The 72,089-nt window shown below is 46.5% G+C and overlaps 1 long non-coding RNA gene across 1 annotated transcript; it reads right to left on the bottom strand.

The window, feature by feature from the left end:
- Positions 1–57,965: 57,965 nt before the first annotated feature.
- LOC122231238 lies at positions 57,966–71,782 on the bottom strand. The gene is made up of 3 exons (XR_006208432.1): positions 71,722–71,782; positions 61,168–61,265; positions 57,966–58,035 (listed from the first exon to the last, which is right to left on the bottom strand). It is a non-coding gene; the product is annotated as an uncharacterized LOC122231238 (long non-coding RNA).
- Positions 71,783–72,089: the final 307 nt, after the last annotated feature.

Genomic DNA, 72,089 nt, shown 5'->3' with positions numbered 1-72,089 from the left:
TTAAATAGGAAAAAAAAAAAACAAAACAAAAAATGTCATACAATCTCTCATCTAAATGATGTGTCCAAATCTGAAAAGGCAATCTATCATTTCAGTAGCTCATTCAACCAAACAATGCTTGCTAAAAGCAATTCCCTCTTTACCGGAGCACCCTCAAGAAGTTTCCCTGTTGCACTATTTACGTTTAATTACAGCCTTTAAACAGCTAAATGTGGAAATACGGGGCGCTTTATTAGTCACATTTCTAGTTAAATATTATCATATTCCTGAGTTTTATTCTAGTAATGGTTCTAAAATTAGATTGCTTCCTAACAATAATGAATACGCCTTTCTTCTAAGTACAGTTTAGTAGTCTCGGACTGATAGCAGGCTAAATTAAGGGCTGTAGTGCATTGTAAATGTGGAAGCTCTCCCCAAGCAATCATTCTGAACAAACCTAATCTTTCTTCCTCAGGATGGAATATTCCTTCCTCTTGACCCAGACCTTCCTTTTCCAGGATGCTGATTTGCACGGAGAGCGGCCAATTTCATTGCCCTGCGCCGGCCCACATGGGACCATGGCTACAAGGGCACTGCCCTCTCTCTGCAAAGCATCCTGTACGTCAAACTATTGTACTCCACGGTGTTTGTGTGTGTGTTTGTGTACATCTGCTCTTGGGGTGGGCCTCGGGCCACTGCCTGAGTTGAGAGAAAGCCTCTTTCATCCAACTACCTGCAGGTTACCAGCTGGAATAGCAGACAGAAGCAAAACATTGAACTCGCGTCACATCCAGAGAAGGAAAGAAAACGCTGGCACCCAGCTGGTTAAAGGAGGGGGAAGACAAACACCTTCTTCGTGGACTCGGGAAAGAAAAATACATTCAAAACTTAACCACATGACTGAAATGGGAGGGTAACAATGAATTGTTTTCAAAAAAACATTTCTGCTTTTTATGATAGATGTACATATCGAGGTATATGTGTCTGCAGAAAGAAATGTATTCCAGTCCTCCCAGGTGCGAAAGGAACACGTAAGCCAGGCTTTGTACACCGTCACGAGACAAAACTGCTGTCAACATGAGACTCTTAATCCAATGCTCCCTGCTGAACTTGGCACAGAATCACTGCCCTGTGAGATCTGGCATCCTGCCTCATCCTGAGGGAAGGGCTGAGCCTAAGAGAGGTTTAGGGTCGCTTCAGATCAGGTTCTGCGTTATTCCTAGCTCATTCCTAAACTTGGAAGGTGAGCCTCCACCTCTGCGGGGAACTTAAGAGATTCTGGAGAACTGTAGCATATGTTTTTACACTTAACTCAGCAGCAACAGGCAATGCAACCATCACCAAGCTTGGAGTCTCGCCATCCAGATCCGGGGCTGAGCTCTGCTACCTAGGGGACCTGTGGCTTTGGACAAGTCACGCCATTTTTCCTCCTACATAGCATCGCAGGTCTACCACAGCGGTTTGGTGAGCCTTGCCTGATGGGCAGCACACAACAGGAATTTGCAAACATGAAAGCATCGTATTTTTTTTTTATTTTTTAATGTTTTTATTTATTTTTGAGACAGAGAGCATGAGCAGGGGAGGGGCAGAGAGAGAGGGAGACACAGAATCCAAAGCAGGCTCCAGGCTCCGAGCCATCAGCACAGAGCCCAATGCGGGGCTCGAACTCACGGACCGTGAGATCAAGATCTGAGCCGAAGCCAGACGTCCAACCGACTGAGCCACCCAGGCGCCCCACATGAAAGCGTCGTATTAACACAAAATACTGCTTTCATTGTGACTATTTGTTGTTATAAATTCACTAGCTTTTAAGTTCCTTTCCCTACATTCCCTACCCCAAACACATGGAAGCCTATCAATGAACATTCAGTTGATACTCGTTTACTCCAGGAGCTTCCAGTAGTTAAACGTACAAACTTGACCGCATCAGACAAATCTAGAAAATTAGAAGGGTGAACGAGAGGATCCCTGGGGTCTCTTCCAGTTAAAATGGTCTCTAATCTCTGCTTGTCCATACCACTCCTGGGAAACTTGACCTTGTTGCCACTGTCCCTTGGCTGCTGTCCTCATACCTCTCGGCATGTTGTCCTCAAAGCATGCTTTTCTGTTTGACTTTTCTCCCTGGTGTCTGACCCGAGGCTCAGGATACGTGTGCTTCAAAACGGATGAATCGAAACAATGCTGTCACAATTAAATTCTCCTCAGCAAGCAACGCCAATGCTTCCCTTTGTGTAGGTAGGTAGCCATGTGGAAGGAGACACAGGTAGGTTCAGAGATCTTGGGAATGGTCCAGAACGTTGGAGGATATTATCATACATTTCACATAAACGCTTTATGCCTTCCTGATATCACCAAGTCATAGGACCAACAGGAGGGTTCCATCCTGGCTTCGCCCCTTGAAGTGGGTAAATCTTGACGAGCCATACAGCTTATTCATCCAACACATGGTTAGTGGGCCCGGCAGTGCTCCAGGCAATAAAGACGTAATGGTAGGGGCGCCTGGGTGGCTCAGTCGGTTGAGCGTCCAACTTTAGCTCAGGTCATGATCTCGCAGTTCATGAGTTCGAGCCCCACGTCGGGCTCTGTGCTGTTGGCTCAGAGCCTGGAGCCTGCTTCAGATTCTATGTCTCCCTCTCTCTCTGCCCCTCTGCCACTTGCACACTGACTCTCTCTCAAAAATAAATAAACGTTAAAAAAAATTTTAATAAAATAAAATCTTAAAAAATAAAAAAATTTAAAAATTAAAAAAAAAAGACTTCATGGTAGACACAAATAGGTATGATTCCTGCTCTCAAGGAGCCTATGACTAAACGGCATGAATCTTTACACACACACACACACACACACACACATATATATATATGAATGATTTTTTAAGTATTTATTTTTGGGAGTGTGAGCAGGATCCAAAGAGAAGAGAGGATCCAAAGCTGGCTCTGTGCTGACGGCAGCGAGCCCGACGTGGGGTTTGAACTCACAAACCGTGAGATCACGACCTGAGCCGAAGTCAGATGCTCAACGGACAGAGCCACCCAGGTGCCCCGGCATGACAGTCTTTGATCAAAGAATCAGACCAATCAGTTTACAGCTGCAGTAAGAGCTACAGACAAGGAAGAGAGAGTGGCACCGTGCTCAGACAGTGTATAATACGAGAAAAACTGATGTGGTCACAGTGGATCCAGGAAGCCTTCTCTCAAGACATGGTCGTGGGGCCAGCATCTAAAGACAAAGCAGAAATTATGCAGCCAGAGAAGACATGGGGCGTGGGGTCGGGAAGACACAACAGGTCCAAAAGTCCAGCTGAGATTTAGTGAAATGAACTAGAAAAACGTCTGTGTGATGGCAGCGCTGCGTGTGGGGGCAGGTAGGGAGACAGACGGAACACACCGGCTGCGTGGGCCACGTTCAGGATTCCGGTCTTTACCTGAAGAGCAGAGGAAGGTCACTCAAGTCTTAGAAGTTGGTGGTGGCATAACCGGATTTGCATTTTGAAAAGATCCCTCGGCTGCTGTGCAGACAATAAATTCAAGAAGGTCAAGGGTGTCCTGCTGGAGATGGGCTAAGATGGCCCCCCGGACGGAGGCTGTAAGGACAGAGACACAGACCCCGGTGCATCACCATGCCGGGTCCCTGTGCACGATTTTGGAAGGGTTGAGTCCTGAGCGCCTCTGAGATCCAATTGAGATGTCAAGTAGGCAAGTGGATATAAAAGTCTAAGGCGGACAGGAAAGGTCAGGGCTGACAATAAGATTTTGAGCCAGAGCTGACAAATGAACCGTGAGACCCAGCCAGGAATGAGGTTATCTAATGAGAGAAGGGACAGCAAGAACAAACAATCTCAGAACCCTTGTTTCTTCAGCTGTAAAAAGGAATTATGGCAGCTGTTTTACAGAATTTTTGTAGCTGAGATGTAGTAGGCTGTCGGTAAAAATCTGGATGATATTATTATGATAGCATTAAGAAAAATAAAAAAGTAGCTCGTTGCAAAGCAAGTGACAGGATGACCCGATTTTTTTTTATTTTTAAAAAAGTATTTTAATTTTTTTTAACGTTTATTTAATTTTGTGTGTGAGAGAGAGAGAGAGAGAGAGAGGCTCTGAAGCAAGCTCTGCACTGACAGTACAGAGCCCGATGTGGGGCTCAAACTCACGAAGATTATGACCTGAGCCGAAGGCAGACGCTTAACCAACTGAGCCACACGGGCACCCCCAAAAAGTATTTCAAATCAGAGAAAAACACACTGGGGCTTTACTTTGCACATGTATTAACCATCACTGTCAGGGATGTATATTTCTCACAGTCCTCGATAATTTCTCAATTGTCTGCAATGAACATGCGTTCTTTCTATGGTGAGAAAACAAAATGTTTCACTGTTTCAATTACATGAAAGCGCTTTTCCAAAAGTAGAGCCAAAGATGATGAAACCAGCTAAAACAACAGGCTCTGAGGGTGGCCCGGGTCTGGCACACGTGGCCGAGTGGCTTTGTTGGAGGCCAGTTTGTGCTTCCAGGTCTCCGCCACAGAGACAGAGGTGAACTCCTGGGATCGGACCAAATGTCCGTTGTGGTTAGTAAGCTGACCTGGCTGGGTTTCCATGGCAGACGTGGCCTGAGAACCACCAGCCTTGCCAAGCCCTTTGTCTAATTCTCCACAAAGAATCGCCACAGCACAGAGGTCCCCAGGAGGCCTGGACAATCCACGCCTGATTGCCACAGACGAGGGAAGTTGGCAGCAATGGCTAAAGTCCCCTTGCTTCCTTCTCTTCTGACCAATAATCGGGAAGCTTGTGATAAAGTGTGTCCATTTGTTCACACCTGAGCCTGCTGTCGGGGAACGTGGGGCTTTGGGCTACAAGGGACATGTGTGTGTCCCTGCTTGCATTTCCCTAGCCTTTGGCCTAAGTGAGGAAGGACGTTCAGACAGGGGGCATGTGTGTCTCTTGCAAATAAATGTTGTGCGGTGTGACAGAAGGAATTCTATTGACAGAACCTAGAACGTGGCTCTAACCTCCTACAGGTCATCTGCCTGACCCCGACCGAGTACCTTGACATCTCTCTCTCTGTTTTCCCTGTAAAATGAAAACCACTCTCTGACAAAGAGCTCATGCGATGCACAGGCAGAATCCCCATGCTGCCCAGGCAAGAACTTATAAAACAACACTCATCTGAGTGTCTGGGGACAGGCCGACAATGAACACCCTACTAAAATCAAGGACCAAGGGGTCCTCCCTCCTAAACCACCACCTCTAACCCACCACCCCTAGCTACTCACCATATTCCCTTACTCTGCTCTCTCCATAACGCTTATAGCTACCAGAAAGTCTTTTTGTCAACACCTATTTTCTATCCCACTCCCCCATCCCCCACCCCTCAACACCCAAGAGGACAAAGTATCCTCGTGCCAAGACCGAGTACGGTAAACAACAGGACTCAAAAATGGTAAATGAATGAATCTGAATGCCAAGGGGTCCTTGTTGGTGATATGCGTCTTGCACATTTCCCAGAATAAAGTGTAGCCTTTTGACTAGAGTATTAGAATAGAGGCACAGGAGGGGGTGCCTGAGGGGTTGAGTCGGTTAAGCACCAGACATAGGCTCAGGTCATGATCTCACAGTCCATGAGTTCGAGCCCTGCATCTGGCTCTGTGCTGACAGCTCAGAGCCTGGAGCCTGCTTCAGATTCTGTGTCTCCCTCTCTCTCTGCCCCTCCCTCGCTCATGCTTTCTCTCTCTCTCTCTCTCTCTCTCTCTCTCTCTCTCTCAAAAATAAACATTAAAGAAAAAAAGCCTAAAAGGTTTAAAAATAAAATCTCAATAAAATAATTATTTTTTTAATATGAAATTTGTTGTCAAATTGGTTTCCATACAGCACCCAGTGATCATCCCAGCGGTGCCCTCCTCAATGCCCATCACCTACTTTTCCCTCCCCCGCACCCCCCAACAACCCTCAGTTTATTTTCAGTATTTAAGAGTCTCTCATGGTTTGCCTCCTTCCCTCTCTTTATCCCCCTTTCCCTCCCCCCTGGTCTTCTGTTAAGTTTCTCAGGATCCACATAAGAGTGAAAACGTATGGTATCTGTCTTTCTCTACCTGACTTATTTCACTTAGCATAACACTCCAGTTCCATCCACGTTGCTACAAATGGCCAGATTTCATTCTTTCTCATTGCCAAGTAGTATTCCATTGTGTATATTAAAATAATTTTTTAAATAAACGTCTTACTTTTAACCTTAATTGTAAGAACCTAAATAACATTCAAATACTATATTACAAAATCTCATTCATTATAATCTAAATTGTGGGCAAGGGAAAACCGGAAATCTTAGTTAATCTAGGTTCCACTTAACAGAAGGAAAATGTGGGCCACCTGAGAGTCTCAGTCGGTTAAGTGTTCCACTCTTGATTTCTGCTCAGATCATGATGTCACCGTTTGTGAGTTCCAGCCCTGTGTCAGGCTCTGCACTGATGGTGGGGAGACTGCTCAGGATTCTCTCTCTCTGCCTCTCTCCCCCACTCTCTCAAAAATTAATAAATAAGCTTTAAAAAAAAAAAAGATAGAGATAACAATAAGAGTGCCTCACAGGACTGGAGTTGGGTTTAAATAATTTTATGCTGGGCTAGGAGGTGGGGTTGGGTGTTCTAAATGGAAAAGCATTATGCAAATATGAGCTACTGTCTAATAAAGAACCCAAGACATTCGACATTGTCAAAGTAAGAAGGAGATGCCAATATAAAAAAGAGAGTTAGCTTTGACTTGAAGACCCACGAATGGGAACCAAACTAAATGGGCTGCAATGTATTCTAGCCCCAAAGAAACAAAGACTTTGCAACGTATTGCAGGCATTGCCCAGGGGTCCCCGGCCACCATTTTTAATGTTCTGAGTGCTTACCTGAATCTATCATCAGAGTATTCTTTACAAAATGAGCTAAAATATCTTGTTTTCTTCCATACACTTGCAAACAGTCTTCATATGTGTCTGAACCTTGGCAAATAGTCAATGTAACATCAAATTATTGGGATTTTATTTCTGTAATATGAATAATTAAAGGCGGTTATCGATGATGATGTGCTCCCTGAACACAGACGGTGAACTCATGAACGGTAGGTACTTCACAGAACCATAACTGACTCACAGTTCCCTGTCCACGGGGTTCAGCAAAGGCTGTCAGAGAGAACCAGCCACTGGCCATGATGTGATCATTGCATTATAGAAAAGGTATTTCAAAGGAAAAAGAAGCTGATCTCCTATCCCATACATATCAGAAATGTTATCTTCAATCATCAGAAGAAAAGCAGACAATCGTGACTAGACCGATTGTTAAATAAGATTTAAAAAAAATTTTTTTAGTGTTTATTTCTGAGAGAGAGAGAGAGAGACCGAGAAGGGGAGAGACAGAGAGAGACGGAGACACAGAATCTGAAGCAGGCTCCAGGTTCCGAGCTGTCAGCACAGAGCCCAACGCGGGGCTTGAACCCACAAACTTTGACCTGAGTCAAAGTCGGACACTCAACTGACCGAGCCACCCAGGCAACTTTCAATAAGATTTTTTTCAAGTGATCAATATGGCATGTCTCGATTTCTCTTTTTTGTTTTTCCAGATCCAAGAACACACTAAAAGTAACCTTTTGCGAAACTCAAAAAAGACATTTATTTAAAAAAAAAAAAAAAGACATTTGTAAATTTGGCCTGAAACATGTGTGATTGAAAGCCCTTGACTTTTGGCCTCTGTTTTTTTCTTCTCTTTTTCAAGGAAGCTTCAAAGTCAGAACTGGTGGCTTTAGCAGAGCCCTCGCTTTGAAGAGTGTGGGGAGGAGGGAAGTCAATTAAAAACAGGTCACGGGATGTAGCTTTTCAACTAAAATGGCTGCTGATTTTTATGCACTGGAAGTTCTGAGCGATCAGCCCCAACTTCTTAATTGTGCTAACATCATTAACAGATCATAACATCTCTTTCAGCAGAAGTTTTGACTGTCTGTGAGTGATCTGGCCGCCACCCCCCACCCCATGTTCTGACAAGGATGATGATGGGTGGAAGCCATCAAAGTAACTACCTACAGACTACAGTCAGATTAGACTCTTTAAACCAGTTGTGGTTGCTGCTCGTGTGCCTGGGCCACCCTCCTGCCACCAGGCCCTTGCACAGCAAATGACCCTCCCAGACTGCTTGCTTGAAAGACAGAGTCGGGGGAAGGCAGATCATAGGGCATCCATATGCAAAATGTTCCCCCCGGAGGCGGACAGTAATTTAACATAATTGTAGAAGGAAAAAAAAAAAGAATTTGTTTTGTAGGCTGAAAACCGTCAAACCAAGAACAATCAAGAAAGCCCCTCTCTGCCCAGCCGACTCAAATAAAATTGTGACCTCTTCATTAGAACGTCTGCTGCCATTACTATTCGTTCTATTCGGATGTGATTCCGGGCCATCGAACTTGAAAGATTTGTCAATGTTTTAATAATCCCTGTTTCCCTTCGCTGACAATGTTTCCCAGTTATGTGGTTCCCCCAGTTTTATTAGGTGTGGTTAGTCTTACAAGGGCTTTTTTTCTTTACTCTGGGGCCTAGGATTCTAGGGGTTGCCCCCACCATGTACAGGAGGACCCCCATTGGCAATCTGTGCTCTCAACCATGTCCAAGGTCGTGCTCAGAGAGCCTCCCTCTCTCTCGGTGGCAGGTGGGTTCTAAGCAGTGACAGACAGCCCCGCTGTGTGTGGCTAACAGGTGCCACACAGACTGTGCTGCTGTGCCCCTGTGCGCCGAGGTGGGTCTTCCCTCTGTCAGACAGTGAGTCTGAGAGCAGGCAAGCTGGTGGGAACGTCCCGGAGGGGAGGGTGCAGGGCCCGGGCTGGCTGTGGGAGTTCTGCACTCACAGATGCAGCTTCCAGCCAGATGCCCAGCCTTTCCCTGCGGGCCTGAGACCTCACACCGTCAAAGCCAGTCGACTGCTGCTGCAGAATCAGAGCTCTGTTCCTGGAAACGGAGATCCTGCCCCCCCTCCCCCCAAGCATCTGTAGCACCTCTCTTCTGACCCCTCAAGACGGAAGGAGAATCAAGGTCATTGAAATTTCCTGCATTCCGGAAGCACACTATTAATCTGCCTGAATTCTGGATACATTTTCTCACTTCTGCAGAACCTTCAAATGAAAAAAAAATTAAAAAAAAAAAAAAGGAGGCTCGTTTTCTCTAAGGGGAGTTCTCAAAATGACTCTGGGCAATCAGAAATCCTAACTGAGGCCCGGTCATGTGCCTAGTGCAACGCGAGGTCGGATGTTCCTTCCTCCTAATGAAGAATAAATCCCTGGCTGAGTAGAAAAGACAAGCAAGGCCCAATTCAAGAATATATTGCAGAGAGATAAGCAAAGAAATCCACGGACGTGCTTTGAAGGAAAAGAAAACAACGTCTGAGCAGTGGAAACCTCCCCCCCCCATCACTGAATTACAGTCTGTAATCAAAATTAGAGACGGTTTAGATCTCTAGTGATTGTCCTCCTATGTTGCTAGTGTCTGGGCGGGGGGGGGGGAATGCCTAAAAATCTGGTTTACCTTCCTTTACATAGTAATGTAACCAATTACAAAGGCCACAAAGTCACATGGAAAACTGTTCACAAAGGCATGTGTTGTGAAAAAAAAATGCAAAAATTCTGGCCATACTATAATTACAAGTATCTAAAATCATGTCAGCGGTTTGTGCAAATTACTGTTTTTGGTATAAAACAATATTGTCATTGTTTCCCCTCGCGTTGCTATAATTTTGCTTGTTGATCCTATCAATGGCGTTTGGAGTGTTGGTGTGTTTATTTCAGTGTTAAGAATCCACTGGTCTGTTGGCCACAAATCAGCTCCACTCCGCTCATGGGGCAAAACTACATAAAGGAACAAGGCCAGACCCTGGTTCTTAACAAGGTGATTCGAGGTTTGCGGTCACATGTTGCTCTGTCTCTAATGAAGTCTCACAGCGGATGCAGGGACTTGTCCTTGGGCACGCTGGCGAGTGACCATGGCAACAGCTCACACAGTCCCCCAGGTCTACTGCTCACTGTTACACATCTCTGATGGGGTAGGGGTGGGGGGCTGGGGGAAAGCCAGGCTCACCTGGCTGCCAGAACAACGTGGAGATTGGAAGGAAGGACATAATCCCTCTACAACATAAGGAGCTTGATAAAAGCAAGCCAGCTGATTAAAGATTGCCAGGCTGCTAAAGAGAAAAATGAAAGTTGGCCCGTCCCTGAGATAGGCGCGATAGAACCATGATCCTGTACCCTGCTCTTGATGTTAGCTCCACGGCACTCTGCACCCTGTGTTTATTATATTTTAAGTGCATTTGATACTCACATACCCACCCATACGTGACAGGGTAAGGCCTCTGTTGTACAGATCTGTTTCCTTCTAGGAAGTGCTCTGGCTAAGAGAATTGACATCATATATTCCAACAAATCAGACATGGAGTAACTAAATATGGAGCCCAAAGCATTTACCTTCCCTTTTAGATTTAAAACAAATCGTATGAGGGGCGTCTGGGGAGCTCAGTAGGTTAAGCTTCTGACTCGTGACTTTGGCTCAGGTCATGATCTCATGGTGCGTGGGTTCAAGCCCTGCATCCGGCTCTGCACTGACCATGCCAAGCCTGCTTGGGATTCTCCCTCCCTCCCTCCCTCTCTCTCTCTCTCTCTCCCTCTCCCTCCCTCTCTGCCCTGCCCCTGCTCACTGGCTCATGCTCTCTCTCTTTCAAGATAAATAAACTTAAAAAAAAAGGAAAAAGACATGCATTACAAAATAAATAAATGAAACAAATCCTAACAAGAAGCTGCCAACAAAACCCAACCCAAAGAAATATAAAGCTTCCTCTAAGCAGTCTTTTTGAATAGTGAGAGAGCTCGGCTTCTATGGATTCATCGGCACAATTCTTGCCTGGGACCCAGAGGGGTGAGCTAGCAGCCATGTGGCTTGTAACAGATTAGGTCCGGTTCAGGAAACTGCTTCCTAACCTCCAACTTGTCTTTCTGACATTTCTCCGCTGTCTCACACTCTTGCTTTTCAGCCACCTCCACCTCGCCAGCAAATGCATATGTACATTTCAAGTTTCACGGGAGCTTAGGCATCATCTGGATTCCTGGCGGAGAGTTGAGGAAGCTGACGCCCAGAAAGTGTAAGCGACCACAAGTCCCGAACTATTTGTTGGCAGACCTGGTCTTATGTCCAAAGCAGAGATCTGTCACCACATCCAGGACAGTCACATCTATGAACTAAAAGTGACAGAGAAAGAGATGGTAAACACTCCCGAATAAATAGCAACAAAAATACTAAGTGGAATCTAAGAGACAGTAATCATTACTATCTTAAAAAAAAAAAAAAAAAAGAGGGCTGGGTGGCTCAGTTGGTGAAGCATCCGACTTTGGCTCAGGTCACGATCTCATGGCTTGTGAGTTTGAACCCCTCATCGGGCTCTGTGCTGACAGCTCAGAGCTTCAGATTCTGTGTCTCCCTCTCTCTCTGCCCCTCCTCTGCTCACACTCTGTCTCTCTTTCAAAAATAAATAAACATTAAAAAAAATTTTTTTAAAGAAAAGGCTATAGAAAGAACATTCAGGTCGGTCTTCCCTCTGTGTTATTTGCCTAACATTAACGAAGCCTCTTCTGTGCTTTGGGCACTTGACATGTTACTTAATTTCCACACCAGTTTGTAAGGTTTTTGTTTTTTCTAATCCAAAAGAACAGGAAAAGGAAGATCCATAATGTCACTATGCAAATAAATTCTGTTGCCATTTTAAAAACAAGGGGGATACATGGACCTGGACAGAAATTTAAACAGAGAAAACATACATAAAGAAGAAAATGTAAACCTTCCTCCTGACACCTAATTTTCCATCCTTCACCTCCAAGCCATCTTTTCACTGATGGTTGAAATCTAAACCCCCTCCTGGCTGATACACATTCTAGGATACATATCTCCCTCTGCAAAAACTTGTTTACACACACAAAAGCCTGTAATACACCCATTGTTCTAAATCTTGCCCTTATCCACTTAATATTTCTAGACAACTTTCCACATCAGCATATACGTCTTGATTTTCCAAGCTTGCGATGTTCTCCATCCTAGAGCTGTACCCCCATTTACGTACCTACTTCCCTATTTGCAGTATTTCGCTTGTTTCCAGTTTTTTCCATCAGCGAGGCATTACGCATTCCAGTTTACAAGCAGAGGAACGAGGGCTCAGAACTGATAAACAGTCTTGATGTTGCCCTGCTAAAATAAACAAATAAAAATAAAAAATAAATAAAAAGCACAGAGCTAGCGCCTAAATTTACATTTTTATAACTTCTAGGTCCTGGCCTTTCCTTAATACTGGATATTTATCCACCTAACCCTGCCAAGGCTCGAGATCTGCCAAACGCACAGCACAGCTGTTCGGGTTTTCGAGTGACACCTGCCCCTAAGAATTTTTTTTTTTTTTTTTTTTTTTTACGACTGAGTCCTTAGACGTGACTTGTCCCAAGTTAGACTGTTAGGATGGCCCAACTAGCACACTCAGCTCCTTTCTTTATACTAGATGAAAATGGACCCTGCGGAATAAGAGAGGTCCTCTCCAGAGAATGAGGAGACAGTGACCTGCCTTCCTCGGTCAGCAGGAGGGAGAGTGGAGAGGTTGGGAGGGGCCTGCGTTTCCTCGCAAACCTCCCCTCCAGGTGAGAAGGGCTCAGTCTCAAACACCAAGGACAGACTGAGGTTCCCACAGCAGCTAACTCCACAACCTTGCGCCAAGGGTAACAGAGAAGCCCACAGGGTCGCACAGAAAATGCCGGATCCTCAACCATCTGGGTGGTGTTTTGGCAACCCCGGACCCGCAGGCTCGCTCATTATACGGAACGAGGGAAGAGATCAGTTCTTTACCGGCCAGCAGGGGAAAATGGCCTTAATGGGGCCACACAAGTTAACCCAGCCCCCAATGCAGTGTAATTTCACACTTGCCCTCAGGGGGTTAATGACTTTGTGTGTGGCGGTCCCAGAGAACAGTTCCCTTTCCGGAAGCCTTTAGCTCCTGTCAACAAGGCTTTTCAGTTGCTATGCAAAGCTATTGAGCCCCTTGAATAATTCCAAGCAAGGTGAAGACCCTTTTGTAAGTTACGGTGCTGTCCTTGCTAGGGTGGAAGAGCCACCTTCTTCTTCTAAATAGCGACCGCTGTAGAAGGCTTGTCTGGCAATCACTCACAGCTCGGCCACCTGATGGTCACTGTCCTGGGAGTCGCCAGGGGCCTTTCCGATGTCAGCCCCCTGCTGGGCTCCCAGCCCTAACGTGCAAACCAATAACACACTGGCGGCTCACGCTTAAGGTCTTTGCACACCAAAGTCAAAGGAAGTGGCGGGAGGCTCTAGGTGTGAGCACTATTCAAAGTCACGTCCCCTTCCAAGGCAGGATGGGGGCATCAGGACGCCAGAGATCACAGCGTGGGATGACAGTGTCAGAGGGGTTGACAAAAATGGGATAAATTTGAGTATTACACGACTAGACCATTAAGCAGAGTCCAGATTTGCTCAGTGCTATGAAAACACATCTTCCAAGAACCTAAGCGCTTTCTCATTGGCGATCAACCCGAAATAGTGGCTTCCCTAGTCAATGTGTATCCATAGCCTCTCTTTCCTGCACAATAATCTTACACAGTGATTTACAGTTCTTTGCTATTTTCACGTATGTCGCTTCATTCGATACTGAGGGAACAACGGTTTATAGCGTTCCTAACTTGTGTTTATCTGGGACTATCTGACATCGGAAAAACAGCTCAGGATGTGTTCAAGTAGATGATCCGAGGCCATTCGTCAGCTTGATAATGCTCGCTCACTTTCCCCCAAACCTCTGGGAGATCCATGGTTTCTGTGCTGGGACCGCCTCTCCTGGCTCTGGGATTAGCTCCCCACATGCAAGTACTGGAAAGAAGCACGAAGATCCTTCGCTTCAAACAGAGCCACCTCCCTCAAGAGCCACAAATCCTTGTTTTATACTCTCTGAGGCCCATCAGGGGTCTGAATAACACTCAAAAGCTTTTCTTGTCAAGAGCTGTCTGCATTTGCCAAAAGCCCAAGCGCGCAGACAAACCTAACGGTGCCAAGGAGGACGTTGAGTGGAATGAATGAACTGTAAACCTGGGACAAATAACACATTACTAGAGTAGAAAAGCTGAGAATTTTAAAGACATATGGGCCTTGCTGTCAGATCTTTATGACTTATCCACTGGGGTTTTGTCCGTGTATATTACTCATTGTCTTTCCATTTATATTTGGTTTATGTACGGGGGGCTTAAAGCCTATGTATTTACACGGTTGGCAAATCTCCCTCCAGTGCGTCGGCTTTTATTCATCAACTTAAAATACTTCTAAAGAACTTACCATTTGAAGTCTCACACTAAAATCAGTGGCCCTTGTATGAATAGGCCCTTGTAGCCAACGTCAGTCTCTGACTGATGCTGGGCTCTTACCAGGTTTTAAAATTGGAATTGGTAGGGCACCTGGGCGGCTCAGTCAGTTAAGCGTCCCACTCTTGGTTTTGGCTCAGGTCTTGATCTCACGGTTCGTGGGTTCGAGCCCCGTGTAGGGCTCTGCGTTAATGGCTGCGGAGCCTGCTTGGGATTCCTTCTCTCTCCCTCTCTCCCTCTCTCCCTCTCTCCCTCTTCCCCTCCTCCACCTGCTTGCTCTCTCTCTCTCTCTCTCTCGATTTCAAAATAAATAAGCTTAAAAAAATAAAATAAAATAAATTGAAATTGGGAAATACAGTCCATAAGATAGGGGAGGGAGGAGGAATATTTAGATGTATAGCCAGATACCTATTTCCAAGCAATATGGCAGCCTGTGCAAATGTCCCCAGAGAGCCTCAGTAATCTAAATTGCAGAGAAGGAAATCACTCTGTGGATTATCAGGCAAGTTTTACCTTCAAAGTAAAGGGAACATGACGGCTCAAGCTTGGAAATGCAACGAATTGATCCCATCTCCACATTCAGCTCTCAGAGGATCTTAGGAGCTGCCATTTTCCCTGGTCTTAGACCCAGGCCAGTTTCAGTCAGAGGGACGACATGGAGAAAGAGAATGACAAACACTCATGTGAACAAGTGAATAACCTGAGTTCAGACACGTCTACCCAGCACCCCGAACGTCACAACAGTGAAAGGAGAAAGAACACAAGGGTGAATCGGTGTCTTTGTCATGTAACCCAGAGTCTAGTTGGCCACCTTTATCCTATTGCTAATGGTTGAGATGTCAAGCGTTTGAAATGATTTTAGCGTAGGGGAAACTCCACGGAGATCGTCACAGAACTGCGTTGTGCCTTCTCAGTGACAATTTCAGACTTTCGTAACCACCAAATCACCACCCAACTGATTTTTCTGTTTTGTCGTGGTTTACAGTTCCAACCTGGTTTCTAAGGTTGGGAGGTTGACTATTCAACGTCATAGAGAATTTACCCCTCCTGCTAACATGATCTCAGTAGAGACTGCCCAGGAATGACTGCCACACATTCACTTAAAACGTCGGTGGGGAGTAAGGAATCTTGTCTGCACAGAGGAGCAAAGGTATCCCTCAAGTCTGGCCTTGAGCCTTTTCTTCTTCAGTCTCTTGGGGTATTCAGGAAATGGCTGTGTTGAGAATGCATTCCTGGACAACAGAACTTAATTGTTCCGTGGCTTCCAGAACCGGTTTTGGGTGTTGCTATGGAATCTTCACCCTGTGCCTGCAGCAGCTCCCTTCTCCAGACAATCACTTCCACATGCCGGGTTTCAGAGCTGCGAGGAAAAGTCCCTGAGTGTGGTTTGGCCACACACATCGAACAGGACATTCTCTCACGCTAACATGGCATTAAAAAGTGCTTTCGGGTATTTGCTTAAAAGCTAACTTTTCACAAAGGTCTTCAGTCTAGGCAAACCCTAAAGTTGTTCTTGTCCTAATAATGGTACCTTGCAGCAAAGGAACTTTCCAGCTTGTTCCAGAGAACTCGGTACAAGAATTGAACCATTAGGAGATAAATCTAGAGGTCCAAGGTAGGGTTTGAGCAAAGCCATTCTCCCCAGTCCCTCTGGATCTGGAGAGGGAATTTGGCTTTAAGCTAGAGCAGAGATTCACCACAGGAGTACCGGTCACTAATAATGTCCCTGAACGTCTAAGCATGTCAATGCAGAGCCCGTTTCAAAAAAAACAACATTCCCAAAGAAGGAATCCCTGAGACTACAGCACATTTGTCAGAATAGCTCAGCCTCTGCTCCTTCCAAGGCCAGTAGGACACTCAATTTACTTTCCAGACAGTCTGATCTACTGTGAAGCCAAGGAGCCACAAGTTAGAAAAATCCAACAAGTAGGTGGGTCCCTGCTGGCAACCAAGTGACCTTCTCAACCAGACTTATCTTGGTTATTTTCCCCTCTATCTCTAATGGACCTCTCTAGATGAATTCTAAATATGTGCATATGACATGTTGGGTCACAGGAGTGTAGCCTATTTTAAACAAACATGCTTTATTAAAATACCTCTGGACTTGAAAGCTGGTGTGAATTCATTTGCAAATGGATCTTGGCGGCTGTACCACAGCATTTATAACAGAAGCCTTGATAGTGCAAGTTTTCTCATTATATTTAAAATTTGATTAGACTAACCAAAACTGCCAACATTTTCCCAACTCTAGCATTCTAAGCTAGATCTACCTACCTGCTTAAGAGAAATTATTTTACTCTTTCTAATGCTAAGAAATAAAGCTATGGTAAATTTGCTTATTTACCATGAGCAAATGTCTAGAGCACAGAATAACAATTGGTTTTAAGAATTACTATCATGGTGGGGGGCGAGGGGGGGGGGGTTGCCTGGGTGGCTCAGTGGGTTAAGCATCAGACTTCAGCCCAGGTCATGATCTCATGGTTTGTGGTTGGAGCCCTGCGTCGGGCTCTGTGCTGACAGCTCAGAGCTTGGAGCCTCCTTCGGATTCTGTGTCTCCTCTCTCTGCTCCTCCCTCACTTGCACTCTGTTTCTCTGTCTCTCTCTGTCTCTATTTACTAAATAAACTATTTATTTAACAAATAAAACATTAAAAAATAAAGAAAGAATTACTCTTCACAGGGGCAGTGGGGGGTGGGGGTGGGGCTTGTTTGGTTAAGCATCCAACTCTTGGCTCGGCTCAGGTCATGATCTCATGTTTCATGGGTTCAAGCCCCTCATCGGGCTCTGTGCTGATAATGCCAAGCTTGCCTGGGATTCTCTCTCTCTTTCTCTCTGCCCCTCACTCACTCTCTTTCTCTCAAAATAAATACATAAAAATAAAAATACAATAAATCAGAGCCACTGTAGCACATCATCTCTGAGATACTCCTTGAATGTGCCATCATTCTTGGCTTTGGGCTTTGGTCAGCCTTTACTCACAGAAGAACATTAATCCTGTGTCCTAAACCCAAGGAAATGTGAACAAGGAATGGCCAAAATGTCTCATAAGGGGTGAAGTGAAGGTGTTAGCGAACAGGACAGACCAGCGAAAACTCGGGGAAAGTATTTTTGAGGCATCTTCTGACTGAATGGAGAGTGCTGACAGAGTGATACGCCTTTCATGGAACCAGGTCGCTTTCTCGCCGCTGATACACAAGTTTGTTTGCTTGAGCCTATCAGCTGAGACTGGAGTGATTTTTAGGTCAAACCTTTTGTGCTAGGTAGCTTTGCTTTAAGAGATTTCCTTAGGTCCCCGGGACATCTTAAAAACTTTTTTTTAATGTTTATTTCATTTTTGAGACGGAGACAGAGCGTGAGTGGGAGAGAGGCAGCGAGAGAGAGGGAGACACAGAATCCGAAGCAGGCTCCAGGCTCTGAGCTGTCAGCACAGAGCCCCACACGGGGTTCAAACCCACGAACTGTGAGATCATGACCTGAGCCGAAGCCAGACGCTTAACTGACTGAGCCACCCAGGTGCCCCTCCCTTGGACATCTTAAGAGAAGAAAACATAATTTCTAACTACCTCCTTTTTTTCACCACTAAAGTCATCATCTTAAACCAGAGACCTTAGTAAACTGTGCCCTTGGGTCCGTTACGAAGTAGATACCAGCAAGCCCCAAGGTTTCTTATCTTTCATTTTCCTTATCGACCTGCATTTCTGTTTGGGGGGGGGGGGGATGAAATACAGACCGTCCCAGATTTATCATCTGCCTAAGTCATGTCCCATTTAGAAAGAACCTCTCACACCATAATGTCAAATGTCATTTGGTGTGACAAACGTAATTGTATTAAGCCCCTGTAATGATGTCTAATGAGACATCGGATTTCCTCCCAGAGAATCAGTCACCAGAGCACATTTTTTTCTTGATGAATTAATTAATAAAATACGAGGCTCCTTCTGCAAAATAGATACCAACGGCTCCCAGGTGTCGATGCCCTAACCACTCTGAATAAAAAAGCCAAAGACCGAGGAGGATACAGGAACGAGGGCTGGGATTCACGCTGATGCAGACAATTTCACAGGCCTTCTCTCACAGACTAAGAAATGTGTGCTGCACTGTGAGCCGGGCGGGCACAGCATGGCCAGACCACTGCCAAGAGGGGCTTTCTGATCTGACAGCAAAAAGGAGCCACTCAGCCTCCCCGGTATAAAAGGCATCTGCCAACATTGCCGCCTGGTTCATGTGGACTGCCTTCTTTGAAGATCATAATGACAAAAGGGTATTTTTTGGAGAGTCACCCATACAGAGACGCAGACGTTCAACTGGGAACTACCTGCTCCGAAGGTACTCTCGTGTGATCGTGAAAGAGTTGTGCATGTAAATCCCCATGAAACAAGAAACAAAAAAAAAAAATTAGAGCCTGAAATATTTATCAGTCACTCGCCGCTATCTTGGAACAGAATGAGATCCCATTTGTTCCCAAGTGCTCTGCAAAGTAGTAAGCTGGACCTGGAGAGACCAGGGACAAGGCAAGTCACAATTCAGCAGCCATTAGGCAGTCACTGGCAACAGGCACAGCCTTGGACCCTCCGGGAGATGGTTTCTCCCGGGAAAGAATCATTGTCACGACACCAGGGTGCTCCCCAGCCGTGCAGAGCTCTTGACAAGAAATGCCTGTCCAGGCTCTGATCCTCTTATCCTTTTGACACACAGAAGGAATCTTTGGCATAGAAGAAGTGCTGGGCTCTCAGATTTGGTTAAATTATGCAGACCTGGAGAAGCCCCCCAAACCTCCCAAAGTTTTGATGTCATCCAATTCTTTAGAGGATCTTGTCTAGCAAATGGACAGGGCCCGTGGGGCACAGGAGCCTCGTGTACCATTAAGTGATGTCACCATTGGATGTAAAAGCAATGCTCAACTCCAGCATTCTGCATCACAGGTAATGCTGGCTGAGTCATTGTTTTTTTCTGGCTTTCCAGACCTCTCTCCAGAAAATACCTCATAATGGACCATCTCAGAGCTCATCACTTACTGTAATATTTTTTATTTAATAATGCTGGTGGTGAGCAATGTCTTGATGAGTATTCCATGACAACAACCATTACTGTACTGTCTTTGCCGTCTTGATTTTGAAGAAGTCAAGCCATAAGGTCAGGCAAATGTCTCAAAATTCACAGAACCTGTGAACTTGGAGCCTGTGATGCCTGCTCATTGAGTCCCATGACCTCAATTTACAATGGGCTGAGTTGTATCTAATTCACGTCCTGGAAAAGGAACGCGCCCACAGGCAGCGCAGAGTGGTGGTTATGTGCCTACAGGCTGTGGACTCCGTCAGCCCATGAGCAACTCTTTACTGACCACACGCTATGTGCCAAGCATACAGTAAACAAGAGAGAAAAGATCCTTGCCATCATAGAGCTCATATAATGTGGGTTGGGATTCGGGACAGGGGGAAGCAGACAGACACACAAGACAAATACACACACGAAAGAGAAGGAGAAAGAACGACAGGTAATTGTAAACGCAGGGGCACCACCACGGTGTGTTATGATCAAGAATGACCTAGTGGTTGCCCTCTGAGCGGGCTCCTCATCAAATGAGTCCTGGAGGAAAGAAGGAGCCAGCCAGGGTCAGAATTCAGGGTAAGAGTGTTCCAGACAGAAGGACCAGCAAGTGAAATGCAGGAAAAAGACGAACAGCTTTTTCAGTTCCAACTCTCAAGCGTGTTACTTGCATCTAGGCTCTTTAAGATCACCCTTTACAAAGATCAGAGTATCTAACTCACAGGGACTGAAAGGAATTAAGTAAGAACAGCACAGAGTTATTATTCATTAAAAGGTAATTGATTTTCTAGCTAATCTTGATAAACCCTTTGAGATTCAGGGCCACTAAACTCTCATTTTCAAACTTCCTTATACCTTGATTTTTTTTTTTTTTCCAGCTTGCTTGCTTGTCTTGTTTCTTTGACCAAGGGGCTACAAAAAAAAAAACAGCAAGGAACTTAAAATCCAAAAAGAGCCAGATGATGAGTCCCCGGAAAGCTCATAAATCAGGGGTTAAATTTACCGGAGGAAGCAAAATGTCATTCCTTTTGGGACGGGGCTGACTCCCCTGTTGGGCAACTTAGCACAGTACCTAGGGCACACATTACCTTGGGGTGAGCGTGTCAACCACAGCCTCCAACAATTAAAACCACAAATAGACAAGACCGCTCAACTTAGGCTGTAACTAAAACCCCTTGTGCTTATTTCTTCTTGCATTTTCTTGGGACGTTGAAGGAGACATTTTTCAAAGACCAGAACATTCCAACCACTGGACCAGAAAAGCCCTGATGGCAATGGAATTTCTAGAAGACCGCACCCTACGCATCTTATCACATAGTACACCTGCTCGCGATCACATGCTCTCTGCCTGCTCCCAGGCATTTCGACCCTTTTATAAGTGACCATCTGGCGGGCCAGAAAGGTCAGGTGTTTAAGGCTGAAGCCTGCCACTTCCTCCACTGCCAGCACCCGAAATCCATTTCTTCCTTTCTCTTTTCCAAACCCTCATCTCTTGAGTTATTGGCTTGTGATGGGTTTATCCCAGTTTGTTCAGCAACAGTGTTGGCCAACCCAGCCGGAGCTGTGCTTCTGATGTGTCCTGAACCCCCTGGGGATTCCTGACACACAGCAGGTGGCCAGCAGCGCTGGGGCTCCCCCATTCTGTTCCCAATTCAGCAGCTGTGACAGATCCATCTGGAACAAGGGCAACAGAGAAAATGTTCTGATGTCTTTAAAATCACCAGAAAGATAGGAGTTTTGAGGTCAAATGAGGTATTGTAACACCGAACGTAAGTGCTTTGGCTTTACCATAAAATTTAGTTTCCACATGGTCTCAGGAGGAGGAGGGGCCCCCAAAGGCAAGACCCAGAAGTCTGGAAGGCAGGCCTGTTGGGGGCAGCTCCATTTGCCTGCACAGGAGGAGCCAGAGGGCAGGGATCCGGTGGAAAGCCGAGTCAGGGTGCCGGGTTCCCCCTCAGCCTGCACCCCAAGTACCTTGTGGCCACTCAGAGCATCTGTGGATCTAAAAAGCTTTGAGGCAAAGTGATCAGTGGGAGGAGCAGAGCTGAACCTGAATTGGAAATAACCCAAAGGGAGTGTCTGGGTGGCTCAGTCAGTTAAACATCCGACTCTTGGTTTCAGCTCAGGTCATAATCTCAAGGTTTCCTGAGTTCGAGTTCCACTTCGGGCTCTGGGCTGGCAGTGTGGAGCCTGCTTGGAAGTCAATCTCTGTCTGTCTCTGTCTCTGTCTCTCTCTCTCCCTCTCTCTCTCCCTCCCTCCCTTCCTCCTCCCCCTCCTCCCCTGCTCACGCTGTCTCCATCTCTCTCAAAATAAATAAGCTTAAAAAAGAAAGAAAGAAAATAACCCAAAGGACACAGTGACACCCCCATTTCAACAACCAAACTCTAGGAGATACAGGGGAAGAGCGGGAATGACTTCACCCCAATCACCATCTCCCCCCTCTCCAGAACCTCTTCTGGCACATGCTTCACCCACTCTCCTGCCCACCTTTCCTCGTGTTCCATCTCTCTTTCCCACATTATCCCCGGCCCCGCTGTTCCTTAGACCACCTGCCCGGATTTTTACCCAATGTCCCCCAGCTAGCAGTTTAGTAGAAAATCCTCTGAGGCATGTGACAGAGGCCGGGCTGCCCAGATGCACTTAAGTACAGGGTATGTGGGGCCAGTAAATCAGGGCCATCCCGTTTCCACGGGAAGGCCAGGAAGGCCAGGTCCCCAGGCAGACTGGGTGCTAAATGCACGCAGGTTTCGATTTTCTGGATTGCATCTCAACCGAAATGACTTGTCTTCTCCTTGGTCATCAGAATTCACAGATTGCTGAAGTCATTAATAACGAGACATGCCGTCACTGCTGCAGTCGGGCTGTTCCTTGGCTCCAGGTTTTGTTTTCCTTCGCCTGCCCAAGAAGTGTCTGGACTCTGAAAAGTCACCAAAGAGGTGAGCTGCTTGGCCAGGGCTCTGGTGTAGACTCCAGCCAAAAAAAAAAAAAAAAAAAATAGAGACAAGGTGAAAACTCTCCTTGGAGACTGAACTCTTAGGCAGGGCAACCACCAGACAGAATGGTCAGCTTGGCTAATAGCATCACACACCAGGCACATCCGAGGCTCCCTGGGCTCCGCTACCCTGCCGTCAACCAAACTTGACCTCAAGGAAACTCTCACCGGTTACACTCAACTGGAAGGCGAGCGCTCCCCGTGACCTAGTCCAGGGGAATCCACGTTTCCAATCTCAGGCCGGTTGTGAACGAAACGCAGTAAGGGGTTTCGTGCACCAAGACGTAAGAAGAAACTTCCTATCTGGAGGCCTCCCGTGGCCTTTCTGAAAGCTGACATTATCATTTCACGTTTTTAATTACCATTACGTAACAAATCCACAAAATACGTGTTCTTTCTCACATTAGAACGATATGGATAAGGATCAAATCCTGTATTTACACTGTTCATTCCTGGAACCTCTGTTCTGTCCTTCCTGACAGTGTTGGTGTGGTTGCCAATGCATCTTCCAGAACTTGTTATATCCCTTTGCATACATCTATGTGTGTTTATTTACAGGGATAAACCTAAGAGCACTGTTCGGTGATTTTTACAGAAATGAGACGAAAAACACTTGGAAACATCGGACACTATGGTTTTTTTCCTCAACCAGGTTAGAACGTGCTACATACTTCATTTTTTAACTGTGGTATCACATTTAAAGCGTAAATATACTACATTTTTTTGCCATTCCTTCATCGACAGGCCCGAAGTCTTAGCTTTCCAGTGAGCACCCTTCTTTTTTTTCTGTTAATTTTTTTTAATGTCTATTTTTGAGAGAGAAAGAGACAGAGGGAGACACAGATTCTGAAGCAGGCTCCGGGCTCTGAGCTGTCAGCACAGAGCCTGACATGGCGCTCGAACTCACAGACCGCGAGGTCAGGACCTGAGCCGAAGTTGGATGCTTAACCGATTGAGCCACCCAGGCGCCCCCCAGTAAGCACCCTTCTTAGTATTCTTCTCAACCCAGGCACCTGGCCACAGTTCTGACTCAGAAAGAATCTAAGGAATGTGCTAGAAACCTAAGATGGGAGCATGAGACTTCCAGAGTTGTAGTTTGAAACAGCCACGACGCAAGTTCAGAGACATAATTCTCCTCCATTGGTTGTGAAAAGCCCATGTGGAGACAGCGTGTGCATTTACAAAAGGAGAGGGTGAAAAGGAAAATCTTTAAAGGGAAAATAAATTGCTGAGAGCTGGGAGTGAAGTGAGGCGGGGTAATAACCATTCTAAATCAGCGAGAATACTAATGGAAAAAGTTACACTTGGGGATTTTATGGGACCTGGGCTTGGTTTTAGCACCTAGCCTCACTCCTCATTTGAGAGAACAGGGTCCCTAAGTACTTTTCCAATATCCACACAGATTGATAAAAGAGATCCTTCATTAATTTGCTCTGGGCTTTCTTGGTCTGCTATGTGTTCAGGTCTGTGAACTCCGTGGACTGGGGGAGTCTCCTGACTCCCAAAAGCGTAGAAAGCATAGGAAGTGCACAGCCAAGTTTGTGCTCTGGGTGTGTGATAATTTGGGTGTTATCACTCTTAGAGAACATGCTCAGAATCGAGGCGGCCAGCCTCTGGGTGTTCCCAAACAAGAAACCTAAAACTCTGCATAGACGGAGGAGAGCTGGAGCCCACACAAAGGTGCAATACGGAGTAAAAGAGACCCACAGGGGAGTCCACACTCCTTAATGTGCTAAAAGGTCCATGCCTGAGGCTTTGGCTCAGATCCCTGGGTTCCAGTCCCAGCCCTGCCACTCAGATGGTGTACCCCCTCAGGCACGGTACTTAACCTTTTCATGCTTTGGTTTATCCATCTGTAAAATAAGGATGGCCATAATTCTTCATAGGATTGTGATGATTAGATTCAATAATTTCGGTAAAGTGCTAATTCAGTGCAGGGCCTGGCACACAGTAACCATTCAATAAATGCTCACTTTCATTAACCTCAATAATGTACTTGGTATCAAGCCACGAAAGGCCTGGTGTTCGGATGTCCAAATGATTTTACGGGGGGCACCCGGGTGGCTCAGTCGGTTGAGCGTCCGACTTCAGCTCAGGTCACGATCTCGTGGTCCGTGAGTTCCAGTCCCGCGTCGGGCTCTGGGCTGACACCTCAGAGCCTGGAGCCCATTTCAGATTCTGTGTCTCCCTCTCTCTGCCCCTCCCTACCTCGCACTCTCTCTCTCTCTCAAAAATAAGTAAACAGTAGAAAATAATAATAATAACTGAAATTGTGGTGAAGAATTATGACTTCTGATTTTTTTATTTCCCACCTCAAGGAAGGACCTAGATAACATTTACTAGGACAAGCTGGCCACTAACTTCCCGTGTCATGACTCAGCCACTGTTTAGTACACATCTGTAAGTCCAAAACTCGAGAACTGGACTTTTAGAAATTGAGACTTTCTCTTTTAACAATTTTTTTAAATTTTAATGTGTATTTTCAAAGAGAGTGTGCATGAACAAGTGGGGGGACAGGCAGAGACTTGGAGAGAGGGACAGAAAGAGAGGGAGAGAATCCCAAGCAGTCTTCACACTGTCAGCACAGAGCCCGACACGGGGCTCGATCCCACGACCCTGGGATCGGGACCCGAGCAGAAGCCAAGAGTTGGATGCTTTACCGACGGGGCCACCCAGGCACCCCAGAAACTGAGACTTTCTTAAAAGGGCTTTTACGCTGTAGTAATTTCACCCCGGATTCGGCCTCCAACCCTCCAGTGTTGTTCACCATTCCAGAGGCTTCCAGTTCTGAATGGAAGCCAGAGGTGATTTTTAAAACACAAAAAAGCAAGCGAAGGCGCCATCAGGACACACAAACTTCCTCAGAGGAGGCTGCAGCCAGCATCTGGGTTCGAAAGCCTGGCCTGTTTGCTTTCTCGGGAGGGGGCACACAATCCCCAGAAGGCGGCTAGGGCTAGAGTTCAAAAGCAAAGTGAACAACTCCTCGTCTGCCTTGGCCGTTAACAATCCCTGACTCTTTCCAAGGCCGTCACTTTCCACAAACCCGGGCATCACTGAGGGCACGTCTGGAGCGCCTGATTCCAGGTCTTTGAACAAAGGTGCAACGACAACTGTCCCCTCAAGGGCAAAATCTGAAATTTGCCAAGAAATGGCGAGGACCGTTTGCCAGTGGGTTTAACTCAAATGCCAGACGCTGCCTCTGTGCTCGGGGTCCCCGACCACGCCAGACGGCCGTGTTTACTCGATGCCTTGGCTTCTCTTCCCTGGAAGCAGGGGAAATCGAATGTGTTCCTCATGGCCCGGTTGATGGAGAGCTCTGAAATCCCTGAAATTGAGTTGTTTGAAGTAAAGCCCTCTCGAGGTCACAAAGGACCATCTTTGAGAGGCAGGGGCCCGGGCAGAATCCCAGCTGGGATGAAGTCACAGCTGCACACACGTATGTGCTCCCCCCCCCAGAAGTTTCCGTCAATAGAGTCCTCTAAGATGTGAAAATGAGCACTCCCTCTCCCCTTGGCTTTCTTCTGAAGAACAGAGCAGGATTATACCACCAGCTGTTTTCCTCCTTCTTCGTTTTTGTTTACGGTTTCTTTGGCTAAATGACACGGAGAGGATTGGAAGCATAAGGTTCTGTCATGGCATTTTTGCTGCATCACTGGATCCCATTAATCCTGAGACAGCAGAGCAGGTGGTTTCGGGGGGATCCCCTCCAGCCTGGATGTTCATTCGGCTTTGGGAGCATCGGTAAGAGAGGCGGAGGGACGAACAACCGGCCAGGGGCTGAGCCTCCCAACATGGCTTTCTTTGTGCCAAGAGGAGACTTTCACAGGTATGGCTCAGCCTCGGGAAGGAGGGAGGGACGGGTGGCTGAGGGCCCCCCCTGGAACCCAAGTCCGGAGTAGGGGGCGGGAAGGTGCCGGCTCCCAGGCACTGGATCAGCAGGGGGAGAATTTGGTTCTGTGCCCCAAGGCTCTGCTCACTCAACGGGCCACTCAACTGTTCTCTAATTCCTCTTCTAAGGAATCATGGTTATAGGACTGCAACCCTGAGTCCCACAGCACCTCAGCCAGACTGTGATGGTGGAACATTCTTTCAGCAAATAAGGAGAGGGGAAGGGAGGGGAGGGGAAACAAAGCAAGTGGGCACTCAACCTCACTCAAGTTGTCTGAGTACAAAGGGGCCAGCTTTCCCACGGTGGTTCTGACAGTAGACTAAGATGGGGCCAGAGTCGGCCTGTGCTATGGGTGAGTGACAGCCACCTGTACAGTCTGATGCGGGGCCCCTCACCAGGATGCTGGGTCCTCCACAACTGCCTGATGCCTGAAATTCTACTGCAGGTGCGTCAGCAGTATCCTCCCCCATGGAGGTCTCGAAATCATGGTCCCAAAGATGTTTGCATCTCACATGTTTTCTTTCATTCATTCATTCATTCATTTTGGACTTTGTCTAAAATCAGAAGATTTTGCCCAACACTGAGCCCTCTTTTTAGTAGGGCAACAACCATCTATGGCTGGCGCTCTCATTCTCCACCATGGCGGCCAGTCCCTCTAAGAGGCCCACAGGGAGCTTTTATCTTGTGCTGTCTGGACTTCACCAATGTATGTTGCCCACCCGCTGCACTTACTCCATTCTGGCTCTACTGCGGGGTCAGCTCTTGCTTTATTGATAATGCCCTCTCTTTACAAGTGGGCTTTCCTTTTCCGGAGGATGGAGGGTGTGATCGCTAGATTTCTCTGGAATCTACTACCGTACCTTCCAAGTGATTGAGTGGACTGACCACCTTTCAAATAAGCGTCACAGACAGTCATCTCTACTTTAGTGTGAATAAAGAGAATGAGAACTGATTTGGGTTTAGAGGTGGAGGGAGAGAGCATGGAAGGATCTGGAAAGAGTATCTGGCAGTAGAAATGATTCTGCTCTGGGGCAACTTGGTGGCTCAGTCAGTAGAGCATCCAACTTCAGCTCAGGTCATGATCTCAAGGTTTCATGAGTTCGAGCCCCACATTGGGCTTGCCGCTGTCAGTGCAGAGTCTGCTTCAGATCCTCTGACCCGCTTTCTCTGCCTTTCCCCCATTCATGCATGCTCTCTCTCAAAAATAAATAAAACATTAAAAAAAAAAAAAAAAAAACCTCAACAATTCAGCTCTGATCTAACCCACAGATCTGTTTTATCTGTTCTGCCCATTACTTCTTAAAAAAAAAACTTTTTTTTTGGACACCATATTTAAAAATCAATTGATCGGGGCGCCTGGGTGGCTTGGTCGGTTGAGTGTCTGCTTCGGCTCAGGTCATGATCTCACAGTCTGTGAGTTCGAGCCCTGCGTCGGGCTCTGTGCTGACAGCTCAGAGCCTGGAGCCTGTTTCAGATTCTGTGTCTCCCTCTCTCTCTGCCCCTCACCTGTTCATGTTCTGTCTCTCTCTGTCTCAAAAATAAATAAACATTAAAAAAAAAAAAATTTAAATAAATAAATAAATAAATAAATAAATAAATAAAATAAAAATCAATTGATCAATGGCTGATTCTTGGCCTGGGGCAGGAAATATATAAGCTTAGCTTGGAGTATCTTGTAGAAAACAAGGAAGTGCTAAAAAACAAAAACAAAAAACAAAAACAACAACCACAACAAAAAACACCTGAATGATGGGGGCTGGGGGCAAAACAAAAGGACACAGGAACTAACTGAAAAGGCTTCCAATGGCCAAAGTTGGAATGATTTGAGTAACAAAAATCACACAGTATTGAATTATAGCTCAAAATACAAACTGAATACCTTGACTCCCTACTGATATAAATAAAGGAACAAAGTAATAAACGGGGAGAAGGGACAAATCTCCCAGGCAAAAGAATTCCACATAAATTACGTAGATGCTTCACCCTCAAGCAGGGGAAACTAACTTCCCTGTCCTTCAATGTCGGTTGTGTAGAATGACTTCATTCCAAAGAGTACAGTATGCCAAGGGGATAAAAAGGGTAACTTTTCAGTGAAGAAACCTGACAAGCACCATCTCAGCCAGGTAATCAAGGTTAATTTAATACCCTCAGTGACAGTGCTGAGTCACGTTGGTAGTAGGTACCCTTGATACGATGTGATGAGAATGGCACTTGACCTGTGTGGTCTTCCTCCCCTCCAAACTCTATAACCCCAGTCGAATCATGGGGAAAACATCACATAAACCCTATTTGAGAGGCCTTCTGCCAGTCTCCTCAAAACTGTCCACGTCATCAAAAACAAGGAGAGTGTGAGAAACTGTCACAGCCAAGAGGCAACATGAAGACTAAATATAATGCGGTATCTTAAATGGGATCATGGGTCAGAAAAAGGATATAAGGTCAAAACCAAGGAAATATAAATAAAGCATGAATGTTAATAATAAGGTACCAATCTTATTTCAATATTCTAATAAATGTGCCATACTGATGTAAGATATTAGTAATTAGAGACGATAGGGTGTGAAATATATGGGAACTTTTTTGTACTGTCTTTGTAACTTTTTTTTAAAGTTTATTTATTTATTCTGAGAGAGAGAGAGAGAGAGAGAGAGAGAGTGCTCGAGCAGCAAGGGGCTGAGAGAGGATCCCAAGCAGGCTTCGCACTGTCAGTGCACAACCCAAGAGGGGGCTTGAACTCACGAACCGCAAGATCATGACCTCGGCCGAAAGTCCGACGCTTAACTGACTAAGCCACCCAGGCGCCCCTGTCTTTGTAACTCGTAAGTGAATTTAAACTAAGTAGAAAACGTCTCCTTTACAAATCGATTTATTCCACATTAAAACCTTGATTCCCCAGCTCTTTAAGAATGCAACATTCTATCAGCGATCCAAAGATCAGAAGGTGGAAGCCCGTCATGGCGGGCTCCCTCCAAACAGCAACCTCATGTGCCAAGTCAAACAGGAAGAGGAAGATGCCCTCGATCCCACCTTCCAAACCTCACACAAGTGCATGCAAAGGGCAGAGCCTGAACCACTTACAAAACCCTCCCTGCAATCCAGAAATGTAGAGAAGGGTATGGAGAAGCACACTGAGTACCAAGTGACCAAATACCACACGGACAGATCTGTCACATTTGCCGTCCCCAACGCTGAGGCCAAATGTGACCTGTCATTGATCAATGTCCTCACGTTGTTCTTACAGGTGCCCTGCCTTCCTCATGTACCCTCCACCCCCAGCTCAACTTAAGCACACTTCTGGTGTTCTACACGAGCTGGTAGCATAGTCTGGAAGCAATTAAGGTTTTAATGATCATCTCATATATTTAGTTCAACGAAGTTTCCCAGGCTTCAAAATATTCGGCTAGAAGCTGTAGGGGAGGAAAATGAAGAAGCCATCTCGTTTGTATCAAAGAATCACTGTCCTACTTAGTGGGGGCGTTCTGTGAACCCAAATCAGCCTATCACAAGACACCACACTGTATCGTCACATATGTCAACTGACAAAATATCACACAAAATTGCCACGCAAATTAAATCCAATGGTGGGATGGGGTTTTGAAACAAATAACAAAAAATTAAAAGATGGGGGCGTCTGCATGGCTCAGTCGGTTAAGTGCCCAACTCTTGGTTTTGGCTCAGGTCGTGATCTCACAGTTTGTAGGATCGAGCCCCGTGTTGGGCTACTCACTGACAGTGCAGAGCCTGCTTGGGATTCTCTCTCTCCCTCTCTCTCTGCCCCTCCCCTGCTTATCTTCTCTTTCTCTGTGGAAATAAATAAATCAACTTTATTTTAAAAAGCTCTTAGGGGCGCCTGCGTGGCTCAGTCGGTTAAGCATCCAACTTTGGCTCAGGTCATGATCTCACGGTTCGTGAGTTCGAGCCCCACGTCGGGCTCTGTGCTGACGGCTCGGAGCCTGGAGCCTGCTTCGGATTCTACGTCTCCCTTTCTCTCTGCCCCTTCCCCACTCGCGCTGTCTCTCTCTCTCTCAAAAATAAACATTTATAAAAATTTGTTAAATAAAAATTAAAAAGCTTTAAAAAACGACAAGTATTATTTCTATTATAGACATATTGTCCACACATTGTCACACCCAGACATGCAACTCTAACCACGGGATTTACATTTTAAATTCAGTTACAGGAACTAAAAAATATTACATGTGACTATTTCCAAACCATCGTCACATCATTTACTCATTAAAGTTTTATAAACACGAAGACCCATCAATTGTCCTTATAATTAGTCTTTCTTACTCAGTGTGCTTATCTAATAAGCCTTCCCTCTAAGCCCTTCAAAAAACGCCAGTATTGGATCTGTTCAAGAAGCCCCCTTTTTCTCTGGGAATTCAAACGCTGCATAAATGTTCACCCTCGAGAATCTCGCAGTAGCTGAGAAGCAAATTAACTGGCAGAAAACAATATTCAGCTACTCCTAGGCAGAGAAAGTCCTGACTACTGTGTGGCTACAGTCGTCTGCGCCTCCTAGCTTATATTTTATCATTAAAATAATACCCATTTGATGGGGAACACGCAAACAGAGCACCAATTTTCTTTCCATGTGATGGGTCTCCTTCTCCTAACAGAAAACTGCCATGCAAGAAAATGTGGCTGGCAGCTGAACTTCAGGACAGACCTTAAGGGCCCGTTCAGTGAGAGCCAGAACAATGGACTTGCAGAGGTCGGGTCCTCCTGCCTCCACCTTATACACAATCTCCGCCAGATTCAAACCCCGCTTGATTACTTCTACAAATGAGAAGCTCCCTGCCTCATGAGGTTCTTGGTTTAAACGCACAGCTAGCTCTGTGTGGTAGAAAGCGTTTAGTGATCTTCCGAGCGGGTCAGAACACGCAAGTTCCTTCCTTCTCCCCCGGAGCCGGGTGGATAACTTAAGTGAATCAAGTAGGCAGGGGATTCCATAAGGCAGTGTGGTCACTGTCACAAACTGGCAAGCCTATGCCTTTTTTTTTTTTTAATGTTTATTTATTTTCTTGAGAGTGAGAGAGAAAGAGCGAACAGTGGAGGGGCAAAGGGAGGAGGAGAAGAGAGAGAGAATCCCAACAGGCTTGGCACTGTCGGCACAGAGCCCGATGCGGGGCTCTAGCCCATGATCCGTGAGATCATGACCTGAGCTGAAATCAAGAGTCCTACGCTCAACCAACTAATTGGAGGCAATGCTCTACACTGCCCAGCTTCTGAAGCTAAACATGCAAGTCTCAGGTTACCTGCAATTTTTAAAGTAGGAAACAAGGAGGGGCGCCTGGGTGGCTCAGTCGGTTAAGCTTCTGACTTCAGCTCAGGTCACGATCTCACACTCTGTGAGTTTGAGCCCCGTGTTGGGCTCTGTGCTGACAGCTCAGAGCCTGGAGCCGGCTTCGGATTCTGTGTCTCCTCAGCCCCTCCCCAGCTTGCGTGCTGTCTCTCTCAAAAATAAATAAACATTAAAATTTTAAAAAATAAAATAAAATAGGAAACAAGGATCATGATGTAAAATACTCCTTAAAAAGAAAACAAGTTACAAAAGCAACAACTATGTGGCCCATACAAAACGTGTCCTTCATAAAAAAAAACAAAAAACATTTGTCCAGAGACCAGAAGATGATTCTTGGGTTTTTCACCCAAGTCCAGTCTTCTGTGGACTCACCCTGAACTTCCTTTACTGCTGCTTATAGGCCACAATCACCTGGGGCCTGGCCAGAGGCAGTGTCCTAGGCTCTGGTGTCAGACGTGTGACCTGGGGCAACATTCTTGAGCATTCTATCCTCATTTTCTCTTCTGTGAGACTCTGAGAAGCTATCTCTTAAGATTACTTAGACAACATAGGTGAAGTGCTTCTCAGAGCGCCTGGCCCAGAGTAATTGCTAAGCACCTTAAAAACTCCTCCTTGTGCTTCTCTCCACACACTCTCGCTTGTGCATTCTTATTTTTAAAAATGTACTGTCCCAGGGGCACCTGGGTGGCTCAGCTGGTCACGTGCCGGACTTCGGCTCAGGTCATGATCTCACAGGTTTGGGAGTTCGAGCCCCAGCGTTGGCTCGCTGCTGTCATCCCAGAGCCCGCTTCAGGTCCTCTGTCTCCCTCGCCCTCTGCCCCTCCCCCACCTCTCCAAAATAAAGAAAGAAATAAAATAAAATGCACTGTCCCCAGCGCAAACTATTCCTGATGGGTGTTGAGCAATGTAACGTTGCAAGCCCGGAATTCTATCTCAGCAGCACCAGACGGTGGTTTTAATAGTACGTCACACTGCTGACTCATGACTGAGCTCATCATCAGCCAGGAAAACCTCAGCAGCTCTTATTCGGCAGAACTATCGCAGGCTAATGAACTGATTGGCGGGGGCAGGCCACCAATATGTTCCTTTACGCTCATTAGTATCTGATTCCGGAGGGTTGGTGTGAGCCCGCCAAATCCGTGCTGCCGACCAACCTCCCAAGGGTGCGAAGAGTGGGGGCTTGGAGTCAGACGGGCGTGTGTTTGAATCCTGGCTCGGTTTCCTTATCTGTAAAATAGGGATAAGAATAGAACCTACCTCACAGGGGTGCCACGCGGACAAAACGAGATCATGGATAGGAAGCCGTCAGCAGAGTTCCTGGAACAAAAAGCACTCAGTGCCCGTCAGTGATGACGATGGCCATGATGATGAGGATTTTTATGTTATCGAAATATCACAAAGAGGAGATGTCTCAGATACTCCAACGGAGCTGGGAGATGTTTGCTCAACGAGATAGAAATCATCTGCCGGAACTATTATTCAGTCCGTATTTGCAGGTTTCTTGGGTCATTCTGCCAAATCACGGACAAGGATGCAAAAGAACATCCAGACGAGCGAGTGCCCTTGTAAGGCACAAAAGGCTTAATGGACTCTGCCTTCCAAGGACTCATCCCTACCTTAAGATCCCATGCCCGTCTTACCAATGCCTCATAAATAAAAATAATATCCTCTAGAGCTCTCAGACTTCTGAATGTCCCACCACCCAGGGTGTATGTGTGTCTGTGGGGGGGGGGGGTGCACACACACATGTGTGTGGGGGTAGAGGGGGACACAAGTTGGAGGTGGCTTTTGTTCCCGGAACCCAACACCCTGGCAAAACCTGATCCAGATATGGTACGAGGAGCCATGGGTACAAAATAAGATGACGAAGACAATGACGATGACGATGGTTTGAGAGAGGTGGGGGGGGAGAGGCAGAAGCAGAGGGAGAGAGAGAATCTCACGCAGCCTCCATACCCAGTGCAGAGCCCAACACGGGACTTGATCCCACTACCCTGGGATCATGGCCTGAGCCGAAATCAGGAGTCAGACGCTCAACTGATCCACCGAGGTGCCCCCCAAACAAGATTATTTTTCTGTCACAGCAATATATGCAGCGGAGAAGCTGTGGTTCCTCATCAGGGTCTTACCATCCCCCACTTCAGTCCCACTTCCTCTGCTTTCAGAGCGGATCTGAGGCTCCTGCTGTTCCAACTACTATTATTTCCATCTTTATGCTTGTAAAAGCAACATGTACTCCCGAAACAAAGAAAATAAAATCTATACTCCCCCTGCCTCTTCTCTTCTGAGGCCACCACTGCTGACCCCACCTGGTTCTCCGCTGTCGTACCAACTCTACATCACACATGCACAGCGGGCACATTCTGTTTTGTTTGCTTTGGGTCATGGTTGGTGCCATTTTACAAAATGCAACTTAGAATACACACATTAATTCCCACAGATTTCTTTTCCCTTTTAACAAAACTCTTGGGCATTCCCCCCTCCCCCAATCTAACTAGAATTTTATTTATTTTTTAATATTTATTTTTGAGAGAGAGAAAGACACAGCGTGCAAGTGGGGGAGGGGCAAAGAGCTAGGAAGACAGAATCAGAAGCAGGCTCCAGGCTCCGAGCTGTTGGCACAGAGCCCGAAGCGGGGCTCGAACCCACGAACTGCGAGACCATGACCTGAGCCGAAGTTGGACTCTCAACCAACTGAGCCACCCAGGCACCCCATGGAATTTTATTTTATTTTTTTGTGTAGGCTGCATGGCCAGCATAAAGCCCGACATGGGGCTCGATGTCACAACTGGGAGATCATGACCTGAGCTGAGATTAAGAGCTGGACACTTGGGGCGCCTGGGTGGCTCAGTAGGTTGAGCATCCAACTCTTGATCTCGGCTCAGGTCATGATCTCACAGTTCATGGGACTGAGTCCCACATCACGCTCAGTGCTGAGCAAAGAACCTGCTTGGGATTTCTCTCTCTCTCTCTCTCTCTCTCTCTCTGCCTCTCTCCTGCTGGTGCGTGCTCACTCTCTCTCTGAAATAAATATATATTTTTTTATTTAAGACATTTAATTGATTGAGCCACCCAGACACCCCAAACTGGAATTTTAAATAGGCACCTGGGTGGCTCAGTCGGTTAAGCGTCTGACTTCGGCTCAGGTCATGATTTCGAGGTTTGCGGTTTCGAGACCCGTGTTGGGCTCTGGGTTGACAGCTCAGGTCCTAGAGCCTGCTTCGGATTCTGTGTCTCCTTCTCTCTTTGCCCCTCCCCTGCTTGCTCTCTCTCTCTCTCTCTCTCTCTCTCAAAAATAAACATTAAAAAAAATTAAAAAAAAATTAAAGTAAATTAAAAAATTTAAACAGATTTATAATATTCCATATTAAACATGTACCCTAATTTGCCTGTTGACGACTCTTTTTTTTCTAGATCTTACTGCTAAAAACCAATGCCACTGTGTGCGTATGTGTGTGTATGTCAGGATACGTGTCCTTATATACACACCTTAATTTCTTTTAACTGTATTATCATTAGTAGTAGCATTTTCTTAGAGAGAGAGAGAGAGAAAACGAATGAAGAGAGGGGTAGAGGGAGAGTTTCCCAAGCAGTTGCCACACTGAGTGCGGAGCCCAACAGAGGGTTCGATCCCGTGATCCTGGATCATGACCCGAGCCAAAACCAAGAGTCAAATGCTCAACCGACCAAGCCACCCAGGTGCTCCTCATTCTTTAATTTCTGAAGTTAGACTTTTGCAGGGGCTACTGGGTCAAAAGGATTGGTTATTGAATTTTATTAAGTTTGGCCAGATTCTGTGGGTGCATTCTTTGCCTGGCTTTAGGTTGTTTTTCCCAAGATCCCGCCTTCCCGAATATTCCCACGGCTACTAGTACAGCAGTCTGCAGCTGGTTCTGCTTGGTACAGGGGCCCAGGCTGAACACCCCAGCACAGCCAGGGCCCCACACCTTGGATCCCTATCAGCAGGGGCCGGTCAAAGGATACCCGTTGTCGCTCGCATGGAAGACCAAGTTATCGGTCCCCAGCCCCGCTGCTGAAAAGAACAAGAAAGTGAGTCTAGAATCCTACGTTGCAACGCGCCTCATTCTCCCACTGAAACAATCTATAGACAGTAGTGCCGTGAAGTTGAAATAACAACACGATGAGTAGCAAATGACATGGACGTGAGGACTAAAAAGTCAAGGATCTGGGGGCCAGGACAGAAATCGAACCGATGTGGATGTCATGGCTCTGATGGGAGAGTGCACTTCAGATCTCCACACAGCAAATGAGCTTTTAAGCCCCTGCTGGTTTCTGAGCTGGGAACTTACTCTGGCATTTTAGAGAGGTATTTAAAAATAGCCCAGTTTAACTTGTGGCATGGAGCTACTGACAGGGTCTAAGGTACAGCTGCAGACACGGTGAGCTGAGCACTTTGAGCTGGGAGGCTCCCACCTCTGCCCGCTCCCTCGGGGTCCAGGGGACAAGGAATTGGAAGGGGTGCCGGCAGGGAGCAGAGGCCCACCGTGTGACCCCGACAGGCCCAGGAGGGAGCATGGCATCTGTACTCCTCACTTTGGCACCAGGTCCCGTGAGACTCTCGAGAGATCGATCCGGTGGGGAAAGGGCAGGGAGTCTCACATAGCAGGGGAGCCTCGAGAACAAAAGAATTTCTGTGTTGGCACACAACTCCCTGAATAATGTCACAGAAAGGCCTGAGTTTGGAGCAAGACTCAGCAGAGCATGACTTCTTGACAAATGATTAAGCTCTCTCAGTTTTGGTTTTCTTATTCGGAAGAGGCAGATAATGCCCATCGCCATCCCCTAGGTATACTTCAGAGTTAAAGAAGACCGGGCACACAGAGTGGCGAACATGAGACATGGAACACGGTAGGTACCAAGTCTTAAATACAACGGCTCCGACTACTCCATCACGATGCCTGTTGTTGGTACTCATCCTCCAGAAGCCACTTCCCCCACCCCAGAGCAGCACGGCCCAAGCTCTCTCCAGAATAAGTCATGATACATCCCAGTTGGCTTATCGCACAGCCCAAGTCTCTGCACGAGCCAAGTTCGCGAGCGGCTGGGGCTTGGCGGTGATTAGGAAGATGGCGGTGGCGACCATCATTTTGGGACTTAAATCCGTGGAGAATTCCGTTTCCGGGAAAGGGCTGGGGAAAGGAAAGGGCATGACAGAAGTTGTGGCTGGGGTGAGGGGAAATGAGGCAACGGTGGGGGTAGGGGGGGGACAGCCATGGCCAATGGGTTCCCAAGAGTGGTTTCAAGAAGGATTGACTTAGGATTCTGGAGACTGGCCTGGGGACGCCTGACAATTCACCACCCCCCTCTGCAGTGCCTTCTAATTCATAGAGAAGGAAGAAGTGGGCCTGTGACCATAAGGTGTCTCCTTTCTCAACTGTCTTTAAGTGTTCTCCATCAAAGCAATTCAGAGTCTGACTCTGCAGAGCTTGCTGGTCTCTGTCGGCTCAGTCCTGATGAAAACGAGGCCGAGAGGCACCTCGCTCTCCTTCGACCAACTCGCCACTACCTCCCCACCAGCAGGTGCTGCAGAAAGTTGAGGGACAAGGGACTCGTCTGGACTGGATGCTAGGCTCATTTTCCCCTTCTGATTACAACATGCTAGGTTCAACTGTTTCTGGAAAGAGAACGGCTCCCATGGCCATCATGTTAGTAACCACTTGAATAGAAATGGGACAACATTTTCTTTTGTCTTCCTGCCAGGTTTCCAGCTCTAGAGATGTGGCTTTTAGGATTTCCCATAAAGGCCCAAAGTGGCAGCATAAATAAACTTACCACAGTAATTATCCACCCCCCCCCCTTCTCCAGCTTCCCAATGGAAACTCTTATCTTTTCTCTCAGTATTCTTCACGAAGCTCTCCCAGATTTATTACCTATGTGGGGCAATTCATCATTTAGGATAAATACCATCTTCTTCCACTGGGCAGGCCTGTGCCTCACGTGGCTGTCATTTCTAGATGGTGTGCATAATTAAATTGGGGCTGAGGAAGAAGGAGCCTGTTAAGATAATGGTTTCCTCAGAGTTATATATTCACAAAACAAGCTATTGGCAGTGAACTTTATTTCTTTTCTGCATTCCTCTGCTGCTGAGCTCCTCGGAGGATCCAACCACAGAGCGGCGAGTCAACGTGGTGTAGTGAAAAGTACGTAGATTTTGGAGGGACCTACATTCAACAACTTGGAGGACGTGTGACCTTGGACAAGTAAATTAAAGATCTCTGAGCCCTAGTTTCCTTATTGGTAATAGGGAGATGAAAATTTCTGCCAAGGACTGTTGCAAGGATTGACAATACTATTTACCAAGCGTCTAGTTCTGCGCCTGGCACAACGTGGGTCCTGTTTTGTTTTTCCAGTTTTTATTTAAATTGCAGTTAGTTAACAAGTGGTGTAATATTAGTTTCAGAGGTAGAATTTAGTGATTCAACACATAGTGATAACACAGTGCTCATCACAACATAAAGTGGGTTATTTTTTTTTTAATATTTTTTAACATTTATTCATTTTTGAGAGGCAGAGAGAGACAGAGCATGAGTGGGGAAGGGACAGAGAGAGAGGGGACACAGAACCCGAAGCAGGCTCCAGGCTCCGGGCTGTCAGCACAGAACCCAACGTGGGGCTCGAACCCATGAACCGCGAGATCATGACCTGAGCTGAAGGTGGACACTCAACTCACTGAGCCACCCAGGTGCCCCATAAAGTGGGTTCTTAATCAATGGTACTTGTAGTGACTATTTTCATATGGTGAAAAACTGGATCATAGTTCTCAGTAGAGGAGAGAATTGACAATATATTAGCTTAGCTTTTCAGTGATGTTTTCTCTACAAAGATTAATGCATGATTAATCTTGCAAAGACTAATACACCTTTTATAATATGCAACAACTGAAGGTGAGGTAAGAGAATTATCTGAAGATACTCAGGATGGAGACTCGCTGTCTTGGTCCTGTCCTTAGCAAGGGGCGTTTTTTTTTAATTTTTTTTTAATTTTTTTTTTTAATGTTTATGTATTTTTGACAGAGAGAGAGAGAGAGAGAGACAGAGCATGAGCAGGGGAGGGGCAGAGAGACAGGGAGACACAGAATCTGAAGCAGCCTCCAGGCTCCGAGCTGTCGGCACAGAGCCCGACGCGGGGCTCGAACTCACAGAGTGAGAGATCATGACCCAAGCTGAAGTCGGACGCTCAACCGACTGAGCCACCCAGGCGCCCAGCAAGGGGCTTTCAAAGACAGGATTTGACACAGTCACCCCAGATCTAGAAGCCACCCTCAGAAAACAAATCAAGATGGTGGTCATGAAGTCAAATTTTGTAAATGAATGTTGATCTAAGAGCGTTAAGTGTGATTGGTTGTCCTCCTCTGATTAATTAACACATTCAACAAATGTTTATTAAGCATGTACCCAGTGCTAGGCTTTGATCTAGCTCCTCGAATAAAACGGAAAAAGTCTCTGCTTTCATGGGGCCCCCTGGCTTCCCATAATATTCCCATCACCAGATCAAAGAGCAAGGCCTTGAAAGCAAATGTTCTGGAATGGGCTGTCCCATAGGAGTTATGGTGTGGCAAATTCAAATTTGTTTTAATTAATTAAAATTAAATCAAATTTAAGGAACGCCTGGGTGGCTCAGTCGGTCAAGCATCCCAGTCTTGATTTCAGCTCAGCTCATGATCTCACGGTTTGTGGGACTGAGTCCTGCGTCAGGCTCTGCACTGACAACAAGGAGCCTGCTTGGGATTCTCTCTCTCTCCCTCTCTCTCTCTTCCCCTGTACTTTGCAAGAACACACTCTCTCTCTCTCAAAATAAATAAATAGGGGCGCCTGGGTGGCTCAGTCAGTTGGGCACCTGACTCTCGACTTTGGCTCAGGTCATGATCGCACAGGTTCGAGCCCCACGTCGGGCTCTGTGCTGACAGTGTGGAGCCTGCTTGAGATTCTCTCTCCCTCTCTCTCCGCCCCTCCCCTACTCGCACTGTCTTTGTCTCTCTCAAAATAAATAAACTTAAATAAACTTTTACAAAATTAAATAAAATTTAAAACTCCGCTCCTCCGTCACATTAGCCACAGGTCAAGTGGTCAGTAGCCATCTGCGGCTACCAAGTAGGAAGAACCTTTCCAGCATCACAGAAGTTCTACTGGACAGCACAGCCTGCAACAGGCTTGGCAAGCTGAAACTGTGCACACGGCCGAAGACCTATAGCAACTGGGGCACAATGACCGTGCATCCACGGCCATCTAGTCTGTCAGAGCTGTCCTGGGAATGCTCTCGAATCAGGACTCTGAGGCTAGACATTGTCTGCTTCATCTACACTAGGTCTTCTCCCTGAATAATCCTCAGGCACCAGGAGAGACCCCGGCTCACCGATACCCACATCCAAGTCTTCTTCTCTGAACAGCACCCCCTTGCCCTCCAGCCCCTCCTTCCCACCTTATCTGCCCAAGCACCAAAGAATAAAGGGACCTGTTGACCGATCCCCATTTGCCCCAAACTATCCATCCCTTCCACCCCCTGTTTGGGCCCCCATTATGGTGTTTCCATGGAGCCCCCATCTCGCGGTTCCCACATTTCAGTTCTGATCATTACTCCGGGTCTTTTCTGTTCTGCCACCATGGCTGGACACACGTCACCGGCTTGGAAACCTTGGCACGCCTTCTTAGAAACCACTTTGTACACACAACTTCTGGCCCTCACTTGCCACTTGGGGCTGAATGCCTCATGCCAGCAGGGAATGGTCAAGGTGGAGCAGCCATTTTAGAATGTTCTTTCGTAAACTACTGCGTCACGACCCTAAGTGGTATCGGGACTCATGCTTGAGGTGTTCTCAGCTAACCACACAGAATCAAGCTTCTGACACACACGAGCTCATTGTTGTGTGCACCGTACAAATTGTTCTTGTTTATAATGTGTAACGTGAAAACAATGTAGAAACCTCAGTATAATCTGTCACAGTAGAAGTGCAACGGCTTGGATTAAAAGAAAAAAAAACTTTTGGTTTGATTTCAGAACGAATGCAAGGACTGACTCTTGCATGTAACAGATTTATCTTCCTAATTACCTATGACTGAGCAAAAAACTCAAAATGGTGTCCCTTATTAGACACCTATGACTGCATAAGAAGAGAGGAGGGGGGCACCAGGGTGGCTCAGTCGGTTGAGCGTCTGACTTAGGCTCAGGTCAAGATATCACAGTTTGTGAGTTGAAGCCCCACATCAGGCTCCCTGCTATCAGCACAGAGTCCGCTTTGGACCCTCTGACCGCCCCCCCACCCCGCCCCTCTCCCGCTTGTGCTCTCTCTCTCTCAAAAATAAATAGACATTTAAATTTAAAAAAAAAAAAAAAAGAAGAAGACTGTGTACACACGTCAGCAAAGGACAGCTGATATGGGCTTTTAAAGTTTCCTGGAAAAGAAAATGCACGAAGTTGATGATTTATAGATAGGAAGTCAAGAGCTAATGGTATGAAAATAAACTTGCGTTGCCTTTGTTTGCTTGAGGTTTATTTTTTTGTTTTTTTTGAGAGAGAGAGTGCATGAATGTGCACGTACAGGGGAGGGGCAGAGAGAGAATCTTAAGCAGGTTCCTTGCCCAGCGCCAAGCCGGACGCAGGGATCAATCTCACAACCGTTGAGTTTAGGACTTGAGCTGAAATCAAGGGTCAGAGGCTTAACCAACGGAGACACCCAGGCACCCCCTAATTGTCCATTTTTGTATTGTTCTTTTCTCAGTGGTTTCACTACCCACCCATCCCCCACCCCCCCCTTTTCCAAATGCCACTTCTGCACTCTTCCAGAAGGCCTGACCTGCTCGTTTTGCCTTCCTGGTCATTTCCTCCCTTTGAGCTGGTCAAGCCCAGGCGCTGCATGGGCACACAGTGTTAGTCTAGGCAGATCCTTCCACTCTGAAAAGATGGTTCATTGTTGCATCTTCTGCAGTGATTACTGGCCCCTGGCTGCCTGGCCCACTTCATTTCCTACCCTCTTTCCCTCTCTAGACTCACACCTGGCCTTCACACTTTCTCTGAGTGCACCAAACATGTTCCTGCCACAGACCATTTGCATCTACCATCCCCCCTCTCTCTCTCTGACAGAGCTACTTTCTAGGTGCGTACGAGTTGAGTCCCTCGCTTCGTTCGTGTATTTTTTTCCCTAGAAAACAGTTCCTTGACTGTCCTATTCCCTTTTTCTCTCTTGTTAAAATTCTTCTAGCAGTTTCTACAAACTGAAAATGATATGCATTCTTATAGACTATCTACTCTCATTCGAATGTAAATGTCAAGAGGGCAGAGACTCCATCTTACTGCAAAATGAACCACACCAAAACTCAGCGGCTACAACCAGTAGCTATTTAGCTCCTAACTCTATAGTTTGGCAATTTGGACCGGGCTCAGCTGGGCAGTCTCTGGTCTGGGGGAGGTTTGGTTGATCTCCACTAAAGCTTAAACATCTGCATTCATTACCTGGGTCAGCGGAAAGCTGGCCGGTGTTTGGCTGAGCCGTCTTGTTCCTTTCCCACGTGACCACTTACCCTGTAGCAGGCTAGCTGGACTTGTTCACATGGCAGTCTGGGTGCCGAGGCACCTGCTTTCCGTGTCCCTGAATGAGTCACATTTGTGACCGTGCCCTTAGGCGACTCAGATTCAAGCGGTAGAGAAACAGATTCTGCCTCTCATTGCGAGGACCTGTTAACAGTGCTTTGCAGGATCCTGGATGCCAAGAGAGGAATTTCTGCTTATTTCTACAAACCCAGGGGCGGTATCTGCTTTATTCACTTCTATATCTCTAGCATTAAAACACTGGCTGGCTCAAAACAGGCTCTCAACAAATACTTTCAAACAGAGGTTATGCCAGTGGGCCACAAGCCAGGAAGCGCAAATTCTGTGGGAACACCCATCACAAATGGATGCTAGTGCTGTGACGGTCACCACGATATACCCACCATCATCCGTGACCCCCCCAACCCCCGCCCCAATCCCACAGAAGATGTGAACCAAGGCTCTTTGTATAGCTGGTTCAAGGCGTGAAATCAGTGGGAGCTTCCGACTGGCCCAGCCTAGTTCATGGGACTGCCCTGTGACATGTGGGGGAGAGAAGACCAGGCTATAAATACACACATTGGGGAAATACCCACAAAATAAGGAGGTGGATGCCGGAGAGATGAATCTTCCCCCAATTCCCACAGACACCCTGTATGGGATACACTATTTAGAACCTGTCCCAAAGCCTATTTTTTGTTAACTGGTAACAGTGGCTGATATCCACCTGGACTATTGCATGCACGCATGCACACACACACACACACACACACACAAATTAATTGGTAGATTTGGGAAATTCTGAATTCAGCCAAACAACTATTCTTTCCAGAAACAGCTGTTTAGCGAATGAATTAGTTATTTTGTTTCTTTAAAAAAAAAAAATCCTGTAGATTGCTACAGAGGCGGCAAAGTTCTCTGTGTACAGAATCCCGGCTACCGTTATCATTACAAAGGGATCATTAGAACGAGTGGGGAAAAGGGCCCTAACTATCATTTAAAGCAGTCATACGCAATAACGCACAAAGACCCTGTGTCACTGGCACTTGAATAAATATGTGCATGAAAAAGTAGAGTATCTCGAATTGGTTACTGTCAGGCCGAGCAGTAGACAATTTCGATTGTGTTGTAGAAAGACTCCGAAGCGACGATAGGATCTCGTGGCCTTTAAATCAAAGCTTCTTAAGAAGAAAAGAGCAGCTATAGAAAATACCTAACCCGCACAAAACTGGCATCATTTTTCCTTATTTCCTCCAGTGTTTACAAGACAGTTATGGACCCATCAGCACCCTGACACACGTGTACACGCACACCCGTGGCCCCGTTCAGACCCGATATCCCTTTTTGCTCTTTTAACCGTCTGGGCTTAGGAAGGCCACTGAGGTGAGTGGGATGCCCACGTGGGATGGAACGCCTGACTTCAGGGCTGCAGTTTCAAGGAGTCCCAGGAAGCTTGTGACAGGTCGGGCAGCACCCCTGTGGGCGACCCTTGCCTTTCCACGCCAGTAACTTCTCAGCTTGAGGGCTTTCTCTAACCACGGGAGCCTGCTTTCCTGCCTGTTGGCCAGGCCAGAAACAGCAGAGAATTAACCCTCGCCCAGCAAGCTGCCCTCACCCAACAACCAAAGGAGTAACGTATAAATTCCCAAGTTCCCTTGCCCTTTGAACAGAGTATTCTTTTTTTTTTTTTTTTTTTTTTTTAAGTTACTGCTTGATGGATTGGCAGAGAAAAAGAGGGAGAGAGAAATCCGAAGCAGGTTCCACACTGTCAGCACAGAGCCTGATGCGGGGCTCGAACCCACGGAACTGTGAGATCGTGACCTGAGCCGAAGTCGAGTCAAACACTTAACTGACTGAGCCACCCAGGCGCCCCTGAACAGGGCACTTCTGAGGTGTATGTTTAGCAAATGAATTATTTTGCTTCTTTAAAAAAAAAAATCCTGTGGATTGTTATAGAGGCGGCAAAGTTCTCTGTGTACAAAATGCTTGCTACCGTTGTTCATTATAAAGGGATGATTAGAACGAGAGGGGGAGAGAGCCCTAACTATCATTTAAAGTAGTCATACGCAATAACGCACAGACCCTGTATCACTGAGAACAAATGTCTTCCAGGTTCCCCCGTGGGGCTGAGTCTCAGGAGCCCACAGCCATGTCTGCTTGATCAAGCAGCTTCAGTGGCTGCACCCCTTTTCTGGTTTTATCCTCCCCCCACCCCCAATCCACTGCTCGAATCTCCTTCACCTTCTAAATTAATTGCTGACGCAAAGTTGGCTAAGGGAGGAATGAACACAAACGAAAACGAAGCTCCAGCCTTCCAACCGCCCCTCTCCCAGAAACCCCACACTATCTGCCCACGTACCTCGGCTTGTTCCTTGGAGCGCCTGGGTTCCAGAATGTGGGCCAGGTGCAAATGCGGACCCCCCAAGAGGGAAGCCTCAGCTCACGTACCTCCCACCTGAGTGAACAGAAAGGATCTGATATCAAGAGGTCGCTAAGAGTCCGGGTCTGGAGGAAGGGACATCCAGGGAAGGGGGAAGCAGGAGGCTCAGGCCTCCGTCCTCTCCCAGGATTCGCAAGAGTCACGCTAGGGTGGGCGTGGCTCTAACGCAAATCAGGACAGATAAGGCCCATCACCTTGATTTCACCAGCGAGTCCTGTGCTCTCTCTAAGCCTTGAACGCCTCATCTTTAATACGGGAATCATACGGCCGCCTGTGTGGCTCAGGCAGCTGAGCGTACAACTCTTGATTTCGGCTCAGGGTCGTGGATTGGGCCCCATGTTGGCTCTGTGCTGAGCAGGGAACCTGCTTAGGATTCTCTCTCTCCCTCTCTCCTCCCACCCCTCCCCCAGTCTCTCTCGCTCTCAAAAAAAAAAAAAAAAAAAAAAAAAAAAAGGATGGGGCGCTTGGGTGGCTCAGTCGGTTAAGCCTCGGACTTCAGCTCAGGTCACGATCTTGTGGCCTGTGAGTTCTAGCCCGGTGTCGGGCTCTGCGCTGATAGCTCAGAGCCTGGAGCCTGCTTCTGATTCCGTCTCCCACCCCCTCTCTCTCTCTGAAAAATGAATAAACATTAAAAAAAATTAATAAAAAATGGAATAATAATACCGACCTCTGAAGTTTGTTAGAATTAAGTGAATCACTCCACACAATGCAATAAACCCAGCGCCCTGCCCATCGTAAACCTAACCGCGATTTCATTATGAACAAATACTTTTTGTAATGATCATCTTTACCCTTTTAAATACTAGAATTAGACCCCAGACTTTTGCTTTCTCCTCCTGTCCTGCCAAGAACCCAAGATCAAAGCAAAGAGTAACTTAAAAAGTCAGAGCTGTTGCCGGTTCTAGCCGGCTCCCCCCCTCCACCCCGCCTCTGGTTCAGGGGTGCACACGCCCAGCTGACTGTTCCTGTCCATTTCCTTCCTGAGCTGTGACACGGTGACCCCAGGGCAGGGCATGGAGGGACGGGACTCTCACGGGCTCTGCAACAAAAACAAAAGGGAGAGAGCTCCTGACAAAAGGTTAAATTCTCATGTAAAAAAGCGCATTATCCCAAATCCTCTCCCGGCTCACCGCCTCCTCCTCACGGTGTGAGCCCGTTCTGCGGCTCCGGCAGCCTTCCAGAGCCATTTTTCAGGCGCTTTGCAGCAGATGTGATCATTATAAAATGCACCGTTGGAGGACTATGGTATTTATTTGTTTTCCTTCATTTCAGTTTTTACTAGCTTTCCTTTAAAGACAGCAAGGCACAGATTGAGCCATAAACTGTCAGATTCCGTATCTTATGAGGCTACCAATTTCCTAAAATGGGAGATGATTTAAATTTCCAATCAAACGGACAGATAGGAAAATGCATTGCAACTCCGGTAGGAGTTGTAAAGCTCCCAAGCTCTGTTTTGCCCCTTTTAATCTTTATCAGCTCACAGTATTGATACGGACACAGAGAAAATAACTGCACGTTCCAGATGAGACGCAGTTCATCAGAACCAGGTCCTGGGTGGCGGGAGGTAATTCTGGATGCGTCACCAAAGACCCCCTTTTGTCTCCAGTCCCAGTGGGCTCGGAGGGACAATGTGCTAGGGTGTGATGTCAAGAATCAAGATGATGCAAACCACCAGTGAAATCAGTAGGCAGGATGGCTGGAACCCTGCCTGGAACGTAGTTTTGGAAGCCAGCCACGTCAAGACGAATACATTTGCAAAGCCCAATCCAGACAATTAGGATAAGTCCTCTGTGGGTACCCTAACAGGTGACACTCATTTTTTTTTTTTAATTGTTGTTGTGGCTCTTGTTTGCTGGTCTGGGGTTGGCGGTTTGTTTCTCCTTTGGAGGGACAAGATGCAGGGAGAAGGTAGGAGATACACTCTGAGCATGATTTCCCAGATGGAACCATTTGCCTGGCAACACTCACACCTAGAAGCTTGCCTGGTGCTGGCAGAGAAGGATTTGAATGTGGTCGTGGAGAGAAGCAGGGGAAGGCGGTGGGAGGAAGGAAGCAAGCAAGCTAGAATATAATGTGTCCATAAGCCAGGTTTCACTACGGGCACCTGACGGTGGGTCGGTCCCGCTGGAGCCCCCTAGGTGGCTGCGAACTGCAGAGTTGCCCCCACTCCAGGGACACAGAGGCTGGGGTTTTACCCACAATTCCTGGCGGAGAGCTGCTTCCAGGCTCATTAGCTCTGCAGGCCGTGTGAGTCCGCAGGACAGTGGCCACAGAGGAGAGCGGGCAGGGCCCCGGCACCATCTGCCAACAAACGCCACTCTTCATCGTGCACGGGACCAGCTGGAGGCCGGGAGCCAAAACAAGCACCAGGAAAACCCGATTCCAGGAAGAGCCGGCAGCCCCGCGGAAAGGAAATGGCACTACCCGAACGCGGAGTGGTGTTTTGCTGGGCGCACCGTCCCCGCCCGGCACAGGGTCCTCTGAGATGATTTGCGATGCCTATCACACCATCCAGAAAGGAGCTTCCGGCTCAGCGGTGCAATGGTGTTCGGCGGGTAACAGGCGTGGAAAAGCAAAGGCCTCCTGGGACGTGGGGCTCATTAAATGCAATCCCATGTCTCTTTCCTTCACTGCTGAAACGCGGAAGCCCAAATCTCCTAAAAGCCCTAAGTTTGCAGCCATATTCATCTCTTTAATTACTGTGTCTGGTTCACTTTTATTTGCAATCATGGGAGCTTTTTATAGCCCTTTCACGTCTCTGTGCAAGGTGTCAAAGAACCCCGAAGACCCGGGGAGGGGAGAAGGAAGGGAAATTCGCTCACTCAGGCCAGTAAACGTGCTACTGCTTTTTCTTTAGGTCGCTGAAAAGGTATTTAAGCTGCTCAAACCTGAAGGGAGCCTAAGCTGGCGAGGCCCTAAGGCCAGAAGGGTCACAGGGCTAAATTCATCAAAAGCGGGGCGGCCTCTGTACTTTGATGCGGAACCGGTAGGTCCCAGCAGAACCTCCCATCAGAACCAACGGCTTCTTTCCGAAGGAGTGTTGGGCGGGCCAACAGCCTGGTTCTCTTTAGCCAATGATCTTAGCTGAAGGGGGGCGCCATGCCCAAGGATCCCTCCCCTCCCTGGGAGTAACCCCAAGTTCTGTGTAGGGTATAAGCCCCTTCCACCTTGGCTCATTTGGGGCTTCTCTGAAGGATGCACCGATTCCAGAGCTCCCTGGGGCTGGGCCCTCCGGTTGTAAGCACACGATTCATCCGCTGCTGGTCCCTGCCTTTCCAAATGCTGAGAGCCATCCACAGTGAATGTCCTGCCTGCAAAGGGCTGTCTTGGGGAACCCAACCTAAGGCGGCCGCACATCCTGGATACCGTTTGCCATGGCGGATGCGCTGGAGCCCTGTCCACGTGTTTCTGGAAAGCCCTGTGTTAAGGAAAATGTGCCCAGGACAGGAGAGATGCGCTAAGGGTGGCTGGGAAGGCCCCGGATGCCTGGCATTCCCCTGCATATTATCCCAGTGTCTCACAGCGTTCTGAAAAACGTGTACGTTGAGAATGACTGAAAATGTCACTGCATGAAAATGTAAATTTCTGGGGTGCCTGGGTGGCTCAGTCTGGTTAAGTGTTGGACTTTGGCTCAGGGCATGATCTCATGGTTAGTAAGTTCGAGCCCCACGTTGGGCTCTGTGCTGACAGTATGGAGCCTGCTTCGGATTCTGTGTCTCCCTCTCTCTCTGCCCCTACCCCGCTTGCACTCTCTCTCAAAAATAAACACTTCTTTTTAAATGTAAATTTATGCATTGTAAAATAAAGCATCAGGACCATCAAAAAGGTAACAGGACAAGTGAGAAATTGGGAGAAGGATCTGCAATCTATGCGACACAGTGATAATTTTCTTCATATATGGAGAATTCTTGAAAATTAGAAAAAGATGGGCCATCAAAAAAATAAAAAATAAAACGGACAGAGAGGGTAAACTGAGTTTGCAGCAAAGCAAATGATAAAATGGCCTTTTCACCTGTACAAAGATATTCACCCTTACTCACAAGAAAAATAAATGTGGGGCACCTGGGTGGCTCAGTCGGTTAAGCGTCAGACTTCGGCTCAGGTCATGATCTCGCGGTTTGTGAGTTCGAGCCCCATGTAGGATTTTGTGCTGATAGCTCGGAGACTGGAGCCTGTTTTAGATTCTGTGTCTCCGTCTCTCCACCCCTCCCTAGCTCGTGCTCTCTCTCAAAAATAAATGTTAAAAAAAAAAACAATACCAACGCGGAATGTCATTTTCAGGTAACAGACAAATCAAGATCACGAAGCTGAGCAGCACCCTGTGTTGGTGTGTGTGTTAGGTAATAGGTAGTCTCATAAAATTCTGGCAGGTGTATAACTCGGCCCAACCTTTCTGGAAGGCAAATTGGCAGTTTTAAATCCGTGGCTCCATGGACTCAACAAGAGTTTGGCTCTTTCTAAGGGTTTATCAATCCAAACCATGTGCAAAGGTGTACATACAGGATTATTCACTTTCACATTGTTTATAGTAGCAAAAAAACCCAGAGGTCATCAAAATGTTCATCATTACACGCTAAGGTAAATAAATGAACAGCGAACCCGTGAATAAAATGCTCCTGTGCCCTGCCCACCCTGCAAAGGATCAGTTCCAGGGCCCAACCGAAGCCGAGGTCGGGAGAGCTGGCTGTTCAGGGTATAAATCGGGCACAGCCCACCCCGGCTCCTCCCCGTGGGTTTGGTCAACTTGACCACCATGCTGGGGCCGGAGGGCTGTCTTGGAAACTGTTTTTGCAATGGACTGTGTTCCTTCTGACAAACACTGATATCAAAACACATTTTATCACCACTTGTATTTGAACAGATTATATAATTGGTTGCTCTCTCTTTAAGAAAAAATTACTTATAATGTAAGTGTAAACTATGGTATTTGATTTTTGGATGTTCAAACCAATCCAAAGGAATTCTTTTTCCCAGTTATCTTGCGTCAGGGAGTTTATCAAATAGCTTTCAGTCACAGAATGATTTAAAAGCAAACCTTCCCGAGGTTCATCCTGTTTGTTATGGTCTGAGGGGTCTTTATTCACAACAGTTCTAAGGGTTTTATCTAATCTATGCCAGCCATAAATTTCTGTGGTAAGGGAGCAAGAATCTTTGGAGCAAAGCTCCCTTAAAATGTTTTTTGAGATATTCATTTCTGAAAAACAAATCAGAACTTGCAAACCCCAAAGCCTCAGAAATGTTCACCTGCTTCATGCTGGCAGGAGCAAAATTTCTTTTCTTTTTCCTTTTTTTGGATTCAGAATTCTTCACAAGCCCCTGGATGTTTTCCTGAGACAAAACTCCAATGGTGGGAGAGGAAGGCACGGCCCCAGTTCAGCTTTTTCCGCTGCCCATCCACCAATGCCTTGCTGTCCCTTCCACAGAGAGGTGTAGATGCCTATTTCCTAGCAGGTGTCATGGACACAGACACATTTTCCCAGTTCTGTGCTACACAGATTGCGCGGTCCTCTCTAGAAAAGTTGCCAAGGCACACAAACCCATAATCACACGCCCGGATCTCAGATCCCGGTAACCCTGAACTAGCACAACCAGCTCACTGATGCAGCTGTGGGGTGAAGCCTTCAGACGCTGCAAGAAAGGACTGGGGATGAATTGCACTGGGCCCTGTCGGCTCACTGCGTGCCGAGATGGCGGATGGAGGCACAGGGATGTTTCTTCATTTGTGTGGCCCTGCAGAGCAGCTGGGGGAGGGAACCCCATCTTACGGAGAACTGAGAAGCCAGCCGTGCTGCACAAATGAACGCCTGCATCATCAATCACCGGAATTTGAAACGGACCTTGGATCACGTGACGCACTACTCTCGCCTGTAACCTGCATATTGTTTTTAATTGCTCTCGCTAACCGCAGAAGAGAATCCTTGCTCGGGGTTCGGGGTTCGGAGAGCCGCTCCTCTGTCAGGTCTCTTGGCAGCCGCAGGGCAAGGGAGTGTTGTTTGCAAGGAGGCTGGTAGCTACCTTGCTCTGCCGCGTCTCCTTCTGTCCTGGGCTCTTCCCTCCTAGCCCCTGCCCCTCCCCCCGCCACCTGCCAGCACACTCTCCCACGAGGCCCTTGCTCCCTTCAATTCCAGGCCAGGAATTTGCTGCTTGAGGCCTGGGAGCTCTAGGGGGAGGCAGAGCTGGTGCTGAAACCACAGCACGATGACGCGAGCGCGCGGCCACTGGCAGGGAGCCCGCTTCTGGCTCCTTGGGCTGATGTTTCCCGGGAAGTGGTGCCAGGGACCGGTGGGGACGGCCCGTTTTATGAGGAGTCCAGGCTGCAACGTGAAGCCCTTCCAAGGCGTCTTTCTCATGTCCTTGCTACTCCTCTAATAAGCCGGGATTAACCCTAGGTAAAGCGCGCTATGCTGGAAAGGGCCTGTAAATTCTCTCTAGAACCCTGGCCCCCAAATGCTGGCTTTGCGTTTGGCAAACAAAGCTGAACAAATGAGCAGCCACTGGCTTGCCTCCCCACCCCCCACTCAGCGTGGGGTACACTTCTCAGGAAGCAGGTTTATAAAGTGGGGGTCCCTGTACGGGTGTAACTGGATGTGGCTCTTGTGCCAAGTCAAACTAACACTTGTTTTCTAGGACAGGGTCCCTCCGTCCTCCGCCCCCGCCCCCAGCACGCTCCCCTCACTCCTTGCCCTGGCTGGCCTGGGGCGAGCACCCTGAGCAGTTCACAGGCTCCCAGGCTCAGCAGGACTCCACACTTGGTTTCAGGCTTTGCTGCCGCCATCTTGAAATTCTTAGCTTCTCTTTGAACAAGAGGCCCAGCAGCCTCATTTTGCAGTGGGCCCTGCAAATTAAGGATCCTGACCCGGAGGAAGCCATGCTGGGCAGGACACCCCCTCCTGAAACACCTCCTGGGTTTTGCGTTTTCAGAGGAGAGCTGTGGGCTTTCCAGTGTGGGGGGTGGCCAGGTTTTCACCACCTCACCACCTCTTAGAGCGACAGCCCCCTTGGTGAGATTTTTAAAACGCTGCAGAAATTAATACCTATTGAATGATGAGTCGTCTCCAAGCCCTGCTGTGTGTACTTTGCATTTTATCACGTAATCCTCACAAGAGCACGGCGAGGCAGGCACCATCGTTCCCCCATTTTAAAGATGGGGAAACGGACTCTCAGATCAATTCGGCTCAAATCAAACTCAGATGCAGTTAATTCCAAAACATGTAGTTTTAACCACTAGACCATACAGCTTGATTATAAAAGGAAAATATGTTCTCCATTTCATTGGCAGTAAGATTCATAACTGATGTGTTGATTGACTCTGAGTGTGGAGATGAAGGCAGGTTGGAAGGAGGAAAGTAATAGAAAAACATTCTTTTTCTACCCCCCCCCCCGCCCCCACCACCAAGCACACAGGAGGATATAAACTGATATTGCCAGAATGCCATAAAGAAACAAGACTCTCCTGTAATTTTTTCCTGTTCACTTTGGTCTGGGCTTTACTTTTAAGGCTGTTGGCTTGCATAACTGTAAGCTCTTTTGGCTCTCGGACCGTGGGATTCATTATCCCAAAATGGCTCGCAGGCCTCGGCGTTCGATATCTTCTCAAATGCATTCAGCAGACCAAGGATATGCCCAGAATCCAACATCAGGGAATTTTCCACAATTATAACCATCATCATCGAACAACCAAAGCCAATGTTTACTCATTGCTATGAGCCAGCCAGTTTACATATATCAATTTATTTAATCCTCACACCCACCATATAAGGGAAGCATCATCATTGTGATTTTACAGATGAGGACACTGAGGCCCAGAGAGATGACGTAATTCAGTGAGATCACCTTGCTGGTAACTCTGGGAGCCAGGACTGGAATCAAAGAGCATACTCTTAACCCTTACGCCACATGAAAGCTGAACATCATCTGTCAAGGAGCTGTCCTGAGAACAGAACTCTAGACATGAATAATCCAGAGTAGTGGGGACTCCTGATCCTACAACCACAGTGACCATCTGTCTTGACCTCCCCTTATTTATATACCACTGATGAAATGTGCACTCACTGGGAATGAGACCCGTCTGGACCCAGCCCAAGCAGCACTGGGGTTACATGGTTCTTTACCTATCCGCATTAGATTACAGATGTCCATGACTCAAGAACATCATCTCCTTTAAGGTGCCTGGCTAGCTCAGTTGCTTAAGTGTCCGACTCTTGATTTCTGCTCAGGTCCTGATCTCACGGTTCATGAGTTCAAGCCCTGCATCAGGCTCCATGCTGACAGTGCAGAACCTGCTTGGGATTCTCTGTCTCCCTCTCTCTCTGCCCTTCCTCCCCTCTGTCCCTCTCTCTCTCTCTCTCAAAAATAAATAAAATTTTTAAATTATATCATTTCTGGGGCGCCTGAGTGGCTCAGTTAAGTGTCTGACTTCAGCTCAGGTCACGATCTCACAGCTTGTGAGTTCAAACCCGGCATCAGGCTCTCTGCTGACAGCTCGGAGCCTGGAGCCAGCTTCTGATTTTGTGTCTCCCTCTCTCTCTCCCCCACCTCCACCACTCACATTCTCTCTCTCAAAAATAAACATTAACAAATATTTAAAATAAAAATAAATAAAAAATATCATCTCTCTCAATTTTCTAACTGGACCTACTGGGGAGTGATAACCAGTTAATCTAAGGGAACCCAGTCTCCGACATATACTGCTTGTGAAGCCACTAGCCTAAGGATAGAATTGAGAAGTGAATGGAGAAGACATTTCACGAATCCCAATACCTCTCATTTAATTTCTTGCTGCACCACCGAGACGAAGGTATCAGTATCCCCATTCTACAGATGGGAAAGCAGAGGAAATTTAGCAACTTGCCCTAAGTCCCAGTACAAGGAAACGATGGAGCCAGGGATTCAAATCCCAGATCACTAAAAACCTCTGAGTAACCTCTCCGAATCCTGTGCCACAAAGCCCAGCATCAGCCTTACACAGGGCTGCTTAGCGTCTTCCGTCACAGCATTAAACTGTGCTCCCAAGGCCACGTTCAGCCCCCACCCCTGCTGGCCATGGTATCCTAATCAATACGAGCTGCTCATTGAGGTTTTCTTGCCCCTGAAATGGTTCTACACATTTTTTTGTTCTCCCAACTAGATCATATTCATAATCATTTTAATGGGACGATTTCATGTTTATGAAGTCATAGCAACTTACCTTCAGCCAAACCTATCAGTCTTCTTTCTTCCTTTCCTTCTAATTCTGTGACTGTGGGAACTGATTACACGTTAGAAAAAGTATTGCCCTACATGCCACTAACTTTGCAGCTGCACATGTAGGTTACTGTTCGGGGAAGAAAAGCACTTTTAAAAAGAGAGCTTATGCCCCTCTGTCCACTCACCGTCACACAGAAAACACTTGCAGGTGCACACACTCACAGACCCATGTGTGCCCACTCATGCATGTGCACACAATCACACAGGCAAGCCCATAACGTGTGTGTGTGTGCGCGCGCACACACACACACACACACACACACACACACACACAGATTGGCTCACTCCCTAAGACTCACTGACTGGGCGCTGAGGTTCTTGGAAAGCAGGCCATTCAGGTAAACAGTGTTCTTTCTGGAAAACCGTCTCTGCCCTCTTTGCTAAGACACACCCACTCCTGGCTAGAAGCCAGCCTCAGGGACTTACCTAGTGTATTTTATTAAAACAAAGGCTACAGTCACTTTCCAGCAATGACTGCAGGGTGACTCCACACTGTAAACAGAATCTGTATTTACTGAGCCACATTTTTTTATCCACTGGCAACTTTTTTCAGACATGTTTCCAGTTTTATTTATTAAGTGTACTTATTTTCAAAGACAGAGAGAGAGAGGGAGGGAGGGGCAGAGAGGGAGAGGCGAGGGGACAGCGAGCAAGGGAGAGGAGGGAGAGGAGGGAGAGAGAATCGGAGCGGGCTCCATGCTGTCAACACAGAGCCCGACATGGGGCTCGAACCCACAAACAGTGAGATCATGACCTGAACCGAAACCAAGAATCAGACGCACCACCCAGGTGCCCCAGGCATGTTTCCAATTTCAATCTATTATAAATATTTATAAAAATCAAAAAATCAAGAACAATTATTACTGGGAAGTGACAATTTTCTTTATAAAGGATTCACCATGCTTTGAAAGAAGACTCTTGGTGCACACAAAACACGGCTATCAACAACATTTAACTATACGCCTGGCTTTTCAGGGACTTCCTTATCACATAAAGCGTGGGGGATGATCACTACTGAACCCACAGATAATTAAAACTGCAGGTTCTTCTGAACAGACAAACACAATGCTGAAAGAAACGTCTTTGATTTCAAATCAAAAATTTTAAATGCGTTGAGTAGAATTAATTGGTTGAGAAAAAGAAAGGGGAAAGTTGCCTCAGAAGGCATTCAGAAATTCCAAAGACAAACTCAAGGAGGAAAAAATAGATGTCACCTGCAAACCTCCAAACATGGGGTCTTTTCCTAAGTCTTGCAGTCTTGAGGCTTCCTCTATACCCAAAGTCCAAATCCCTTTTCTCCCTTCACCGCCAGCTGGCCCCGAGGTCATCAAGCAGTGCTAAATATAGGCCAGCCTCTTTTTGTGTTTCTTTTCGCTTCCTTTCGCGTCCCTTCGCTGGGGACACGGTCATGTTTTAGTCCAGAAGAAACCCAGGCAAAATTGACCATTTTTCCTGGAAAGCGTATGTGTCTAATTCCTAATTTTGCAAGAACCAGGCAGCGTAAATTTAGTTTATTAAAACATGCATTTAGCACATTTGCCAGAGTGGTGATATTTATTCCCCCTGAACTTTAAATCATCTTGGACGGTGAAAGAGATCTTTAATTATGTATAGACGCAGGACAACAGAACACAACACACTGGGTTTCTTTCTTTAATATATATTTCCCAAGAGCAAGAAAATGATAGGTTAAGCATTTAATGTGCTTGCAGACTTCATTTTATTTCCATCAAGTGCTGGAGTTAAGTCAAATTTTCATTCTGACATTTAAAAAACCTCCACTATAGGAAATACATAGGTTTAAAATTGGCCTGCTGTTTTTCCATTGGATTCAGGAGGAGACTAGGAATTCGCAAGAATAGGCTTTTCCAATTTTCCACGGCATCTGACCTGACATCTGGAAATAGCCAGAGAGAAATAACTGTGCATGTGTGAAGTGTTGTGGACTTTGCCCAACCCCTTTACATACAGCATCTCATTTTAAGCCTCCCCACAACCCTGATAGGAGCTTAACAATCCTCTTTTCTGATCTATTTAACAGCAAAAGAAAAAAAAAAAAATCAAGGTCTGGAGGAGTTGGGCAATTTGACCAAGGTTTCACAACAATGGGGGCCATTGGCAACATGGCCTCCAGTGTAAGAGATTTCTTAACAGAAGACTCCCATGGTGGTGCTGGAAAGTTCAAGGCTGCCTTCTCCTCCTCCTCCTCCTTCTTCTCACTCTTCCTCTTCTTAATTTATTGTTTTGGGGGGAGAGAGAGCACAAAGGAGGGAGAGGCAGAGAGAGAGGGAGACACTGCTGACAGCAGTGAGCACCACGCAGGGCTAGCATTCACAAACCATGAGATCTTGACCTGAGCCGAAATCATACGCTCAACTGACTGAGCTACCCGGGTGCCCCGAATTATCAAGGCCTTCTGAGGGATTCTGGAGGGAACCTGCGAGGACCTCCTTCACCCAGCCTCCAACAGCACCTGCAGTGACTACCCAGGAACCGCCTCTCCGCCGGCCTTGACTCCCTGTCAATCCCAGCCATCAGTGCGATGACCAGAAGTGCGGTGCTCAGAATGTGCCCTGGGGCTGGTTATTCTGGGATCAGTGAGCAAAGGTGCCATGAGCACCGGTCACCGTACAAGTGCAGGGAATGAAGGTGTCACTTCAGGGTCGGTTCCGTGACTTTGCTTTCCATGGTGGGTGACCTGAAAGGTGCCTTTTTTACAACCTGCCTTTCTCTCCTGAATATTTCCACCACACATTATTACTATTATTATTATAATTTGAGAGCGAGAACACGCATGAGCCGGGGAGAGAGAGAATCCTAAACAGGCTCCACGCTCAGCATGGAGCCCGACACGGGGCTCGATCCCACGACTCTGGAATCGTGACCTGAGACAAAATCAAAGGCCAGAGGCTAAACCAACTGAGCCACCCGGGCGCTGCCCACCACACATTAGTTCAACTTCAGATGACTGGCTGCCTCTTCGGAGTGCAAATCCTTTTCGTTGCAGGGGTGAGGGGTGGGCGTGGGAGCTGGGAGAGGACAGGCAGCACACTGCGTAAGTTATATTCATTAAAACCTTAATTCCACTGCCTTTCTAAGATTCTTTATCATACCTGGCAAGGGTTCAAACTGGGAGCTGGTGGAAGCTGGTAGAAGCGTCCCCACAGAAGTGTTTTCCTGTGCAGGCTCTGAGGTCAGCAGTGCCTTCAGCTTGACCGCTCTAGACAGAGCATTGGCTCCCCTGCGCACGACCGGCTCCCGTACTCCCTCCCGAGGACACCCACCGCCTACGTGAAGGCAGGTGTCTCAGGTCATCGTCCGGCTGAATTCTAAGTCCCTTCCGCTCAGGACATGGCATTGGATATTTCCTGTTGAGGGCTGAGCCACAGGGAGGCGACAGGCTCAGATCCAGAGAGAACGGGGCATCTTCTCTTTGGAGTAAGCAAAGCAGTAAAGCGAGACTCAGAAGGGGAGGCTGCCAAGGGAGAAGGGTTACTGAGATACAATAAAAACACGCTTGACAGTTTTGCTTATAATGGAGCCACCACAGGGAGCTTTCCAAGTGCCCACTACCGCCAATTCGCAAAAAGGTTGACCCTTCAGCATGAGACCTCAGTGGAAAGAGAAGGTCCCTCACCTCCTGGCACAGGGCAGAAGGGTAGACTTACCTCCTAATCCCAGACTCGGGGAGTACGCGACCTGGTCAATAACCTCCTACCCTCTGCAAACGTGTTCTCATTTGCTTGCTCCCATCCGCACCGCCTCATGACAAACTGTCTCTTTGCGGAGTCCCCGGTCCTCCGCCGCCCTGTACTTCGCAGAGTCTCTCTCATTGCTTCTGATCTCCTTTTTGATGAGCTAACCCCTTTGCATGTTCAGATTTGTTTTTTGTGTATGTTCTTTTCAAACTGACGAAAAGCAAAGGGACAGCAGGGCGTTCTTTGATTTCTGTCTCCTGCACATGGAAGATGAATTCTCTGTGTGTGTTTAGAAGTGATTTGCTTCCTCCCAGATTTTATTTTCATGAGGTTAAGAAAGCAATTGAGCAAGGAGTTAAGGATCCCAGGAACCGCGACTGTGGCCGTGTATTACCTACGTGCCACTCTCTGCTTGTGTTCAGACTGGGTTCACCAAGCAAACGGAAGCATCTTTTCTTGTGTCCTTCTCTTCACGTTAACATGTGAAATTACACTAAGGGACAAGATTATCGTTATTTTATCGTTATTGTTTACTTATATCTGCTTTGTTCCGGAAACAATTTAAAGCAGCATTATGGGGGCACCGGGGGCGGGGGTGGGGGTGGGGGTGGGGCGGGCTCAGTCGGTTAAGCATTTGACTTCAGTCCAGCTCGTGATCTCGCAGTTCGTGGGTTCAAGCCCCACATCAGGCTCTGTGGTGACAGCTTGGAGCCTGGAGCCCGGAGCCTGCTTTGGATTCTGTGTCTCCCTCTCTCTCTGCCCCTCCCCTGTGCGCTCTGTCTCTTTCAAAAATAAATATTTTTTTAAAAATTAAGCAGCATTATGTATGAATTTCTGACCTATGTACAGGAGCAGTTCTATTTGATTTTTTTATCAAATCCACTTTTTAATGATTGATATGTTAATGATGTGATTAATCCATTGGGTTTGATTCATTTAGATCGTCATTTGCGTTTCATCAAGATGTTTTCTTTTTTTTAATTTTTTTTTAACGTTTATTTATTTTTGAGACAGAGAGAGACAGAGCATGAATGGGGGAGGGTCAGAGAGAGAGGGAGACACAGAATCTGAAACAGGCTCCAGGCTCTGAGCTGCCAGCACAGAGCCCGACACGGGGCTCGAACTCACGGACCGCGAGATCATGACCTGAGCCGAAGTCGGGTGCTTAACCGACTGAGCCACCCAGGCGCCCCTCAAGATGTGTTTTCAAGGCGATACTTGATGTCCTTCTCAAAATGCTCCATTTCTCAGCATGGGGAGCCTCTATCTTCTATAAGCAAACAAAATCTGAACCACAGCCTTCTGACTGACAGGAAGCTGAAATCCAAGTGTGGGGAGGTTAAGTAATCCCACCAAGGTTTGCAGAACACTGGAGAAGCCCGCTTTTCCTTATGCCTATGTGTTTTCTATAAGGTACATTTCTCTATAAGATACACAAGTCTGGGGCACCTGGGTGGCTCGGTCGGTTAAGCGTCTGACTCTGGATCTCAGCTCAGGTCATAATCTCATGGTTCATGAGTTCAATCCCAGCATTGGGCCCTGTGCTGATGGCATGAAGCCTGCTTGGGATTCTGTCTTTCCTTCGCTCTGCCCCTCACCTGCTTGTGCTCTCTGTCTCTCTGAAAATAAATTAAAAAAAAAAAAAAAAAAGATACACAAGTTTGTACAATTCCTCAAAGAAATCTAGGAGACAATAATCACCACCTACCTCCACAGCAGGCTGAAACAATGCCCTGAAAGCCTCGGGCCCCAAGCATAGGCTTTCTCCAGCTGGTAGGGAAAACTGTGCCCAGGAGCATCCTTTTAGGACACCCCACAGTCAGGATGTGACCTTCTGGGCATTCCGAGTAGGTATGTTGAGTTCATACGGAGTTGAGTTCATGTGAAATAGAATGGTTAGGCCAGAAAGGTGGCATGTGTTTTTAATAGGACACAGAACATCAAAAAATGTTGAATACACAGTGAGAAAACTGTTCTCTGCTTTCCTTTTCATTTTCAATTCCTTTTCAGTGCCTCCAGTGACATTAAGGAGAAAGTCTCCACTAAATGGTAGTAGACATTTAACACCCCATCTCCCTCTGGCTAAGTTTAACTATCAATAAGGAGCTGGCATCAGGATAAGAACCTTGGGTAAGCAACAGTAGCCAGCCACAATCTACTGATGACGCTTCATTTTTACTGTATTTGGATTGTTTACCTTCTCTTTCTTTTTTTTAATTTTTTTTAATGTTTATCTATTTTTGAGAGAAAGGGACAGAGAATGAACAGGGAAAGCGCAGAGAGAGAAGGAGACACAGAATCCCAAGCAGGCTCCAGGCTCTGAACTGTCAGCACAGAGCCCGAAGTGAGGCTCGAACTCATGAACCACGAGATCACGACCTGAGCTGAAGTCAGATGCTTAACTGACTGAGCCACCCAGGTGCCCCAATGTTTACCTTCTCTTTCTATCAAGTGATGCTAGTTGTCCACTGAGGTAGTGATATAAAGTCTCATTTAAAATAAACATTTTTTAATGTTTTTAAAAATTAAAATAAATGATTTTATAGGTGATATGTTTTTTAGGTTTATTTATTTATTTTGAGAGAGACAGAGAGAGTGAAAGAGAATCCCAAGCAGGCTCTACACTGTCAGTGCAGAGCCCAATGTGGGGTTCCAACTCACAAACCGTGAGATCATGACCTGAGCCAAAATCAAGAGTCAGATGCTTAATTGCCTGAGTCATCCAGGTGCCCCTGTTAACAATGACATTTGGGGTAACAGGAAGAAAAACAAAAAGGGTCTTCAATGAAAGACAAGAAGCTAATGTCCTGAGAGCAAAATTGGCATCAATCTCAGAAGAGTTGAGTCTGAGGCCAATATTCCTACTGATAAGCCATGGGAGGTGATGAACGTCTGGTTATTGATCTCTCCACCTATAAAGGAGATATAATAAAAATATTCACTTGGGCCACCTGGATGACTCGGTCAGTTGAGCATCCAACTTTTGATTTCAGCTCAGTTCATGATCCCAGGGTCGTGAGATCAAGCCCCATATCGGACTCCGTGCTGACCATGGAGCCTGCTTGAGATTCTCTCTCTCTCTCTCTCTCTCTCTCTCTCTCTCTCTCTCTCTCTCTCTCTCTCTCCCCTCCTCCTCCCCTGCTCACTCACTCTCTCTAAAATACATTTTTAAAAATTAAAAAAATATATTAACTTGACCTCTTTACAGATTGGTGTTGAAGGATCAAATGAGAGTGTGTAAGGGAAAGTCTGTTACAAACTATAAAATATTATATCCAGGTAAGAGATTATCATAATAAATGAGCAATGGGTGAGGGGGGAGATAAGGGAGGATCAAAGCAAATTAGCCTAAAGAAAATTAATTAGCTAGAAAGAAAATTCTACCGTCCCATTAGGTAGATGGACCTGGGTTTTGGGAAGCCGGGAAGTGACCAGATTGTCATTTGGTTTGTACAAGGGGAGGGATCAGAGGAAGAAAAACAATCAAAAACAAACAAAAGCCTCCTTCAAAGGGAAGAGCCCCCCCCTCCGGAAGAGAAGAGAAAGCTGGGGAGACCCTAGGTCTGGGTGAAACTCTCATGAGGGTGAAACCACCACATAATGGGCTCTGTGCCTCTTTCCTCACCTGCTCTGGTCCCTCCGAACACGGTTGTGTCCTGACAAGTCCTGGCACATGCAGGTAAACACTTTGGGTCCACTGCACATGAGGCCACTCGAGTTGTCCTAGATGAAGGGGACGGGAATGGGCAGAGGAAAATGCATTGAGGCGACAACGCTGTTGGCTTCCCTCAGTACTGAACACCCAGGACCCAGTACAAGTGCCTGAAAGAATGGGGGTCCAGGAGGGACTCATTTGGTGAGTGCAAGGAAGAAGAAAGTGGGGGAGGAAGGGAGGGAGAGAGAGAGCAAGAGGAAGGAAGAAGAAAAAGCTCCAGCTTCCAGACCAACACCCCAAGTGAGGGGAGGCCAAAGTGGGAATTTTATCCCATGCCTCCCGGGACGGCAAGGAGACCTTAGGGGTGCTGAGTGTGGGGCTGAGAGTCTACAGAACTGACTCACAACCTCCCTTTGACCACATGCTGTAACTGGGGGATGCTGGGCACATTCCTACCTTCTCTGACTGTGAGCGTGTCTCACCAACACCATGGGAGTGGGCAGACCAGCCTCACACGGAGTAATCGACATTAAATGGGCAGAAAAATATACGCACGCACACATAGTAAGATGGGCCAGAACTGTAGCTTTAGTTGTTACGGTTGTTGGTGCTATTACATACGCTCTACGAAAACGCAGGGGAATTATTTTGATTCTGTTAAAAGTGTGACACGATATGGATTTTCGTTCCATAAACAGATTCTTATAACTTTGCTTCCTAATTAGACTGTATCTGTCATGTCTGTAATTCCTGTGTAATTAAATTGAAATTAAATGTCAATTTGCTTTGAATTACAGAGTAATTCTATGTATACATGCCACGCAATCTGCATTTTGTTAGGAGACGACAACCAAAAATATCCTGACGGTCCCTCTGCAATTACAAAGTGATCTGATTAAGATCAGCATTGACAAACGACCTGCCAAGGCCTGAAGAAGAAAAACCGTGGGCTGGTGGAGGGGTTGGCAGAGGTTAGGTGCAGCGGCGGAGGGGGCAGTGAGCTCACCGATGACCCCTCCACTCCCCAGGAACCCATGAAATCCTGAACTGACAGTGATCGCTTGGGCAGGTGGTGGGGGTGATCCCTTAAATGAAAAAAACAAAAAAAATAGAGACCTCAATTACACAACACGCTAACTGGCACGGCTTTCTCTTCGCTCTCGAACCCAGCTGTTTTAATTAGGTTGGCGTTTGAGGTCCTGAATCCCTGGGGCCCCAAAGACAGTGATAAATGTAGAGAGAATATTTCAAACCTCATCCAGGAATGTGATCTTTCTGTAATACATAAAATGCCTTCCATCCTCCAATTTAAAAAAAAAAAAAGAGAGAGAGAGAGAGAGAGAGGCATGGAAATAATTCCTATTCCATTCCTATTGTATCTGTATCGGTCCTGAGCACAGGAGCCATGGGAAAAGATGAGCTAGGTGGGGACGCGGGGTAAGGAAAGAACCAGAACATGAAGGAACCAGGAGCAAATGTGGCAGCACAGAGAGGGAAAGATTCCCACCCGGGCTTTCTCCCTCGTCTCCTTCCTCCAAGGCCACTCTGTGGCCAAGGAAGGTCACTTTCCCTCAGCCTCCCTGCCCTCGGCTTTGCCCCCGGCTGCGCTGCTCCCCCAATTATGGCTTCTTTTGGACACTTCAGCAAACTCTACCCTGGCACTCCTCTGTGATGAGGAGCTGGTTATTTCCTGTTTACTCAGTGGACGTCTCCTTCTTCTGCTCCTCCCCGGGCCTCAGACAACCCCCTCCACCTCCCGGCAAAGTCTGCAGGTCCCCCCAGTGCCAGCCTTCAGAGGTGGGGGAAGGGCCTCGGGGATTATGGGCCAGCAATGCCCAAATCAAGGGGCCGGTCACAGGTTCCCTTTCTTACACGCTATGACCCTAAGCAAATCATTTAACCTCCGTGAGCCTCAGTTCTCCCAAATATAAATGGAAGTTAATATAAACTGTCCTGACTATTGCATAGAGTTGTTGGAAGAACACATTAGCTAACGTAAATGAAGGTGTGCAGGAAAGAGTAAAGACCCGTCCAGGTTTGTTATATCCTCCTCCTCCTGGGAGGTATGTTAGCGTTCTCTCTTTTGCAGATGACTAAAAACCCAACCCAGCCCAAGGAGATGGGGGTAGGGGGAAGGGAATTGGGTTTCGGGGATTTTATAGCTAAAATGTCCGGGGCAGTTGTGGCTTTGGGCCTGGCCAGGTGCAGGGATTGCGCAGGGTCCACTGCGTGGCCCATTCAGCTCACATCCTGCTCAGTTTAAGTTCAGTGGGAAAGAGCATGTTCCAGAAGCTCTCTCTCTCCAACCCCAGGACTCACGATGCTATGATCAACTGGTCGCAAACCAATCATGGTGGCCAAGAGGCAATGGGGCATTCACGGGTACCGGTCCCAGCTTCTGGCCCTGGGTCCAGAAATGCCACCGTCCTCACTATCTGAGCTGCACGGACTGACCCAGAGGAAGTGAATGGCTCTCCAGGGCCCGGAGAACAAGGAAGAATGAAAGTTGGGCAGGATGGTCACACACATGCACCCTCAGACATGAAGCGATTTGTGGCTGGACTCAATCTTAGAACAAGAAGGAAGCAGATCAAGGGATTTGTGGCTAGACTCAATCTTAGAACAAGAAGGAAGCAGATGAGCTCAGGTCTAAGGACAGGAGAGGCTCAAGTAGAGAAATTCCTGATTGAAAACAGCAGATAAGGTGAGGAACGGTCGACATTAAATGAGCAAATTGTATCCCTAATTCATGCAGCATAGGAACACCAGACACAGACAGTTCTCTTACAGAAGAAGGAGCAAGAACAGCTACTGATTGACAGGAACTTTACCCAAATGACAAAACAACAGCGGATGTGCAGCAAAGGGTTGCCCGAATTCTGTTTTCCCATCCGGAGGCAGGAACTCCCCGCCATGTCTGCGTTTCTCCCCAAATGGAGTGTTCGTGCCACCTGACCCTGAATAACATGCCTCACTCTTATTTTTTTTTTTAATAATTATTTTTGAGAGAGACAGAGTGTGAGAGGGGGAGAGAGAGAGAGAGAGAGAGAGAGAGAGAGAGAATCTCAAGCAGGCTCCGCACTGTCAGTACAGAGGCGGAGGTGGGACTCAAACCTATAAACTGTGAGATTGTGACCGGAGCCAAAGTCAGACACTTAACCCACTGAGCCACCCAGGCGCTCCATTTTCTTTTTTCTCACTCTTCTCTTTAAAGTGAAAGCTAAGGCACATCCCTAGACCAGCTACTGTGGAGGAGGCATTTAGCCAGCCGTTGGCTCCCCCGCTGGCCAAGGACATCTGCCATGTGACATAGATTCTGATACATCTGCAAGAGAATTTTCTTTAAGGTCATTGTGCTTGTGGCGTGCATCTCTTGTGTTCTGAATATTTCAGAATGTTGCATAACGGGCAACACGGAAAAGTCAACACTTTTCTTTCTTTCTTTCTTTTTTTTTAGCTGCCAAGTTCCATGGAGGATATATTTTTTTAAAAAGTGCAACATTTATGGAAAGGAAATTGTTATCGCCGAATAGGTCTTAAACCTAAGCTTATTATTGCTCAGAATGTAAAGCCATCTATCATCTGTGATTGCCTTTTCTGTCTATTTGGCCATTTTGGAATTAAAGATGTACCTCTAAGACTTGGGCTCTACACATTATGAGCTTGGCTTTTCCTTCAACATTGATTTTCACTTGGCATGGTTCTCTCCCTCCAGAAGGTCAACTCAGCGTTCAGAAACCACTAAAGCCACATGTTGGTCCTTGTGTTTATGTTCTCCTTTTCGTCTAAGTAATTATTATCTGGACATGGGAATTTAAAACTCATAAGGTATATAAAGGGATACATTGCAAAGCAAGAGCCCCCAGGGCACAGGCCCAGAGTCTGTCACTGTTTGTGTGTCTTTTCATACACATGGATGTCCCATGCCTATTCAAACTGTTTATATATATTTTTTTTAATTTTCCCATGAAGGGCACATAGTATATATTTTTCTGAAACTTGTTTTGGCTTCTGTTTTAGTTTTGTTTTTTTTTAATGTTTTTATTTGTTTTTGAGAGAGAGCAAGAGAGAGAGCATATGAGCATGTGGGGCAGAGGGGGACAGAGGATCCAAAGCAGGCTCCACGCTGACAGTGTGGAACCTGTTTGGGATTCTCTCTCTTTCTGCCCCTCCCCTGTTCTCTCTCTCTCTCAAAAATAAATAAACTGTAAAAATATTTTAAAAGGTATAAAAGTGTATTTACGAAAAAGTAAGCTTCCTAAATACCACTGTTTGAAAGCCATTCTGTTTCCATTGTGTCTGTTACCTGCTTTTTTATATATCCCTAGAAATGGAATGTTCTATACCTCCCCTTTTCTCATTTAACCATGTATCTTGGTTATTTGGCTATGTATCAGGATATAAAGAGGTTCTCATTCTTTTTTACAGCTGAATAGCATTCTATAGAGGAGTGTGCCATAATTTAATTCAGCCAGTCCCCTTTTAATGGATTTGTAGATTATTCCGAGTTTTTTTGCTAGTTCAAACAATGCTGCAATAAATAATCTTCCAGACACATCATTTGGCGAAAGGACGCATATGTCCAATGGAGGATACATTTCTAGAAATAAAACTATTGGGGCAAAAGGTAGCTGTATTTTAAAATATGGTAACTACTGCCAGATTGCCTTCTATGGAGGTTGTTACCAAATTACATTCCAACAGGAATTTATAGGCCTGACTGTGTCCCCACGCTCCCACCTTACCAGAATACACATAATGCATAAAGGAACTTTTTGAACTTTGCCAAACTGAGAAATTAAATGGTATTTCATTATGGTATTAATTTGAGTACCTCATCTTGCAAATAATCATTTTAATATGTTTAAAAAACATTTATAGGGGCGCCTGCGTGGCTCAGTCGGTTAAGCTTCTGACTTCGGCTCCAACCACGATCTCACAGTTTGTGAGTTCAAGCCCTGCGTCGTGCTGACAGCTCAGAGCCTGGAGCCTGATTCGGATTCTGCGTCTCCCTCTCTCTGTGCCCCTCCCCCACTCTCTGTCTCTCTCTGTCTCTCTCTCTCTCTCAAAAATAAACATTACAAGAAATTTCTATTTCCTTTGCTGTGATCTGACTTTTCATATTTGTCTATTTGTTCTATTGGTTTGGTGTTCTCCTTACTGACTTGGAGGAGATTTTTGTACACTAAGGAAAGTAGCTCTTTGCACGAACTGTTAAGTTATAACTTCCCGTTTGTCTTCGACTTTACTTTTTTGTCATGCAGAAACATAGATTTTCTTTTTTTTTTTTTTTTTTTTTTTTTTTTTTTTTTTTTTTTTTTTGAGACAGAGAGAGACAGAGCATGAACGGGGGAGGGTCAGAGAGAGGAAGACACAGAATCTGAAACAGGCTCCAGGCTCTGAGCTGTCAGCACAGAGCCGATGCGGGGCTTGAACTCACGGACCGCAAAATCATGACCTGAGCCAAGGTCGGCCGCTTAACCGACTGAGCCACCCAGGCGCCCCCAGAAACATGGATTTTTATATAGACTAATTACCGGTCTCTGATGCTAAAGGCTTTATGTGGCACATAGAAATGGCTTCCCCAAGCCGGAGATTATTGTTTTAATTTTTTTCTTTTTCTTTTTCTTTTTTTTTTTTTTTCCTGGCATGGTTTCAAATGTGTGCAGATTTTGCACTTAAATTTTTGGCAGATATTGATAAATTGTCTTGCGGAAAGATTATACTCACCTATGTTACCAGGGACACTGCATGTTTACTCTTTGAAGTGTCTGTTGTTTGTCTCCTACAAATTGCCCATTCTTGCCTCCTTAACAGCCTTGGGAGCAAAGGCTGTGTCTTCGATCTAATCCATCTTAAGTCACAGCATCGAGCACAGGACTGTGCACATGAAGGACAATCACGAAGGTTCTCTTTTTTTACTGGGAATAATTTCTGACCAAGCAAGGATGGTGTGCCACATTGCTGGCCACCTTCCACGCCAAGTGGTGCTGGCAAGGTGAGCCATGCTGCATCGGAGACGACAGTCTCTGAAGCACAAATGAGAATTATGGTCTACTTGGTTTTGGACTTTAATGAATTTATACATGAAGTTTTACAAAGCACAGTAGTTAAAATCCTGCTAACTGCATATCAAGGATCTCCATTATTGAGGGGAGGTGAATGCATGGAATCGGGAATCTTCCCTAAGTCCAGAATGCTACCTGTTAGGGGAGCCTGGGTGGCTCAGGTGGTGAAGTGTCTGACTTCGGCTCAGGTCGTGAACTTTACTAGCAACATCATTAGAGAATTGGATAGAGTAATACTGCTCACAAAGGGAAATGAGCAATGCAAACAGTTCCTAAAAATAAAGACATGTATCCTAGAGAGCTGAAAGCAGTCTCTATTTGACTCCTTAGAAGCCAATTTTAGAAGGAAAAAAAAAAAAAAAACTGTTGCCAGGTTATCTGAAAGGTCTGCATACAAGAAACTGTATACCCTCCATTACTACAAAGACCTATATCTCATCTTTTCTCTTCCCTTCCTTTAATTAAGAATCTGAGTCCCAACAGATGTCTTGGGTGTTGATGCACGGGTCCAGAGAGGGGCATCCCACAGGCATCTAATTCACGCCACCAAAAGCCACGGTAACAGGGTGGAGACAGGGAGTAGATTTTTCCAGTGTGTAAATTACACAAGTCCTTTGTTTTTGTTTTTGTTTTTGTTTTGCTTTTTCTCCCCCTTAACTGCAACTAAACGACATCAAAAACATATCCCTTTTAGAGGCAGGCAGGATACAGGAAGATTTTAAAACCATCCAGAAATAGTAGCAACTGGTATATAATAAAGAGAAGATTCTGAGAGAACACCAAATTGCAAGAGTTTGGGAAGGGCAGTTTAAAGAATGGGCCTGGGGTGCCTGGGTGGCTCAGTCAGTTAAGCAGCAGACTTTGGCTCCAGTTATGGTCTCAAGGTTCCTGAGTTCGTGCCCCACAGCTAGTTCTCTATTGTCAGCACAGAGCCCACTTTAAATCCTCTGTCCCCCTCTCTCTCTGCTCCTTCCCCACTTGCTTTCTCTCTCTCTCCCTCTCTCTCTCTCTCTCTCAAAAAGAAACATTAAAATAAAGAAAGAATTGGCCCCTACACTGGTAACAAACAAGACAATACAATCTCGGGTTCCTTCCCAGCTCTGAGTCACTTCATCTTCCCTAGGACGCCCTTATTGGGAAGTTATATTTTTGATGCGTTAATAAGATCAGGACAACCTCATAATGCGGTACAGGTTATTTATATCGCAATATTCTATGCCAGGGTCCGTGCATTTTGTATAAACAGAACTTCAGGCTTTCAGCTCTGGCCAGCAGAGCCTCTAACGGTACCGGTAGGCTGCCTGAGCATTTTTAATGGTGAGCATCTCATATACCACTGGTTGCCAACATCCATATGCTTTTGTCAAATATCCTGCTGCTGGGTACTGAACAGCTAATGGAAAAAGCACTCTGACAATAAAACATCAGTGCTTGACTTTCTGGCTTAGTAATGTTTTTTCACATTAGGCATGGCAAATGGGGACCTATCGAGATGTCTCTCGAAGAGATAAACATTCTTGCCATCGTCCTTCAACAATTTCTAAAGATGCTAAAGTAAATTAGGATAAACTTGACAGATATTTAAGCATGTCAATGCCTTTGACAGGTCTTCCATGTTTTTCTTTAAACTTTTAAAAATGTTTATTTATTTTTGAGAGAGAGAGAGAGAGACAGAGTGCAAGTGGTGGTGGGGGGGGGGGAGGCAGAAAGAGAGGGAGACACAGATTCCAAAGCAGGTTCCAGGCTCTGAGCTGTCAGCACAGAGTCCAGTGTGGGGCTTGAACTCACAAGCCATGAGATCATGACCTGGGCCGATGTCAGACACATAACCGAATGAGCCACCCAGGTGTCCCTCCTGCCCCCCACCCCCCATCTTTCATGTTTTTTGTATTCCCATTCCTCCTCTAATATATGGCAAAGAAAGCCTTCTGGCTCTCTGGATCACAGGAGAGTACTGTGTCCCTTCCTTCCCTCCCTCCATCCTTCCTTCCTTTCTTCCTTCCTTCCTTCCTTCCTTCCTTCCTTCCTTCCTTCCTTCTTTCCTTCCATTTTTCCCTCCCTCCTTCTTGCCATTTTTCCTTCCTTCCTTCCTTCCCTCCTTCCTTCCATTCATTTATTGATCACCTACTATATGTCAGCTATTGTGCACAAAGACTATGTGAAGATGGCCTTCAATCCTCACAGTCTAGTGAGAAGTGAGGAACAGCGTGCAAACAATCAAGAAGCAACATCATCTGAAATCATCAAAAACTGTAAAAGTTTGGCAAGAGGGCAAATGTCACCGCCTGCTCTGGAGGCTGAGAGAAGTCTTCTCAGAAGAGGTAATATTTGAGCCGGATGTTGAAATAAAAGTAAAAGTCAATGAGGAAAAGAAGAAGGAGAGATATTCCAAGACATTGTGCGATGTGCAAAACCAAGAGACATTAAAGAGCGTGGAATTCTTAGATTCACAAAGAACTCTGGCAAAGTCACTAACAAATGGATGAAGGGATATGTCGGGAATAGATGCTCTAAATACAACCAGTGGCAGATTCTGACCGGTCTTATATGGCAAGCTGAGGAGTTTGGTGTCACCTCGTAGGCAAGGAGCTCTTTACGAACGCAGTTGTAGAAAGTTGGTGACAGGCTCAAATAGTTGGTATGTCGTCAGTCATACCTCCTCTCGCTGAGGTGAACCAACAGTAAGAAAACAGTCACTCTGTGGCATGAGAAATCTCACTGAGGCACAAAGAAGGATTTAGAGGCAGCAACATTGGCTAAATATTGGAATGTGTTCCTCAGAGGGGTTGGAAAATCACCTCGGGAGGTCTTTAAGAATAGACTAAATTATCATTTGTCTTAGATGTGTCGCATGTGATTACCCGTTAGGGCAAAGGGATTCACTTCAAGTCTCTTCCCGACGTACAGTTCCATTGTTCACAGCATATTGTAGTGAACAGAGCCCCGCATTGGTTAGCAATTTGTACTTGATCCTGTGGTTGCAGATAGATGACGAGATTACAGAAGCAGAATGTGCACTTGAGAAATATGCATAGAGTGAATGCTGCATGCAGGGGAAACTATCGATCTGTTGAAGATAAAGCAACCTGGTTTATGAAGGAGGTAAATTTCCCCTGAATTTCTCAGAGGCTCGTGATATAACCTTGATGTAACTCCACTTTTCTTAAGGCTATCTGAACACGAAAGCAGGTACCATCAGGCATGAGAAGACACAATAATGAGCTACAGCAGGAATAAAAGAACTCATCCCAGATTAACTCGCTATGTGGGGGTGCCTTGCGTCATTGCTCAGGGAAGTAGTTAAAACTAGCTATTATGGAAGGTGCCCTCTGAGACTATTAATAATCCCCCGAAATTTCGTAGTTTTAGAGTTTAGCAAGCACATCCACGTGCATTATCACCTTAGCTGCTGTTCGCGAGAACACGGCAGCGGACAGGCTTTTACAAATGAGAACACTGAGGCTGGGAAATTTCAATTACCTGCCCATTCTACTTAGCTACTAAGTAGCCTAACCTGGACTTAGCCAATATCGAAACACTTTATCTGACTCTGAGTTCCCAGCAATCTTTCCAGAGGAAGGGAGTTAACAGTTGGGAGGAACAAGAGAAAGAGAGAAATTGAAGCCACGATCTAAATACAATAAGGTGGGGCACCTGGGTGGCTCAGGCGGTTCAGCGCCCAACTTTGACTCGGGTCATGATCTCAAGGCTCGTGAGTGCGAGCCCTGCGTCGGGCTCTGTGCTAACAGCTCAGATCCTGGAGCCTGTTTCAGATTCTGTGTCTCCCTCTCTCTCTGACCCTCCCCTGTTCATGCTCTGTCTCTTTCTGTCTCAAAAATAAACGTTAAAAAAAAAATTTTTAACTTAAAAAATAAGTAAATAAATAAATAAAATAATGCTAAATCAAGCAAAGACCCGAGCTTTAGTTTCATCTCAGGATCATGAATAATCCCAAAGTGGATTCTCAAGTGGCAAACACCTATTCTTGGTAAAAACCAGCTTTTAGACGAAGAAAAATCTCCTAAAACACTGATGAAGTAACAGATGAAAGAGAAGTTAATACTAATAATGAATAATAAATAAGTAACCATAATAGAGAGCTTTCTAATGTAGCTCTGCGTGATGGATCTTGTTAGCAAAATAACACTGGATTGATAATTTCATTAAACTATAACAAGTGAATTTTTTTTAATTTTTTTAATGTTTATTTATTTTTGAAAGAGAGACAGAGCATGAGTGGGGGAGGAGCAGAGAGAGAGGGAGACACAGAATCCGAAGGAGGCTCCAGGCTCTGAGCTGTCAGCACAGAGCCCGATGCGGGGCTCGAACCCACAAACTGTGAGATCATGACCTGAGCTGAAGTCGGACGCTTAACCGAGTGAGCCCCCCAGGCTCCCCTATAACAAGTGAATTTTACTGAAACTAAAATATCATTGGTTATAAGATGCACTATTACCTTATGTCCTGAGAAAGAAAAAACGCTGCCAACTGCAATACGCCATCGATTTTAACCTGTGTCATGGTTCCGAGGGTGCTAAATGAAGAAAAAAATTCTGCATTTTAAAACATGTGAAATACAATGGTTACATATATTCAGACCAGGGGGTTAATAATAACCGGAAGGGGCGCCTGGGTGGCTCAGTCGGGTAAGTGTCCACCTCTTGATTTCAGCTCAAGTCATGATCTCAGGATTCTTGAGTTCGTGACGGCACAAAGCCTGCTTTGGATACTCTCTCGCGTTCTTCTGCCTCACCCTCCCCTCTCTTTCTCTTTCCCAAAATAAATAAATAAATTTATTTTGTTTAAAAAAAATTGTTAACGTTT

This window comes from Panthera tigris, chromosome A1, assembly GCF_018350195.1.
Source record: "Panthera tigris isolate Pti1 chromosome A1, P.tigris_Pti1_mat1.1, whole genome shotgun sequence".
NCBI classification, from domain to species: Eukaryota; Metazoa; Chordata; class Mammalia; order Carnivora; family Felidae; genus Panthera; species Panthera tigris.
Note: the sequence above shows the minus strand (reverse complement) of the source record. Positions and strands in the feature narration are given on the sequence as shown.